We start from the raw sequence: 60,948 nt of genomic DNA, 5'->3' as shown, positions 1-60,948 counted from the left end.
GCACATTCAACTAAGTAAAGAGCAGTGTATTTTGGAATTTTTATTTTGGAATATTTTGAGCAGTGTATTTTGGAATCATTGGTGTATTGGTCCAAAAAAACTGTTGCATTAATTGCACATCTTTCATTTGATTAAATAACAACAACTGAAGACAACACAGGATTCATTATACCTTTAACACACCATTTCTTTATTTATTCCAACTATTTTTAATCCTAGATGAAAATTGCACTTGTTTAAAAATGTTTGGATTATCATTGCATGCAAACGAGCTTGACGCGATATTATAAATGTAATATTGAATGATTCTGTGATGTACCTTTAGCTGTTTTACAGATGAATGGGTATTTTCCATAGAAGTGTTCAGTTGTCCAGGCTGAATCAGTGATAGAAATTGCTGCGTGGACTTCCTGGCCTGGCTGAGTCTCTGGCCCAGTTGGTGTAATCCATCACTGTGTGGTCCAGCCAGACCCAGTTGCCTGGGTTTCAGGGGGTTTCATTCCGCTGATTGTTATCTTTGTAAGCATTATGTTAGCTTGTGTTCACACTTGCATGGTTTTACCGTTGTTGGTCTTTAGAAGGCCAATCCAGATAGACTCGAACAAATCTTTGACTCAACGCCTCTGGAAAAAAGTTGTCATTTAGGCCATTTCACTCAATATTAACAGTGATGCAGTAAGTGAACATTTCATCCTTGAAGTTTGTGTGACATTGACACTCATTTGGGGCGGAGAATTACATCAATATAAATGTAGTATTGATTGTCACAGCTGTGGGTATTAAGGGACAGTGCTTAACTTTAGTGGGTGTAATTACAGATTCAGCAAAACAGTTGAAGCAGTAAGGATAAAGTCCCCATACACTGCTGCCCAGGCGCCTGTCATGGCTGCCCACTGCTGACTAAGGTGATGGGTTGAATGCAGAGGAAACATTTCATTGTGTGACTGTGTTTCACAAATACAATTACTTCACTTTCACTTATTATCAGGACAGTTTATGTTTTGCAAGAAAAAATGTGTGAAACATCATGCAAGAGTAAGAAGTACTTCCTACCTCGCTTCTTACAGTGTATGGAGGCTTGAGGCCATTGGGCAGCTATTTGCAACAACAACAACAACATTTATTTCTTATATAGCCCAAAATCACATACAGTATGTCTCAATGGGCTTTGACAGGCCCTACAGTTGACACCCCCCAAACTTGACCCTTTTTCCACACAAGGAAAAACTCCACACAAAAAAAACCCTAGGAGAGAGAAATAAAAAGAAAGGAAGAAACCTTGGGAAGGAGTGATACAGAGAGGGACCCCCTTCCAGGGTAGAGTGAGCCTGCAAATGGTGTCAGTGCAGGGTTGGGGATGATACAGTTGTAGGGTTGGAGAAATCCAGGATGTAGTCAGTGTCATGGTCTAGATTACATGTCCATAATGTTCCATTTGAAGATCCCTATAGCTGTAGTTGTAATGGTGGTGGTGGCTGTGGTGACCCTCTGGTTTGTTTCATGGTATGTCCTTGTTAAGCAGTTGTCAGGAACCAGGATTTATTTGCTGGTCTCTTCACTGGGGTCTGCCAGTAGTCTGGGTGCTTGATTCCGTGTCTCGGAGAAAAACAAACAGAAGCAGCGGCAGACGGTTGCACTGTACGACCGATACTGAAATATGTGGTTATAGTGGTATATTGGTGCTACAGTGGCCCGGTACCCTAACTAGGACAGCCTAACTAGAGTGAATTTAACTTTGTCTGTGTCTAACTGGGGGACTCTGTGATAAACTGGACTTTATAATTGACACTGCGTCAAGATGAAGTGAAATGAGGGTCTAGGACTTTAGCAAAAAGCCAGAGAAAACAGATAGGTTTTGAGATTGGATTTAAACACTGAGACTGTGTCTGAATCCCGGACACTGAAAGGCAAGCTGTTCCACAACTGCGGAGCTCTATAGGAGAATGATCTGCTCCCAGCTGTGACCTTCTGCACCTTTGGTACCAGTAGTGACCCCGCACCCATTGATCGAAGGGGGCGTGGCGGTTCGTAAAGAACCAAAAATTCACTCAGGTACTGTGGGACGAGACCATTTAGAGCTTTATAGGTTAAAAGTAGGATTTTGTAGTCAATCCTAAATTTGATGGGTAACCAGTGCAGTTTGTAAGACTGGGGTGATGTGGTCAAATTTCCTGGTTCTGGTTAGAACTCTGGCTGCAGCATTCTGTACTAGCTGGAGTTTACTCATGCACCTACTAGAGCATCCAGATAATAATGCATTGCAGTAATCTAACTTTGATGTAATAAATGCATGGACCAACTTTTCTGCATCATGCATTGAAATGATATTTCTTATTTTTGCAATATTTCTAAGGTGAAAGAATGCTATCCTAGTGACATTATCTACGTGCGAAATGAATGAGAGACCTGCATCAATGATGACACCTAGATCCTTCACTTCAATACTCGGTGAGATAGAAAGGCTATCCAGGGTTATTGTGTAGTCAGCCAGTTAATGCCTGGCTGCTTGAGGCCCAAGTACAAGCGCTTCTGTCTTGTCAGGGTTTAACAGGAGAAAGTTGGTGAGCATCCACTGTCTAATGTCCTTCAGACAATTCTCTATATTGTTCAGCTGTTGCCTCTGATCTGGCAATGCTGACAGATACAGCTGTGTGTCGTCAGCGTAGCAATGAAAGCTAATACCATGTTTGCGGATGACGTCGCCTAAAGGTAACATGTATAGAGAAAAAAGTAATGGACCTAGGACAGAACCTTGTGGAACACCAAACTCTACTTTACTATGTGAAGACGAAACACCATTGATGTCCACAAACTGATATCGGTTGGTCAAATATGATCTGAACCATTCAAGGGCTGTTCCCTTAATCCCGATAACATTCTCTAACCTGGCAAGGAGAATAGCGTGATCAATAGTGTCAAACGCTGCACTCAGATCAAGCAGGACAAGCAGCGAGATGCATCCCTGACCAGAGGCCAACAGCAGGTCATTAACCACTTTAACCAGCGCTGTCTCAGAGCTATGATGGGGTCTAAATCCTGATTGATATACTTCATGGATATTGTTACAGTCTAGGTATGCGCTCAGCTGCTGGGCTACGACTTTTTCTAAGATTTTTGATATGAACGGAAGGTTGGATATCGGTCTATAATTTGAAAGCTGACTGCGATCAAGATCCGGCTTTTTAATCAGGGGTCTAATGACTGCTACCTTGAACGAACTTGGTACGTGGCCGGTGCTAAGCGACGAGTTAACAATTTTGAGGATAGAATTTATAATATTGGGTGCTATTTGCTTTAGGAACCTTGTTGGAATCGGATCCAAAGTACAAGTACATTGATTTGACGACGAGATTAATTTGATTAATTCATGCTCTTTAATAGGGTTGAAGCACAGCATAACAATGACCCCTAAAAGGCACCCACAACAGAGATATACTTGACTCAGGGCATGTTCCAGGGTACTGATCTGGTGACGCTGGTGGAATATCTGTGAAAAGTAGAAATGAGTAGGTCAGAGTGGTCATTAGTAAGGCAAATAAAATTTTCCAATTTGTATGTTGTCTTGTAGATTACCATCCCTTTCTGAACAAGGGCACACTTTCACAAGCAGCCTAAACATGTAACATGTCACCTAGTTCCATGTACTTTGTTAAGGACGACCCAATGGATAGAGTAGGCATGTTGAAATGAATCTCGTAATCGATGTGGACGATTCTGCATTGATGCAGTACAGAACATAAACAATTATATCATTATAAGTTTAGTCGCTTGGTGATTTTCTGATGGCCGTGTAAAAATTCTGCCGGATTTGAGCACAGCGCCACTCCTGGTAGGAGTTTGGCCTCGTCCACATGGACCTTCAAAAATAAACAGGGCGGTAAATAGGGTGCTAGTAGCCTAGTGGGTAACACACTCGCCTATGAACCAGAAGTCCCAGGTTCAAATCCCACTTACTACCACTGTGTCCCTGAGCAAGACACTTAACCCTGAGTTGCTCCAGGGTGGGGGGACTGTCCCTTTAACTACTGATTGTAAGTCGCTCTGGATAAGGGCATCTGGTAAATGCTGTAAATGTTTGTTGCTTGTTTCACTGGGATCTCTAACATTCTAACATACTTGAAATCATAATGTGAGTTGATGTAAAAAATTGATGGGATGCAACCATGAGAGTCACATGAAGAAACTGTGGCATGCCGTGCATCTTAAGCATTTTTTTTTTTACCTCTACCTCTCTCGTCCTTACCACTTGACTGCTTGCAAATACTGGGAAGGGCTTGATTGCAGTCTGCTGTTTGCCAGTTTCCTCCTCCATTGACGTAAACACAGGGAAGGTTGTTTTTTGGCTCCCATGACTCCCATTCATCCAGTGTCAGTGGCCAATTATCAATCCATCGAAAGGGGTTATGGGTCTATAAAAGCACGAACCATGAACATTTATTCACCTCCGAGTGGAATGCGCGGTGTTGCCAGTGGAGGCTAGTCACCTATGGAGCTTCTCACCTCGTTTTTGTTCAGGCCGATCCACATGGGCTGCTTTAATTTAAGGACTAGCAGCTCCACGTAGGCCTGTGTGACGGAGTCGCGGATGCTGACCAGGTGAGCATTGTCCTCCTCACATGTCTTCCTGGCCTCAGCCCACGTCAGGTTGTGGGTCACCACCCTGAGGGAGTCGTTTCCAAGCTGGACATAGGTTTGGGGCAGTGCCGTTGATCTGGGTGGGATTTGCGGGTCTGTTATAATGAATCATTTGAACCATAAGTGACTCACCGCAATCAGACAACTAGACTGTAACACGCTTATAAATTTGTGTAGATTGTTCTCGCTAACTTGCCTTACAAAGTCAAACTGCGTTCTTGCTATCATCAGCATTAAAGCCAGTGTAACTGAATTTTGATTTAAACTCGACCTTATTGTTTTTTTGTTTTTTTTTATAATGTGCATAGTTACTTTATTAGAGATTTATTAGCACAATATATTTTCACATATTAACAATGTCGATTTTTATCACAATTATTTTTCTTATACTGCCAGTTTGAGAGCATCTGGACTGAGACCTTACCATAATGACCACAATCAGACCATGACATGACAAGCAACAACTTCAATTGATAACTCCAACATCATTTTTGCTTCCTGTCATTTCCACCATGTGTGATCAAGTGATTGAGCTGAATTTCATTTCAATCACTTATCACAGTCATTTACTTTACTTTATTTTGCAGACGCTTTTATCCAAAACAACTTACATGAGGAAGACACCAGCAATTCTCATTCAATTTCTATAGATTTTGAGTTTACAAAACTAAGAGCCCTGATAAGGCCCAACTTGTCAGAAAGAGAACATGCTCGGGAATTGTTAAGTGCTAGACGAAGAAAACATTTTTTAAAATGTATTTTGTGCACTGTGTGTGCATGTCCATGTGTAAGTGTTAGATTTGTCTGAAATACTTTTTGAAAAGTGGGTTTTCAACTGCTTCTTAAAGGTGGTGGTGGTCTCGGCTAGTCGAATGGAGTAGGACAAGTTGTCCCACCAGTCAGGGACAACAAAGTAGAACAGAGTCAATTGGAATCGGAGACCCAGTGAAGAGGGAATTGATCCAGTCATTGATCATTGATCCAAAAGAGTAACCAGTACACCAGCTCTTCCAGTCAACGTCTACAGACTGGTCACTTTAAACAGACTAGGGCTATAATCAAGATAACTGATGGAAGGACTACACAGACTTCAGTCGTGTTATTGCCTTTATTTTTTTACTGCCTTCAAGTTTCGGGGAAAATTTATGGTTTAAGATGGATGTTCACAAAGTGCAGAGAAAATGAAGTTAGAATCATGTTAGCCAAGTTGGATTCTAAGGGGTCGGCGTAAACAGAGACTTCACAGGAGACAGTACTGCTCAAAAGGACCTAATTGTAGTTGCCACATTGACATTTACATTACATTTACAGCATTTATCAGACGCCCTTATCCAGAGCGACTTACAATCAGTAGTTACAGGGACAGTCTCCCTGGAGCAACTCAGGGTTAAGTGTCTTGCTCAGGGACACAATGGTAGTAAGTGGGATTCGAACCCAGGTCTTCTGGTTCATAGGCAAGTGTGTTACCCACTAGGCTACTACCACATTGATTCATATTACAAGTTGTCACGTCCCTGTCTAGGGGTCAGGAGACGCGACAACAAACGAGGGGAATGTGAAATACTGTGCTTTTATTTACAGTGAGTAGTGAACAACAAGCCAAACCAAAAGTGCTAAATACAATTCACAGGAGGACAACACACCATGAAAGGAGAGACAAAACAACTACACCACAAAGCCACAACTAACCACACTAAATCAGTAACACACAACATCTCTTATCCAACTCTAACACAATCCAAACTCCAACTCCAAAACTCTCCTCTTGCTTCCTCCTCCTCCGGCTCCACAACAATGAGCCCTGAATGGTGGCTGGAATGGTCCTTATGTAGTTCTCTGTCCTGTGCGTTGATTGGCTGCCAGTTGACAAGGGAATTGGTGGGTGGAGCTGTAAATCCAAATCTCCTCCCCCAGCAGCCAGCCTAAAAGAGAACACGCACAAAACAGAGCACCCCAAGGCATTCTACGGCCTAAAGGATGTAACACCCCCTCCCACCACAAAAAGAAAAAAAAATCCTATTTTTTTCTATCCTCAACCAATTTTAACCAGAATGAGCACGTGATAAGGCATCCGCCAAAATGTTGGCCAGTCCTTTCTTGTAGCGGATCTGCAAATACAAGGACCAGCGAAGAATTTTGTTCCTCATCCTGGAGAGAAACACCAGAGGGTTATGATCCGTGAACATGACAACTGGAACAGTAGTGAACCCAATGTAAACTTCAAAATATTGAAGAGCCAATAGTAGTGCCAGTGCCTCCTTTTCAATAGTGCTATAGTTTAATTGATGTTAATTGATGTTTCAGAAACTTTCGCGAGAAGTAGCAGACTGAGTGATCAATTACTTCTGCATCTTCCTGCAATAGTACTGCACCAGCTCCGGTGGCACTTGAATCTACTTCCAGCTTAAAAGGTTTTTGAAAATCTGGCGCCCTCAATACAGGCGCACTACTTAACAAAGCCTTTGAATGTTGGAAAGCTTGTTGACAGTCCGCAGACCATAGAAATTCACTGTCTTTCTTAACGGCAGCAGAACGGTCGTCGCCTCACATACAACCTCTGCTTGGTCAACTGAGATCGTTAACTTACAGTCAGTACCTTCTCTCTCGTCCCGCACAGACGGACCTTCAGTCGGGTTTGACAACACTGTTAGGGACAGAGCTTTCAGACCTGTGATCTGGAGATAAGAAAGATTCAGACAGATCCACAGTATCCTGAAATTTTCGTGACTGAGCTCTCGTAACCGCACAAGCAGGAAATGTACTAGTATTGAGAGGCTTAACCGAGTACTGAGTTAACGAGAGGATTTCTAATTCCCTCAGGAGAGGGAAAAATCTGTCCGCCAGCCAAATAATTTCCAAGAATAAAATGAATCCCATTCATTGGTAAATAAGGACGAGTAGCGACATTAGCCAAACCAGAAAAGAATTCGCTTTCAATATGGACGGCGTGCAAGGGAACAGTCATAACTGTCATATCAAGTCCCTGCACTAGCACATCATAACCACAATAAGTGTCTTCCGAAAATGGTAAGCAGGAATCCAAAATAAAAGATTGCGCGGCGCCTGTGTCACGCAATAATTTAATTGGCACTCGTTCTTTTCCAGATTCACCCAGAGAAACAAAAGCATCAAAAACGAAAGGACTAAACTCCTTATTTACTGAATCTTTCACCTGGGCTACACTAACATTATCTACCAAGCTAACCCCCTTCTTCACAGGGCTTTTCGAGGATTGCTCCTTCTGTTTTAAAACAGGGCAATCCGCAATAAGATGTTCGACCTTGTGGCAGTAATAACACTCACGAGACTCCATCTGCGGAGATGCTCGGTCCGACCTCTGATTTCTCCAGCCCCGCCGTGGGAATGTCGGTCCGAACGATCCTACAGACTGGGAAGACGACCCAAAAACATTCCGGCGTGTCAGGACGAACTCATCAGCGCTGCTGGCAGCCTTAGCTAATGTGGTCACTTTAGCTTCGCTCAGATAAGTGGCCACAGCAGTGGGAAAGCTATTTTTAAATTCTTCCAGCAGAATTAACTCACGTAGTTGTTCCTTGGTGGTAACCTGCTGTGAAGAGCACCAGCGAACAAACGCGTTCTCCTTCTCGCAAGCAAACTCAACAAACGTGACTCGGTCATCTTTTCGAAGACCCCGGAAACGCTGCCGATACGCTTACGGTACGAGTTCATAGGCATTCAAAATAGCAGTCTTCACTACTCCATAATCTAAACTCTGGTCTACAGTCAGCGCGGAATACACAACCTGTGCTTTCCCGATCAACACGCACTGTTGTAAGGTTCCCGGCAGGACCAGGCCTGTCCCAGCAGGGGACATCCTGACACCTCAGAAAAACCACGGGAACCAGGAAACGTAATCGATCACACAGACTATTCTTTACCAAATGGTCACAAGATCAAAGATTGACCCCCACGGACAATTATTACCAAATGGTCACGAGAACGGGTGGATGAGATCTCTCCCACAGATTCATCATCCTGAGGATGGCGGGAAAGCCCCTCTCACCTCTGGGGGAAGCAGAAAGGTTCCTTGAGTGTTTAATTTGAGTACAATATATATATGGAGGTATCATGACAATACATGCGTGTTTAGATTTATTCTCATTGGCTCAATGTCCCCTGTCACATAAATTAAACAGATATAAGATATAACAAATATGTTATTACTAAAACCAAATCATAAACAACATCAAAGATCTCCAACACTTGAGGGGGTCGTATAGTGACCCCCCCCAAAGTGACCCAGATCGAGGATACAAAAGGGAAGGTTACATGCCGTTCTAGGAGTTACTGCATTCAGGTTCTCCCACACATGCGATGGTTTTAAGAGCTCTGCTACCTGTTCTTTAATCCAGCGCTGTGTGTAACATCTGTTGGGTATGTTGGATTGATTTTCATTCTATCATTCTATTTTGTTTTGGACAATTAAGGAACTGCATTTACTATATCTGTAGAACTGTGAAGATTATGTATCATAATAAATGTAACTATTGATATCCTTAATCTCCAGTCTTGTTATAGAATATTCTGTCAACTAAAGTTGTTGGTTATAGGGGGAACTTTCTGATCGTATGGCAACACGCCAGATTTATGTATGTTTAATGAACTTCTTGATCCTATAGCACGTAAGTAGGTATTTTATGTGAACCGTAGAGAGTTCCTTTTCTTCCTACCCCTGGTGTGATCAGCCTGTCAGTCGGTGCAAATCCGCATGGTAGAAAGTTATTTTATTAATTATACTTGATCTATTAACTGGCCACTGTTTTGCTGATCAAGATTCGTTAAGTCAATGCAAATTTGCAGAGTCTTTAGTTCTCCCTGACTTTATAAATTATTCAGTCCCTATTGTCCTCTTCATTCCAACTACCCATCTAAAGTGAATAGTCTTGGTAGTTATATTGGAGTCAGATTATACAGATCTAAGACTATTTATCCGGTTGATAAATAAATTAGTTTTGTAGATTCGTTATTTTATTTTGCGTCAAAAAACGTCATACACGTTAAACCCTTCACCGTCGTATCAGGTTCCATTATTGGGCTGATAGGCGGGTTTTACAGTTGGTGATCCCGACGTGATCTTGCGGCCTCGCAAGAACGTGACATGTTTTTGACACATCCAACACCTGGAACTACGAAGCAGAGTGACCAGTTTCCGGACTGACTGTAAACATCGCGAGACATGAGGTTTGAAATCCTTCTCTGCCTACTGCAATTCTGGTGAGTACGTCGTTTTTATTTATCAGCGTTTAAGTGAAAGAAAAATACACCTCATATATACACATTTATAGAACGGGTCGACATACCCAGTGACAGACCAGAGACCGTAGAAATCTGGTAGTAATTAAACCTTTAGACACCAAAACATGACTAGCCAGACACAGCATTACACGGACCCAACTGCAGAGGTGATGAACGCGCTTGGCCAATATTTAAAGACCACCCTACTACTGCTTAACAAAAAGGGCCTAGATGTTAATGCCAGTAATGACCAGCTTCTAGACTGGTATGAAGCATGCGGACGTACATTATTATCAAAACGTAAATTCCGTAAAATCCCCGCCGCCCTTGTTTATTTAATTCATTTGAAGGACATAAGAACTCAGGCCGAATGCGATCAAACTGTTGCCCATTTTAGGGAAATAGGAGAAAGCCGCGACCAGGAGCTGACGAGCCTTAAAGCTCAGGTAGATGCGATCGCTTACGATAAACAAAGGTGGGCGCGGGACATGGAAGAAACACAGAGACACATAGCCGCGCTCCAGGTTAAACTGGAACGCGCTCAGGAATACTCGACCGCTCTAGAAGACTGTTGTAGTAACGTGGGAATCCCTATTGCTGCTATTCAACAGGCCAACTCCGATGCACCTGAGTCATATGACTCTAGTGAGGACGAAGAATGTTTCATGGCAAATAACGAGTCCGAGGAGTTATTGCCTTTAGAGGAGGCTCGCAGTCGACCTCCCACAGTAACACGTTCTTTAACAACACGTTGCACAAATGTGCATAAAACATCCAAAAATGAATCATACTGTCCAAACCGGCCGACCAAATCTAAACACAGCCCTGTAATAACCCGATCAAAGTCAAGTTCAGCACAACACAAACCAGCAAATGTTGCAGTATTAAAAACCATGAAGACCATGTGGTGTTGGAGAAGAGAATAGAGTGTGTAGAAAAAACTCTTTCTCCCTCCACACTGTATTCAACCACTCCAATTTGATGTTACCTGGCAGAAAGAGGCATGGCACAATAGAGGTTAAAAATGAACAGTTTCTAATTTATTAACACAGGTAAATAATTATTGTAGTTACATGTGAATATTGAATGTAAAAAGGTACCAAGGTTGCAGAGAAAATAAACATGAAAAATAAAGAGGGAGAAGAGAAAGAGAGGGGGAGAGAAAGTCTCAGAAGCCTTCCGGCTTCCGATGGAAAATCCTCTGAGCAAGATAGGTCAGAGGTCCCTTTTTCCACATGTGAGCAGACTTTTATACCCCTGGCCTACAGGAAGTTGTCACTGGCCTACAGGAAGTTGTCACTGGCCCACAGGAAGTTGTCACTGACCAATCAGAACCTGTTGTTTCTGATGTCACGCCCCCGGTGCCTCCCATTTGGGGAAGACAAAGAGGGTGGGCGGTCCTGACGGCTGATACTTCACACGTAACCGTCAGACAAAAGGCATGTAAAACAGAGGTGTCGAATCTTCACGAACAACCATCGACACAGGAATGTCACACTTCCCCCTGCAGACATCTGTTATGCAAGGCAAAAGCAGGCTCCCGTGATGTCCATTCTTACACTGAACAATCTGTTTTCAACATTTATAGATTTGTTGAACGTGTGATGAATGAAGGGACGTCTTCCCAAGTCTTGGCTAACGGTAGCGCTGTGGCTGTTATGCTCTTTCAGCATTGCGGTTAGCAGGGACCAGTTGACCAGTTGTCCTCCGACAGCAACTTCTCCCAACATTTAAGGCATTTGGCAGACGCCATCCAGGGCGACTTGCAACATGCTTCCATGTTACCGTCGATGAAGTGATCAGTTCTGGTTCACTAGGACCCCCAACTATGAATACAATCTTTTTATTCACTCTGTTGTAGATTCTGTACAAAAGTCAGACAATAAGGGCAAAGTGGTAACTAAGTGGCTCGGGGTCCATGGCCAGGAAACTCCCTGCACCTTAATCCAAACTCCAAGCCCCGATTATGAAGGAATGGGGCGCCATCAGTCAGGATTTGGCCCAGAGGTTGATTGAAAGCATGTCAGGACGAATTGCAGCGGTCTTGAAAAAAAGGTCCCACAGTGCAAACATTGACTCTTTGCATAAACTTGATGTAATAAAACTTGAGAATGAACCTGATTTTAAAACCAATGATGAGAACTGCGTTGTGATGGGCACATCAATGGGTAAATGACGCACTGTTTCTTCTAATTCTAGTTTCACAGAGAAAATCACACCCACCTATTGTTTCATGCAGGTTTGTGGAAGAAAAACATCTTTCATTTGCGAACGATGGCAATAAACTTGATGTCATTGTCAATAAAAGCTTTTGAAACGTATAAAATGCTTGTAATTATACTTCAATGCACCACAGAAACCACTGACAAAAACATTGAAGCAGCAAACTGAGAGAGAATATCATTTTGACAAACACACAAGTTTAAAAGTTTGCTGGACATGGGTCTGAGAACTGAGGCATGAGGCATGGGTGCCCAACATAGCAAAACTTTAATAAAGAGAACAGAAAATTCAACCTTCAGCACTGAACAGGATCAGACAAAAAACATAGAAGATGAGCGATAATGGAGGGAGGAAAGCAAAGATGTCATGATGCTGAACCCCCAGGGGCCATGAAAGAGCACAAATAAAACTCTCTCACATCTTGCTACTGCCATTTCCCGGGACCCCACTTTTTGGACGGGTCTCTGCTAGTGTATCACAAGGCAGCCCCCAGAACGCCGATTTGGTCAACCCTGCTGGTTTTGTGTGTACCCATGTGTGTGTCACGGAGCGAGCTGTGAAGGGCGAGACCACAGAGCATGCCGTGGCCTTTCTGCCGGCATGATCGTTACTGTTGGGGTGTCACGTGCAGGTGTGGTGGTCTCTGTTAAGAGACCGTCATAGGCCGGAGTTTTGGAGGGTCAGGTAGTCAGCCAGGGTGTCAAGAACATTTAGCTTGAAGAGTGCGGGGTCACTACTGGTACCCAAAGTACAGAAGGTCAAGCTGGGGGAAGATCCTTCTCTTATAGAGCTCCTCAGCTGTGGAACGGCTTGCTGGTCAGTGTTGGGGACTCTAAACTGACAACACATCTGTTTTCTATGGCCTCCTGTTAAAGTCCCAAACACAGTGCCAATTACCAAGTCCACTTTATTACAGTCACCTAGTCAAACACAGACAGTGTTCAGGTCACCTTTGTTAGGCTGTCCTAGTTAGGCCTAGTTAGGCCACTGTTGCACAAATAGCGCAGACCACCTCCAGAGTCCAGTAAAGAGACCACCAATGAGCTGCTGACAAGACGACTTGAAACAAACCAGAGGGTCACCACAGCCACCACCACCGTAACAGCTAAAGCTTCAGGGACCTTCAAATGGACCAGTAGCATCATAATGGACACATGATGTCCACCATGACGCTGGACTAAACAACTACGCTGCACTCTCCACTACCTACAAACATGGACGGATGCTCCATACTACACTTTGGACTTTTCCACCACTACCACTACCCTGGAAGGGGGTCCCTTTCTGTATCACTCCTTCCCAACATTTCTTCTTTTCTTTTTTCTCTCTCTTAGAGAAAAGTTTTTTTAGTGGAGTTTTTCCTTGAGTGCATTAAGTGTGGAGGGTGTCAACTGTAGAGCCAGTCAAAGCCCATTGAGACATACTGCACATGACTATGCAGTATATATATATATGTGTGTGTGTGTGTGTGTGTGTGTGTGTGTGTGTATGTATGGCTATGTATATATAGCCCATAATATCCCATAATATATAGCCAACAATGCCCGCACTACTATATAAATCCTAATCATTTGACATTTGCCTGTGAAATAACCATTAAAATCCTCCATAGTACAACCGAAATGAAAACAAACAAATCAAGGTCAGGGGTCAAGCAAACAAAATCACCAGAGAGAAACAACTTTTAAAACATAACAAAAAAATGTATTACATAGAACAGTATATACACAGACAGGTCAGTAAATATGCAGAAAACATATCGGTGTCATTTATGGACCAGTTAAACACAGATATTGGACAGTGGATCATGTGACTCGGGTCCTGTAATTCACCTATGTAGTTTAGCTAAACCAGCTAAATAAACCCCATTTTATATCATAGTTTTGACAATTCATGTAAAGAATTGTCAAAATTTTGAACTTGCAAAGTATCCTGCTTTCTTTACGCGCTCATTGCAGAAGCTTTTACATGATTCCAGGTTCAACCTCCATGTTTGCTACTAGATTCTTGACGTCGCTCACAGTGGGATTGGACGAGGTGAAGTACAGCGGATTCTCAAATTTGAACGGCAGCTGCGGCTTGAGATGGAAACCCTTCTGGTAGAAAAGGGCGGCGGCGACTCCCGCAACAGCGAGCAGCGTGATGAGGACGGCCATTACCATGCCAATGTAGAAACGGCCGCCCGACGCAACAAGCGGTTCTGGGGACAGGAGAGGCCACGTATGAAAAAAAGGCGCATGGTTTGGACATATGTTACAATAATGAAGCACTTACTTTCTGTGACTGGAAGAGGCAGAATGACTGCAAAAGAAAGAAAGACATAAAACGGAACATATTTTTATTATCTAAAAACAACAACATTCGATATTGTTTCTTGTTCTTCAGATCAAGTTTGCAGGACTGTCAGTGAAGTAAGTGAAGGTACCTTTTCGAGTTTTGCAGATGAATGGTTTCCGTGAGTATTCACGAGATGTGCCCCACATTCCATTAGAGGTGAAGATATGTCCATATGAGGAAAAAACTGGCTCACCAGGACCCCAGTTGGTGTAGTCCAACACGCTGCCGTCCAGCCAATTCCACTGCTCTGTTGGACCATACAATGCCATGTTAGTATTAAAAAATATTCTTGTTATTTTTTTTGTTTGTTTTCTGTGTCTTCTACGTACATTTTCATGCATTTGAAAATCCCAAATTCAATCAATCAGTTACAGAGACAGACCCCTGGAGACACCATGTGTATTGATCAGTGATACAATGGTAGTAAGTGTCAATATTGGGGCATCTGCACAATTTTGAAGGTGAAATGAAAATGTATTGAATGAAAAATACAATTGTAGATATGAAAGTGTACACACAGCAATCATCTGCAGCAAGGCCACTATAGAATATTAAATGTGACGGCTAAATGTAGGATTAGTATTTTAGTCTCATTGTGGCTGGGCAAATTGTCATTGTCACCGTTGATCATCTGCAAACGAAAATAAAAAAATCACTAAATTAAATTCATTCATCCCACAGATACGCCACTGGATTTTACCTCTGTGGTTTTTATAAAGAGAGATCCAGAAAGACGTCTCTGTGTCCTCGAACATCTGTATGGCCTCTTTTATAAAGTCAGATTCTTGTGTGTCTTGGATGCTGAGCAGCGATGCACCTGTGTTGTGTCAAAAATGAAAAAGTTAAAGGTGAAAATGTGCAGAAATAACAGCTTCGGTTCCTGCAGCTGTATGCATTTTTGGAGCATGCTCACACAATTCCCAGATGAATAGGGACTCTTAGTGAATCTCTTAGTGAATGTGTGAATGTCATGTGACCAGGGTAAAGTCGCTTTCTTACTCCTCGTGTTGCACTCCGTTGAGGCCATGGACCAACTCTTTCCGTTTTGCTCGAAAAGGTAACAATGATGCCGAAAGGGAACCCAGGTTTCATCAGGGCAGGTCCCAGGGTGCTGAGTCGGTGTGGGAGGAGGAACATCTGAGGGTAGGAATATGAAGAATTTTCAACTCTCAATTTTCGACTCCTCACTAATGTACGGTATATTTTCAAATGAATTTTTTCCCTGTTTATTACTGTACAGACATCAGCTTTGGCCTTAAAACGCATTACCGAGAACCTGTCAGAGAACCTGACTGGACCGCTTCCTTACCAGTTGACTGCTTGCACACGCTTGGGAATGCGTTATTGCAGGGCGTGGTGTGCCACAGACCACGCCCATCCATGTAAACGCAGGGATGGCTCTGCGCTGGTTCGCCTGGTGCCCACTGTACCAGTGACAGGGGCCATTTGTCGATCCATTTAAAGATGCCATTCGTCTGTCAAGGAAAACCGACAGGTTGCTGTGGAGCCGGAGCCCTGACTGCGGACGCATTCCGGTGGAGTCAAATCGGCCAATCAGGCGCATTTAAGCTAATTTCCTGGACTGACTATAAAGGGTTGTGAAAACGGGAATGTCCTTCGGGAATGGACGGAAATGTATTTATTTTATTTGTTTTTATTACAATTCCCTTGCCATTCTTTTTACATCTTTTTATTAAGTTTTTTTTTTTTTTTTTTTTTAAACCCAATTCATGCACGTTACCTGATTTCTGTTAAGGCCGATCCACACGGGCTGCGTGAGCTTATTGACTTGCAGCTCGATGTAGGCCTGCGTGATGGAGTCTCGGATGCTGGCCAGGTTAGCCCCGTCCGCCTCACAGTTCTTCCTGGCGTCTGCCCATGACAAGTTCCGGGTTTCCAGCTTGAGGGAGTCGTTTCCAAGCTTCACGTAGCTTTTAGGCAGTTCCGTTGATTTTGGAGTGATTTGGTGGTCTAGACAAGAGAAAGAAACACCCTCGTCTTTTTAACCTCATGAGTTCGTTTAGGCATGGGCTGTTCTAAATCCGCTCAATCTAGCTATTCCAACTGAAATGAGCTCACCGATGCCTCGCTTGCAGATGAATCCAAAAGCGTCACTACAGGGCCGGTACTCCCATTTTCCAGTGTTTCCTGTCCTCTTGTTTTTTTCGTTTTTCATTACAACGCAGTTTGCCTGTTTGTTACAGAATTAAACATTGTAGAATAGTCAGCGTACCTGTTTCAAGATAAAACTGTGATATTATGCTGGCTCAATGTCAAAGGAGTTACCTCGTCCCTGAATAAAAAATGATGATGGCGATCATCATAAAAAGCATGCCTCCATCCTCCGCTCCATCTATTCGCCCTTTTAAAGTTTGTGTAAGAAACGCCCTTCCCATCGGTCCAGTAGTACTCCCAACCTGAATCAGCAGAGGTCAGTCCTATCCACAGGTCTCCAGGGGCATCTTTTATCATTGTGGTCAGAAATGCTAAAAAGGAAAAAAGAAGGAATTGAAATATTATTTCAATATTTTCTTATTATAAGTTTTCTGTCTCAACATATTCATAGGTGCATACAGGGGGGAGGTAAACATCTACAGTTCCATTCACTTCCTTATGTGGTTATCTTAGATATAAACAAATTATTAAATAAAACAACTAATGATCATGCATGCAGTCAGTATAAAGAAAAATACATTCATAAATGATGAATATCAAGAAAAATCTCTTAATACTGGTTACTTATATTAATTGTATTAACAGTAACCAGCAAAAATAAAGACAATTAATTGCAAACCTTGTTCCTGACTGCTACGGATTGAAACCAAATTTCCCCCGTCGCTTTTACAGGAGGCTCGTGCCTCGGACCAGTCTTTCAGGCCAAAGCCAATCTTGTAGCACTAGAGCCGGTTCATTATTTCACCATTAAAATGCAATCGAGAAGTGAACATGTTGCTTTTTTGCACATTGCACATAATTTGAGAAATTCTTAAGAATATTGAAATTGATCATCTCTCTCACATATTGTCTGTATCTGGACCAGTCGGAAGCGCAGCCACCCACAGGAGCTATGGTGGGGGACACTGTAGCGTTTGCCGGAGGGGATTCATTTCGTTCGCAAATGAAAGATGTTTTTCGTCCACAAGCGCGTACCCGCCAGAAACCTGCATGAAACAATAGGTGGGTGTGATTTTCTTGGGTAGAAACTAGAATTAGTAGAAATTTCGCGTCATTTACCCATTGATGCGCCCATCACAACGCAGTTCTCGTTATTGGTTTTAAAATCAGGTTCATTTGCGTCCCAGCTTGGGAAGATCACTGGGGATCCATCCACCCATCTGGAGAATTTGATCAAGAACATGTTCACACATCAGACATATGTACTGAGCTACTGTATGTCATTAATGATCAGTGATGATTCTAGATTTGCTAGAAAACGAAAAAATGTATGTGCTAAAATTAGTTGACATTTACATGAACAGACACGTAAAATGCACACTTTTCTCTAGTATTTCTCCTCTTTATAATAATATATTTTATAGTAGTTTAGAATCAAGTAGTCCCACCTTTCTTACATTACACAGAATAAGCCTTTTCAACTAGTATATTTATTTATATTCATTTTTTCCCAAATGATTGGTATCTTAATGCATTAGGTCATGGCTCATGTTCTGACACATTCTGCTATTTAAAGAATGTGAAGCATGGTTATAAAAACATAATTTTTTTTAAATGTTTGCAATTTTAGCAGGCGACCTTTAGGTGCCCTGCTCCAACCCAGGCTTCTCAGTAAACTCCTCAGTTGCTAGGACATCTCTACACAGTCTTGCTTTTATCCCGCAACTGCCACATGAACAACCACATGTACTGTTATGCCCCTCTTGACTTTCATCCATCACAATTGTGCACTATCCATCACAATTGTGCACTATCCATCTGTATTCACACACATTCCTGCATTCCTCTGTACACAACTAGCAGCCATAGCTCCACAAGACGTCTTGTGCGTCATGATACAAACAGCAAATGGTAAAAAGAGTGCTGGGCCTGACTGTGAATTAGAAATGCCTGAAATGTCACTTGTCCACATGTCTTTAGAATTGTAGTGTTTAAGTTGCTGAGTTGCTGAACCTTTCAAGTGAAGTGATTGTGAAACACTGCAGCACAGCAGGCGGTGCACACAACAAAATGTGCCCTCTGCTTTTAACCATCACCCTTGGTGAGCAGTGGGCAGCCATGACAGGCGCCCGGGGAGCAGTGTGTGGGGACGGTGCTTTGCTCAGTGGCACCTTGGCGGGTCGGGATTCAAACCGGCAACCTTCTCATTACGGGTCCGCTTCCTTAACCGCTAGGCCACCACTACCCCTTAAAATCCTGAAAAGTAATTATACTGAAAGTGATTAATTGTTGCATGTGACACAGCACCCAGTGCACACAGTGTACTGTGTCCTCGGTATTAAACCCATCACCCTTAGTGATCTCTTGATCATGGGGACCTCAGTGGCACCATGCCGGTTCGGGATATGAACCGATTACAAGTCTGCTTCCTTACCCACTAGGCCACCACGGCCCCAACATTACTGCTCACGATGAGTTTGACTTACTGCTTGAATTCATCCAGATCAATCGTCATACCAATGAAATAATCATCATGGTGGTCTATTATCTGAAATGCAAAAATACATATACGAAAACTCATATAATTTCTGGGATTCAAGAATTTCTGCAGATGAATAATTCACGACAATGTCAGTGTAGACATTTTTACTGTGCTGTAATGAATAATTTACCCGTTGCCATAGAAACACTCTCTCTTTTTCACTGTTGATAATCACAAGGTTGGCATGTTTAGATCTGCAGTACTGTCGAGCGTCATCCATAGTTAATTCCATAAAATAACTGAAATAGTACTGATGGCCATGGAATTCAATCCACCCGTCACTTGTTTCATTATACGCTGTGTTAAGGAGAGAGGAAACAACATGAAAGATCCAGAAGAGCCAGCACATGAGAGCCAGTGAAGGGAAATTCGGATCTGGTGTAATTTGTCCAGTGGGTGTAAACTTACTGGGAAGGGTGGCATTAGATGGACTTGAAGGAGTTTTCCCTGTCGGATAAAGGAAAAATGAACACGCAATGTATCCATTGTCAGAATCATTTTTGCACTGGTGGCATTATTTGGATGGGAGGAGCCTAATGATTGACAGCTACTGTCTCACCTGTCAATATGTCACATGCGCAAACATTATGTCCTTTTACGGTTTATATTTATGAACAATCTGAGGATACCTTCAGTCTAACACTTGACCTAGTTGAAAACTTCGTAAAATCAGTCTTACCTTTATGTATTTGACATATAAAGTCTTTCTTGATTTCACAATGCAGATCATTCCACTTCCCATGTGAGTAATATGTTGAAATCAATTCCACACAGTTTTCCACGTTGTTTGCATTATTTGGTTCGCCATCATTCCAGTTTTCAAATGATGACTGTAAGCAACAAATAGCATTAAATTGATATATTTTTCCTGTTTTATTTCATGTATTATTTGTAAGGTGCCACCTCAGTCATTGTACCATCTATTTATATTTCACTTCTCTTCATTTCTGTCTCTTTGTGTATATCGTGTATGGAAGAAGCAGGCATCACTCACCGAGGAGCCGTCCGACCACACAAAGCCGATGTTCGGATCTTGGTTGCTTAAGCCAATCCATGCTGAGTCATACCTGGGAATCAAGGTTGTCATAAATGCACTTTGAAGGTTGAGCATGTGTTCGTTTTAATTGCACTGGGCACTGCAATGCATGCTTACATCGTCATTTCTGAGCTGGGAATGTCAGATTGGCTGTGAGTACTCAACAGATCCCCACCCAAAGCTCTGCAAAAGTCCAACGCTTCAAACCACGTCCGCTTTTCCTTTTTGTTCATTTCATAGTGCTTTGATGCAAAAAGACAAATGTGAAGCGAAAATGTTAGTTCAACTATTTTAGAATCCGGCTTCTTAAGAACAATGTTCACCAATTTGACAAACTTTGAAGCAGAAGGGCCGGTTGGGCATTTCGTGCCATCCATCAGCGCATCTATATGCCGGAGTGGTGGGCGGGGCTGGAGTGGTGACCACACCATCTGCTCTGTGCTTACAGATGTACTTCTCCTTATTGGAACAGCTGAGAACATCCCAGAGTCCAGCAAAGGCTCCCGTCGTCATGGCAACGCAACCCTGTTTCCTGCCTGAGAGTCTCACATTATATATATATGTATGTATGTATGTATGTATGTATGTTTGTTTCATTCACACCCACACACCTGGCATTCTGGCGTTCCAGTGTGTGTAGTCAACCCGTGTTGACTTGGTCCACACAAACAAATGATGCTCCTTCTGATTTGACAGACCAATCCAGAAATATTTCTCTGCTCTCATTCCAACTAAACTGACAAGGAAGGCATTTTCTAACCTGTGGGATTAGATAAAATAAGTGCATTTTTTAAATGAATTTAACATGCATCTGTAGTCAGAAAAAACTTCTTATTGTTGTTATTTAAGTCTGTTGTAAGGAAGCACCACTACAGGAACTGGAAATGAACACTTCAAATGAAAATTTCGGCTATGTGTCAATCATTTATGACAGATTAGGTAAAGTAATTTTCATAAACGTTATCTTACCTATGTGGAACATCGACCAGGTAGGAGCCACTTTGTTCACAAGTCGTTTTTGCTTCGTCGAACGTCTTCGCTTCTGAACCCACATAGTAACAGTTGTATCCGTATCTGATCCATCCCTGCGGTTGCAAATTGAAAAGACGGCGTGAGTGATGTGCTGACAGTCATTGTTCTGGCAAATGTAAGTAAAACTCACGGCTTTACACCCTTCACTTCTGACTTCTGGGCCAGTGTCAGGTTTGGAGCTCCCAGGCTTTTTGCAGATGAAGCCATATTTGTTTTCACATTCCTCATCCGCCCACTTCCCATCCTGACAGATGCAAAAAAAAAAAAAGAAAAATTAAGCAGATTTTCTGTCATAAGTGCCTTAATAAAATTATTACAACTCCAGTTTATTTCTGCACCGGTGAGGCTAATGATGTCACCCAAAAATACCCACCGTTCCTTTAATAAGAACACAGTCCTCCTGCTGAAAGTGCTTGTGACTCGGTTCCTCGGCGGCCCACGTCGTGTACGTCACACTGGAATGATCGATCCAGTCAAACAGCAGCTGCGTCTTTTTATCGTTCAAGCCAATCCAGAGTTCATCTGTCTGTGCTGAAGGTTACATGAAAAAAAATGTTCATCATGTTATAATATCATCAAAGCATTTTAATTATTTTCTCTCTATATAAATTCATTCAGAAATTCTGTTCTTACATTTACATTTACAGCATTTATCAGATCCAGAGTGACTTACAATCAGTAGTTACAGGGACAGTCCCCCCCTGGAGACACTCAGGGTTAAGTGTCTTGTTCAGGGACACAATGGTAGTAAGTGGGGTTTGTAGCTGGGTCTTCTGGTTCATAGGCGAGTGTGTTACCCACTTCTTAACATTTCTTCATATAAAAAAGTGGGCTTTTCATATATTCAATTAATTGAAATCATTATATGACCATTCACAATTGATTCATATTTGAAATAAAAATGCATTTATTTATTTGAATTTAAAGGTCCCATGACATGTTTTTTTTTTTTTTGCTTTGCTTTTATATCGGTCCCCTACTACTGCATCTGAAGTCTCTTTCCAAAATTCAGCCTAGGTGCAGAATTACAGCCACTTTGATCCACTTTCTCAGGACGCACCGTTACGGTGTTTGTAGCTTTAAGCGAAGTGAAGTAAAGTGATTGTCATTGTGAAACACTGCAGCACAGCACACGGTGACACAACGAAATGTGTCCTCTGCTTTTAAACATCACACAGTGGTCAGCCATGACAGGCGCCTGGAGAGCAGTGTGTGGGGACAGTGCTTTGCTCGGTGGCACCTCAGTCGGGATTCAACCTTCTGATTACGGGGCCGCTTCCTTAACCGCTAGGTCACCACTGTCCCAAACACTAATGTTAATGTCAAATGTTAAATGCTAATGAGGAGGAGAGCAACCTATAGAAGTTGAGGGGGCATTCACGGAAATCAACACCATTCACCAACCACAATGTTGGCACCGACAGGAAGTTGTGTCGCCATTTTTTCCGAAAATAAATAGATTTATTAATGTTATTATTTAGTATTAATGTTAAATCATCTGTAAAAGTGATATTTACTCATATTTTGAGTTTTGAGTGAAAAGTGCAAAGTACTTTTTTTAAAAACTCACCGTATCCCAGCTGTGTCAGGATGAAACTCTGCTCCTCTACGTTGTGAACGCTCGCCAGGTTCCCTCCAGCTTTAACGCACTCGGTCTGAGCCTCCTGCCAGGGGAACTTTGTGCGGTTGAGGACGTAACAATGCCCTAAGTACGGTATCCAAGGGGCGCTGCAAGAAATAGACTGAACTGTACAAACACACACATACATCAAACGTCTGTTGGTTGAAAAGCTGAAAACGTTTTGTGATTATCACGTGGACAATAACACATTGCTTACCTGGTTCAGCAGTAGCAGTTGGGACCGTACTGCCTTTCTGGCAAATGTACCCAAACTTCCGGCTGCACGCCACGTTTTTCCAGTTATAGTTTTCTTGACCGCTCATGGCCACACAGCTACTTCCGGTATTGAAGACTGGCTGCCCTGAAATCAGCAATTGCATAAAAAAAAAACCAAATTAATCAATACACTCACTATTGTACAAGTTTCATTTTATTTTGATGTAATGCAATAAACATTTATACTTTTTAAAAATAAATATCTTATAGAGCTGACAATCATCTAAAATTACACATGGTTACGAATAATCTGGTCAGTTTTTTATAATAAAACCGGACACAACAACACTAGTTATTAAAATAAAATGGAATTAAAACTTAATCCAAATTACTGTGGTCTTTTTACATTTTTACCTAATGACTGATTCAGACGATGTGTCCAAAAAGTGCTGAACTATGTGTAAATATTTTCATCTGGTCGCGTCTGAAAAACCAGCATATGTCGAGATGTGTCGAGAACATTCCAAACACACCGCAAGTAAACCAGAAGTGAGGAAAATGCATCTCCATTAATGGCATCTATCCATTTGATATTAGTCAGAGCAATTAAAGCATTAATTATGGCAGCCCCAATATTTTGTCATGCCAATCATACACACCTGAACCCCATTTTAGGTAACGAAACGGTGCCCCATTAACCCACTGCCATCCTCTCTCATCATTCAGGCGGTTGAGTCCAGTCCAAAGAGTCGTACTTGTTTGCTCCATGGTGCCTTTGCAAAGAAACATTTACACATTTACACATTGTACAGCAGAGTCATGTTTCAAAGCTCATGTCGCCAGGTGTATCTTGCCGTGAGTTCAACAACACCACAGTTCACAAGAACAAGTGTGCTGAAGAATTAGAGAGCCAGTAAGACAGATGGCCAGCAGGTGGCGATACCTGATATGAAGGTCTGCTCGTGAGGCTCGGTGATGCTCACAAGGTCTGCACCCTGCTGCTGGCAGCTTTTTCTAGCCTGGTGCCATTTGAGGGCAGAGTTGGCATTGACCTGGTAATAAATGCCGGTGACAGGGTTTTTTTTCCATCCGTCAGTGGCTAAAAACAATCAGAGAAACTTCAGAAGAATGCAGGTAAGAAAGATCTAATAGAAATATTGACTGTCCAACTGCAACCTACATGTTGTTGGGCACTTGCCCCACCTCCCTTGATACTCTACATCTGGTGAACACCACAGGCCCTTGTTTTGGTCATTCAGGCACTCCGCATACCATTTGCTGTTGAACTTGAACGGAAAATGACATGGACGTCCAAAGGCATTGCCCTCAATAGTGAACAAATCTGTAAAGAAAAAAATAAACATTTTACAGCGAATTTTGTTGAGCACAGGCACAGTCCATGCTTTTATGGAAACTGTTAATCACAGTGATGTCCATGAGAGTTTCTCACAGCACGACACTGGCAATTTGTGATGTTCATAATTCTAATATCATGCTGTAATGACAGACACTATGTAAATGATCTGTCAGATATTTCATAAATTTGTCTTCAGATTTTAGTCTATAAATATCCTGTTCAGCATCTCATCCATAGATATAAATACACACACACACACACACACACACACCCACACACACCAAAATAAAATTGTAGGCTGTCTCTAATGTCAAGGCATTGCTAATGCATATAAATAATATTCATACTTCGAGGAATAAATCAATTACAGAAAACTTGGAATGTTGACATTCCAACGATGTACAATATACAATACATCAACAGTTATTAAAGCCTCGACTGACTTCTATTCTCATAAAACACAGCATAGAAAACAGAGCGCATGAAAATGATCTGTGGCGTAGAGGGCGCCTGAATTGCGATCTTGCGTTGCATCCAGCAAAGTCGCACACTTGATCTTTGACCTCTGTGACAACTGTACGTCGTGCGGTGGGACCGTGAGGGTGTTAACCACACCTACTTCATGCCCTGAAATCAACCTAAAACCAGCTGGAATTTCGTCATGTGGTGGCAGGTCTTGGTTTTTGCTTGCTTCATCCCAACATTTTGATTCACGGTTGAAAACCGAATTTTTTTGGCTGAGAATTTTTCGGTGCGTCCCTAATATTGTTTGCATGTCAACTGAATGTATGCTAAAAACCCCCACGAGAAGGTTTCCACGATCCCTACCTTCGTATGGCCGTGAGCAAACGCCATCCTCGGTGCCATGGATGAGCCAGTGACTGGCAGCACTCTGGTCACTGGTCAGTTTCAATACCATGTCGTCCCCTTGGGACAGGAACAGGTTTTGGTCCTTGAGTCTTATCAGGGTGTCGTTCGCGCACTCCCACTTCTGGAGGGGCTTGGCGTCGTCGCAGAAGTAAAACTGCAGGCCGCTGCCGTCCGACATGCTGCCGGCGCCCAGGCATTTCTTATTGAGGGCGCTGAAGATGCGGCCGGCGGACGTCCAGCTGAACTGGTCCGCCGCAGAGGAGACGTCGCAGTGGAGCACTCTGATCGGCTGGGACGAGTAAATGCATCTGTTCTTTCCTTTATTGAAGATCAGAAAGTTCCTGTCTGCCGCGCAGATAAGCGAGAGAGAGAGAGAGAGAGAGCGGTGCAATATTACTGAGCCACACTGACCCCGGAGGGCCTGACGCGAGTGAGGGTGACAGCGCGGGGGTACACACCTGCCTGAGCAGAGCAGCGTAGGACGTGGACGAAGAGCAGGGCGGCGGCCCCGGTCACCCCCCGCATCTCGGCGACGGCGCGTGGAAGTGCTGCCGGTGCGCGGAGCTTAAGAAGGGTGCCGCTTCCCCGTGAGTCAGAGAGGGTCTTGCCCTTACAACATCCCTTCTGGGAAGGCGAGGAGGGGCTGCCGCTGCGGTCGCTGATGCCATCAACCGAGGCCCTGCTTTTAAACTGCGCCCGGCGGTGATAATCCACTTATTAATAAAAATCCATTTCTTCATGCGTTGCCCAGTTGCATCATGTTACATTGTTGGATTTCTTCAAAAAATAATTTGACATGTGAGCAATAAACCATGCAGATCACAAGAACACATTCATTGAACAAAACAGGAACTGAACTCAAACAAGCTGGAACAGGGGCGTGAATAGTCTGCTATTTTTATCATAAAAACGTCTGAAGAGATTTAGACATTTTTGTCACCTCTTCATGCAGTCCAAATGTCTGCGTCCATAATTACACTGCAAAAAAGCAACTTTGGTGCTACTATGGGGTACGACCACCAGCCTAGTTGGTGAGACACTCGCCTATGAACCAGAAGACCCAGGTTCAAATCCCACTTACTACCATTGTGTCCCTGAGCAAGACACTTAACCCTGAGTGTCTCCAGGGGGGGACTGTCCCTGTAACTACTGATTGTAAGTCGCTCTGGATAAGGGCGTCTGGTAAATGCTGTAAATGTAAACTGTTATGCCACGTGGGTGGAGAAGGGATGAGACGGACATGCTCGACATCTGAGGAGGAATGAAGGAAAAGAAAAGGCACGATGGCCAGAGCACAAAATACAAACTGAAATGAAAACAAACGGCATAACCGAGAGAACAAATTCACCTGCGCACTTCCACAATTCACGACCCTGTATGCGGCCCAGAGTCTCCGGTATAAAGGCATGTGATGGCTCACATCGAACGGGCAGCCGCTGTGGGTGATTTGAACCCATGCATGGCTGTGATTTGGTGCTGGGAGCACCGAGACATCACAGTAGCAGTACGTCTTATTTCTAGAAAATGTGTCTTGTTTTTTTAATCAAAATAGAAAAATCATCTTGTCAAGCATTTTTTACATAAGATGTAAAGTCCTATTTTAAAAAAATTATCTAGTTTTTAGTCATTTGGGTGAGAAATGTACTCCTAGAATTCTTCAGACTGGACAAAATAAGAAATGTAAGTTTTCTAAGTCCACTGGCAGATTTTTTTGCTCAATACGAGATAATTTGTTTTTAAAATAATACTTTACATCTTATTTTGATTAATAATAAGAGACATTTTCTAGAAACAAGACTTCCTTGGAAATCATTTTTGCCGTATATAGCTATAGGCCTCCAGGTATGCAATATCCACATAATCATCAGCAGGGTAGCTGGGTTCACTTGTACCTTCTATCACGTGTAAAAGCCGTAAAGATTTAATGAACCAGATCACAGCCAGTGTTTGGGTGGGGAGCACTTGAGTCTGCGGTTTGCGAACTGCCGCTTAGTTGGAAGTGAAATACTGCAGAGGAAGAACCCTTTCACTTCCATGTCTTTGGTCTACATGTGCCACTCACTCGCCGACTCACTTCCCACAACCACTTAGTCCTACTGAGGGTCGCGGCTGCTGGAGTTTATCCCAGGACTTCACCAAGTCACAGCGACATGGAGAGAGCGTGCATGCAAAGTGTATTCAATCACCCACAGTAAACCTCATATATACTCATGCAAAAGCAGCTAATAAAGCATCGGTGTAAAGGTGAATGTGTTGAATCGTCATATAATAAATAATAAACATTTTATTTCATAATCTCAGGGTGTTAATTCATTAATTTAGCACCGTCCAAAGCACTTTTAGATTTCCTTCAATTGGCTCAGCGGAGGGAAGTGCAGCCGTTTCACATTGCGACATGAGTAAATCCTGTGTGGACGTGTGGAGGAAATGCGCCTTTGTGTTCCATTCGAACAGCGTTATTAGGCCACGTGCTTGGGAGGATATTGGTGCTTCCTGCTGTAAATGCAGCCAGCGCAGGTACACCGTGAACTTTGAGCACAGATAAGTTGAGATAAAACGGGTTAAAAGTTCCGTTCGGCCTGTCAAGTGATTCTCAGCGAGGAATTGTGGACAGATTAAACGCTGTAGGCCTGCAGCACTTGTTCAGCCCCGTTCAGAATGCAAGTCCTTGTACTTTTCCTCCTGACAGGTAAGGGGGAAGCAAAGCGGTTTTATTTCTGCACATTGCATTTGTGTGAACTGTTTTAGTTGGTTACCTGTGCTGTGCTTGTGTGGTAACCAGGAATCATTCCACTGTTTATTATTTTATGCATATTAAATTGCACACAATTTGAATGAATATAATTCTTTTTGTCATTTAATGAAGTAGTTTTATTGCTTTATATGGAGTGTAAGATAACTGGAGTATATTTGGAGTGTAAGACAAATGTATACTGCACAATAAAGTTGTTGAAATGTACAGTGCTGATGAAGGTCACTGAAGCTGTGAAATTCTCCTTATAGTTGCTTATGCCAGCCCTCCATGGCCAGAAGGACATCACCAAGTTCTTAGCCTGGACTGCATCCACAAGCACAGTGCAATTCGAGAGAGTGATGAGGATTCCTTTGGTATACAGAATGCCATGGGTTTAAGGAATCAGCCCATATTCCTTCTTACAGAATTTTATATTTAAAAATATATACAATTCTGTAAGAAGGAATAGGGGCGGATTCCTTAAATATATATTTTTAAGGAATATATATAAAACTGATAAATACACAGAGCATAAATACACAGATCTGTGTATTTATCCTAAGCAGTTATTATATATAAATACACAGAGCAGCTGGGCTCCAGTCTCTGTGTTTCTGTCATTCTGACAATATTTTAATAATGGTTCCCTCTGAAAGGGTCGTGTGATTTTGAGCGTGATTCCTGTAGTTGGAACGACACCAGTGACAGTGACATCAGGTGGACCCGGGTCATGGCCAACGTGAGCACAGTTCCAGGTGTGGACCACACCACTGGATCTGCATTCGGTATGAGCTTTTTTTCCCCACTCACCGTCACCTCGTCATCCTCTGCAGTCGTCCTGCATTCATTCATCTGAGTTTATCTCCCAGGCCAGTTCATGTATGTAGAAGGCGAGAGACCGGGTTTCTTTTCAGAGGCACTTCTGGAGAGGACTCTTCTAAAAGCATCAGCTCTTGGATGCCAGATCTGGTACAAAATGGTTTTCCTTTAACATATTTTATAACAAGATTGTAAAATTGTAGATAGTTGATACATAAAGAACCTAAGTAGAATGCTTCAAACTGCATATGAAGAGTTCATTAAATGTAATCAAAACACAACTAGTTCCCTAAACTAGTAGCCAAAGGTATGATGTAGGTAAGGAGCTTTGCAAACTCTTCTTTGCCTCGTTTATCATTGTCTACCATTTAGTTTACATTATTTATACTTCACTTGTAGTTTCTGGTACCATCTCCATGGATCATCATCTGACTTTGCCCTGAGGGTTGTCACAAATTCATCAACTACTGACCTGTGGGACATAAGGACATCTCAGACGAAAGGCTGGGAGAACGCCACTGTAGACATTGGGAATCGTCCTGAAGGTACCAAGGTAGAATATTTTCTTCCTGCGTTGTTCTTTTATTAGGATTGATTGATGAATATTTTTGCCGACCATCCATCTTGTTCTCCCATCACCCAGCTGGTGTTCTCCATGAAACCCTCATTCCACGAGAAACAGGATGTTATGTTGGACGACATCACCTTCCCTTACTGCTCTGCCGGGGCCATCCCTCCGGGCTCCGATTGGCTGTCCTGTGACTTTGAGACAGGCGCCTGTGGCTGGTACCCAGACCACTCTGCCAGCATGACATGGAAGAGGGTAAAAGAGCCGTCCAACTTTAATCCTGGACCAGAGTTCGACCACACGACTGGAGAAGGTAGCTCATTCATCGGCTGCTGTCCTCTAAGCACCTTAAATCATTCAAGAATATAAATGTTGCATTTTTACTTCACGAGAAGGAGAAAAATGAAAATGTATATGTTTTTTTGTGATCCTTTTCGGTAAGCTTCTGTTATGATGTAAATATATCATGATGTACTTCACACTATTTAGTGTAGACTTTCTTACAGTCATGTGTTGGTGGCATTTCTTCATCAGATCTGTTCTTGACCAGGTTATTACATATTCATCGGAACAGACAGAACCACGGACCCCTCCATGACCGCTAGAATGATGAGCTACCCGCAGCAGGCCAAGTGCATCAGTTTTTGGTATCACATCTATGGCAGCAGCATAGGTAAACAAAACCTCTGACCCTCACCACTGGCTAAATTGAATCAGGGACTGTGCACGCATGCAAGAAGGACTTTTCTCTTGCCTTGCCTTTTTTTAAGTGGTTGTTTCTGTCATTGCGACACGCTGCCTCACAGCACACGGTGACGTGGTGAAATGTGTCCTCTGCATTTAACCCTGCATTTACATTTACATTTACGGCATTTATCAGACACCCTTATCCAGAGCGACTTACAATCAGTAGTTACAGGGACAGTCCCCCTGGAGCAACTTAGGGTTAAGTGTCTTGCTCAGGGACACAATGGTAGTAAGCGGGATTTGAACCTGAGTCTTCTGGTTCATAGGCGAGTGTGTTACCCACTAGGCCACCACCACCCCAAACCTGCTTCACCCTTAGTGAGCAACGGGCAGCCAGCAGTGTGTGGGGACGGTACCTCGATCAAGGGGACCTTCGGCAGTTAGAGTTCAGAATCCTAACCACTAGACCACCAGTCTGAACCCACAACCCTACCTGATTGACCACCACTGCCACAATAAAGAATCAAACCTGGGTCGTGGCAGTAAAGGAGCCGAAACATCTAGACCACCAGGGACCTTAATTTTTGCGATAAAGACTGAATAAGTGAACCAGTGCTTGTTTTTCACCATCTGAATAAACTGACAATGTTCTGGCATGTTCTAGGTACTCTGAAATTCAAGGCGAAGGAAGCTGAAGGAGACGAGACCGACATCTGGATGAGAACTGGGACTCATGGGAACAAGTGGCGCTTTGTAGACCTCACTTTGCCAGCAGGTGGCCCACCTGTGCAGGTATTGCGCCGCCACCATGCAGGCCGAGACTCTCGCGGGGGAAACGTTCATCACCTCTCTGCTCCTCCACGCACAGTTCATTTTCGAGGCGGTCCTGGGAGGCACCCACGGCAGCATCGCGATAGACGATGTGGTGGTATCGAGCGGCGTGGATGGAGCGTGCCCACCGGAGAGGGAATGCACCTTCCAGGCCTCGCTCTGCGGCCTGCAGCCGGACCCCACAGCAGACTTCTCATGGGTCAGAGCCAGAGGGGGCCACGCTTCCGGTGTTCCCGGCCCGGCAGCTGACCACACACTAGGCACAGCACAGGGTGAGAGGTGGCCTGCTTCACCCAGGGTCCTTCATATTTAAAGTGGCCCTCGAATTACAGACAAACGTACAAAAATTAATATTGCGTCACTTTCTTTCAGGATACTACCTGAGTGGCAATCTGTGGGAGCATCCCAAGGGCAGCCGTGGTCACATGGTGACCACCGTGAACGCACCGACCCCCCAGAGCGGGGAGTGCTGGATGTTCTGGTACCACATGGGTGGGCAGGGGGTCGGTGAACTCAGTGTGCGCCTACGCCCAGAGCAGCGTTCCACCTCCAGCTTTCCTCTGTGGACCATCAGTGGAGATCAGGGGGACCTGTGGAGACACGGGAGGGCCACCGTGCTCAGCCCAGATTCCCCGTATCAGGTACGCTGCAGAAGATCAGGCATTCTGTGGAGATTTGGTGTTGCAAGGGCGAGGGTGGGTCTGGTGGAGGGTGAAGGGCACGGGCAGGGACTGTAGATTAAGACTCATGGGGAACGGGACAAATACAAAGGTGTCAGGCTTAATCAAGGTCTGTGAGTGTGAGTCGATCTGGGCTTGTCAGAGGGCTGGGCAATAGAAGCATCGAGGGCAGAAGCAGGTTTTTTTGCAAGGTATCGAAGAGAAAATGAAACAATACTGAAATGAAACCTGTCCGCCTTATATTGACACTGTCTCTTTCCAATTCCGGGGGGTCTTCCTCTCCGTCGTCTTGGTTTCTCCTGGTGGCCTGCCAGTGACAGTATCCATTATAATTTATTCAAAATAAAAGGAAAAAATAAAATACTTCACTAAAAAGTCACGTTGGAGATCATCAGACAAATGCCACGAATGTAACTGTATATTCCATGTACATTTCAAAACTATGATAACGCTCATGGACGCACAAATAAGAAGATTTTTTTTTTCCTCATATTTTCATGAAATGGATTTAGGGCAAATAGTGCTCCATATCCATAAGTAAGATATTCATAAACAGTGGGCATTCGGCCTATACGATGCAGTATATACCTATCATGCTGCGTTGGAATACTTACGGTGTGTGTGTGTGCAAGTGTGCACATGCACATATCCTGTGTATATGGACGCTTGGCCTTATTTCTTCATTTTTATCTCCAAGAGTAAGTGGAGGATGATGTCAGATTTGATTTATGGCTATGAACCCATTGCACCTTTGAGGGAGACAGAGTTCAAATTCAGATTTTTGTGCAAAAGGGATATTCTACAATCTGTGAGCAAAAATGAATTTTTGTGCATGAAATGACTTTCTATTGTGGACATAAGGATTTATTCCTGTTTTCAAAATTTTCTCATATTTTTCAACAAAACTAATTCAGTTGTTCATACAATATAGATTCTGCCACCACAATGAAATGTGTCCTCTGCTTTTAACCGTCACCCTTGGTGAGAAGTGGGCAGCCATGACAGGCGCCCGGGGAGCAGTGTGTGGGGACGGTGCTTTGCTCAGAGTCAACCACAGCCCCGATGCATGTCTCGATTGCCCTCTGGTTTAGCCGAGTGAGCATGTTTCTGCTATGTTCTTTTACGAAACGTTTATCCAGAACCAGTTTCACAAGACTGCCTTGTGCAAACATCAGTACTACATCAACGTCACCAGTTACAATTGGAAAAGGCCATTTCTGTTACAACTGGTATGTGTATTCAGATAAACAGCGTTGAGGAATACATGATTCATAAAGCGCTCAATATTTGTTAAAGTATGTTCATACAATAAATGAAATGGTGACGCACAGCTGCTGACTTTGAGCAGACAAGTGGATAACACACCATGTGACCACAAAGTGCCAGGTTCAAACCCCACTTACAGTGTCTCCAGGGGGACTGTCCCTGTTGATAAATGCTGTAAATGTAATGTTAGTGGCTGTGCTGTGGACAGGTCGTGTTTGAAGCTGTGGTTGGTGACGGCCCAGGGAGAAACATTGCGATTGATGACCTCCTGATCCTCAATGGGCCATGTCCACCTGAGGGTGCGTGACCTTTTGAGTCTGAACAAGTCTTTACACATGGATTCCTTCTGCGTGACCCATGCATGTGACCCTCTGCTGTAGGATTCTGTGATTTTGAGATGGACATGTGTGATTGGCTGAACAGACCGTATGGTCCCACCGCTGTGGCCTGGGATTGGACCTCCGCGTCCGGCCAGGGAAAATTCGTCCCAGATGTAGACCACACCACCAACTCTGCACTCGGTGTGTCACTTTGACCTCAGGTTTTGCATACAGTTAAGATGCCATCAGTGCAACGTTCAGCCAACGTTTCCCATGAACCTGTGTCTGCAGGGCACTACATGGTCTTCGACGCATACAGCGGAGAACAGACTGCCCACTTCATCAGCGTGCACATGGCTCCCGTTTCCAAATGCTGCCTGGAGTTCTGGTATCACATGGAAATGTGGTTCGAAAATGGTGAGGAAACCTCTTTCAGCCAAGAACCCACACATCAGGGATGAAAGTAAAAGAGAATTCGTTTTCTAGATTTGGTCCAGCTCAGTGTATATATCAACGAGTCAGGCACCCTTGACCTTCTGTGGAGTCAGAATGGGAACCAAAAGGACGTATGGCACAAAATGATGCTGGACTACACATCCCAAAACAGACATCAGGTGACTTTTTTTGAGTGATTTTAACCCTTTTTTTTTTGCCGAATTTGCTTTAACATAGTTTGCCTTATAGATCATCTTCGAAGCCTCGTGTCCTCATAACGTGGATGGCGTTATTGCGTTGGATGACATCTTTGTCAGGAGAGATGTGGCCTGTTCTGATTTGCTCCCGACGACACCAGCCCCCACTACTCAGCCGACGTCGCCGCCGGTCTCAGCCATGTCCTGCAGTTTTGAAGACGGTGAGGAGCAGTGTTTTCCTGATAATTCTGTTAACATTTAATGCATCAATGAGCAATTAGCTAGCAGCTAACGGTTAATAAAAGCAGGTACTGAGGCTATGATATGAATGCAGACTGGGAATGAAATGAAATTAATTCCAGGGTTCTGTGACTGGGTTCAGGACTCCGGTTCTGCATGGAGTCGTCAGAATGGCATCCATGTAAAAGGACCATGGCTTGGTCCACTGTACGATCACACAGCAGAAAATAATCAAGGTGCCATGCACAATGACGATATTTTACATTTACAAATGCTGACTCCTGAAGGAAGACGCGCTAACAGCAACGTTCTTTCTTCGTCTTCTTGCAGGATTTTATTTATTGGTCAACAAGTCAGGAGAAGAGAAGGCCGAACCTGCTGTCATTTCTGTTGCCGTGGCTACACAGGCCGATGATATCTGTGTGGGCTTCTGGTACTACATGCTTGGGGCATCTGCGTCCAGCTTGGACGTCCTGGTGCAGAGCGTAGGTGTTTCTGCTCATTTCATGGCATTTCATGGTAGATGATTGTCTTTGGGGCAGCGGTGGCCTAGCGGGTAAGGAAGCGGGAAATCAGAAGGTTCGAATCCCTGTCAGCTAAGCACCGTCCCCACACACTGCTCACCGGGGCGCCCGTCATGGCTGCCCACTGCTCACCAGGGGGACGGGTTCCGGTGTGGCGGTATGTGACAATTAATCACTTTCACTTTCGAAATAAACAGTACTGGGCAAAAGCACCAGGTGTTATTTTAACAAAGCCCCACTGAAAATCGATCAGATATTTATTTACCTAAGGCGTATATTGCATGGAACAATGACATGATACGTGCCAAGAAGGAGACTCTGTCCCTCTGATCATCTCTGAGCAGATGATCTGCATCTGTAGATTTAGCTTGTACGAGATTGGCACCAGAAGTAAGAGAGTAATCCATGCTACTATGGGGTACGCTACATAGTTTATTAACGTAATTGAAAAATTCAAATTTGATTTGTCACATACACAGTCATACACGGAGCAGTAAAGTAAAAAGCTCGAAGATTTTGTGCAAAGTGATTTGTGCAAAGGGATTTGTGCAAAGAGTTCAGAGTGATTGAATGTGAAAGTGCTGGAGTTCTATGTACTGTTGTTTTTGAGTGGTTTAGCTCCCAGACTAACACATAAGCTGATAACAAGACCCCGCACTAACTCACTAAATCATCTGATCTATCCTGGTTTATATCGATCCCAGGTGTCCCGCGTCTTAATGCCTTTCCCAGTCCTCATTTCCTACTGAATAAGACACAGTGCTGCAGATATAAGTAAACTAGGATTACACACTCTGTTGTGCATCTTTCAGAAAAACTCCCAAGATGTTGTGTGGACGAGGGGAGGGAGCCAGGAGTCGGAATGGCTGAGCGCACAGGTCACCATCAGCACGGCTGACAAAGAACGAGTGAGAAAGGCTTGTGTTTGCCTCACACACACACACAAACGCAGAAAGATTTGCCGCTAGGCAGATGCTGAAGGTGGCACACGAGGTGGTAGCGACCTAGTCGGGGGTAGCGACCTAGTCGCCTCTGAAGCAGAAGATCACAAAGTCACAGGTTCAAATTGGGATGTGCGACACCAGATGATTTCCTTTTCGATCCAATTCAGTAAGTGAGATTCAGGTTGGTATTGGTGATGCTGATCCGATACTGATACCTCAGACAACACCTAAATGCGAGTGGAAAATCGGACTAAAAAGTGTGTGTCCTGTGGAGCCATGCTGGGTGGGGCATGATTGGTGACCCAACAGAGAGGGACCTTTTCTGTGACGTTACTGAGTCACGCTGAGGAGCAGTATTTCTACCGGCACATTTGCTTTCAGTTAGAATGTGTTAAAGGAACAGAAGAGCGAAAATTCAATTCTGATACCAACTTGGTATCGATAGTATTGATATTTAGGATCGATACGCACATCCCTAGTTCAAACCCCACTAACTAGCCATTGTGTCCCTGAGCAAGACACTTGACCCTGAGCGTCTCCAGGGGGGGGACTGTCCCTGTAACTACTGATTGTAAGTCGCTCTGGATAAGGGCGTCTGATAAAAAGTCACTAACACATAAAAAAATCTACAGGCAACAACCCCAAAAAAATACACAGGCATGACACAATATACAGAACAAAAATACACTACAGAATGAACAGGACGTGCTCCGCAGGTGCTGTTCTCGGGAGGCCGTAATGGCACAGGAAGTGGATTTATTGCCATTGATGACATCGCCATCAGGGAAGGGCCTTGTGTGGATTTCGGTACGAGCGCACACTTTCCTGTTCCGATGATCCTTTAGAGAGCTGTGGAACCAGCTTCATGAGCAATAAATATATATTCGTACGGAAAGTCCTCTAGATTTATTCTTGTTCTAATCTGCCACAGATCCTTGTGGCTTTGAGAGTACATCCCTATGTGGATTTGAGCAGGACGTGACAGATGATGGGGACTGGACTCATCTAAGTGGGCATGAGTGGCCGGACCACACCTACGGAACCCGTCTGGGTGAGTAAAACAGTGTGTGTTTGTCTTTGTGCAAAGCATGTTGTAGGAAGTGTTGCTTTTGCAATTTCCTGCGCTGAAGCGGTGGACACAGCGTTTTTGTTCTGCCGAAAGGTCACTCCATGGCTGCACTTGCGACAGATCTTCAGTGGTCAGGGTCCATTCAGCTGCTCACGCCAGAGATGGACTCAACGGTGGCATTGTGTATAAGCTTCTGGTGAGAAATCATGCACAACCAAAACCATTCAGTCTTTCAAACAGCTCAAGTGGTGAAAACTCCTCAAAGTTCCAAAGATGCTTCGCTTGGCCCAGTCTCCCATTGCTTGTGTTTTTATCATGTATATTTACTGCATTAATAAGTATTTTACATTGTACTTCTTGAGTATATTTGTATGTCCATTCATGTCTTATGTTTGAACAGCACTTTATGGGGGAGTGGAAATGCTGTTAAAGAGCTTTAGAAATAAAGCCGACTTGACTTGACTTGACTGGAGATACTGATAGGGACGTAACACTGCTCCACAAATCAGCTAAAATATATGTAAATGTATGAGGAGTAAAACTGGTCAAGGTTAAAATTTATTGCAATGCAATCGTTTGTACAATCTACCTTCAACTACCTAGTGTGTGGTAAAAAGTGACAAAGTGCGAGAAAACCCATAATGTACAATGCATTAACAAGGACCTTGTGGGAAGCAGGACTGGCCCTATATCAAGTATTTTACTCATGTATGTACTTGAAGAGCTTTTATTTTATTTTGTTAGCTAATTAACTTTTACTAACAAATTTAGTAAATTTCTTTGGTTTCTTTGTGTCTTCTTCATCATGTTTTTTTGTGCAGGCACAAGCTGTCCATTGGCGCGAAAGACTCCCTGTCTGTGCACATCCTGAGGGAGGGTGAGCTGGGTCCGGTTCTCTGGATCCTGACTGGGGCGTCCCCCTCAGATTGGGAGGTGTCGGAGGTGACCGTTTCCTCTCCGTCGAAATTTCGGGTGAGACCCCTGGCTTGGTCCGCATCCATTGTGTGTTCAGCTGAGACTTCAGGCAGTGGTGGCCTAGCGGGTAAGGAAATGGACCCGGAGTCAGAAGGTTGCTGGTTCGAATCCTGAACCGCAAAGGTGCTACTGAGCAAGGTATCGTCCCCACACTTTCGTGGCTGCCCCCTGCTCAGTAAGGGTGATGGTTAAATGCAGTGGACATGTTTCTTTGCGTCACCGTGTGCTGTTCTTGCTGTGCTTGCTGGCTGAGGGCCCAAAGATCCCAGCTTTTTCCTGTACATGCGTAAATGTGACACCATGATTGTTTTTTTACCACCATTATGTATCATGATGGAACAACATTTCTTTTAAAAAAATAAGCTACTCAACCTATCAAAGGGCTCTGTTTGGTGGTAGTAGCCTAGTGGGTGACACACTCGCCTATGAACCAGAAGACCCAGGTTCAAATCCCACCTACTACCATCGTGTCCCTGAGCAAGACCCTTAACCCTGAGTGTCTCCAGGGGGGGACTGTCCCTGTAACTACTGATTGTAAGGCACTCTTGTTAAGGGCGTCTGATAAATGCTGTAAATGTCTGTTGAATGCTGTAAATGTTTTTGTTGTCCACATCCAGGTGGCTTTCAAAGCAACTCTAAACCAAGCTCCTGACTCGCACGTTCTCCTGGATGATGTAGCAGTGACGGATGGAGCTTGCACACCTACAGGAAGCTGTGACTTTGAGTCTGGACAGTGCACCTGGAATAGTGCTGGTAGGGCAACTGCGAAGACACACGAGTGGATCCAAGCAGATGGACACTTTCAGGGTCCTGAGACTGACCACACTACTCAGACATCAGATGGTGAGCTTAGGGTCTTTTATATCAGTTGCCTCTTGACTAAACTTAGCAGGCTGCAGAACCGTATGTTGTGACCTGTTTTCGTCAGGGAGATTCTTACTGAGCAGAACTCAGAACCCCAACAGCAAGGCTGTGCTCGTGTCAGAGAGGTTCCAGCAGATCTCTCAGCTCTGCTTCAGCTTCTGGATTTACATAAATGACAGGTGGGCACAGATTTGGGACGTTTGCATTGCTTGTGTGCAGCGAGATTATCTCAGGCCTCTCAACATTTGTGTGCAGTGACTCGGGGACCTTTCGAGTGTTTACCCGTTCTGCGACGGATTCACAGGATCTGCTGCTAGAAACCCGATTCACTGAGAAGAAGTGGATCCGGTTCTCGAATACACTGTCTGTGGCAGAACACATTCAGGTAGGCGTACCTTGAGCCCTTGGTTCACAAACTATGGTACATGTACCTTCTGGTAGTATTGGCAGGAGAAGTTTTTAATAGTCTCTTTTTTTTAAATGTCCTCACTTGCTGTGTGTTTGACTTTTTGCGTGGAGGACAGTCAATAATGCAACTGATTCTTAAAGTCTTTTATAATTGCAGTCCTTGGGGTTTGAGAACCTCTGGCTTGAGCCACTGTGCCCAGTCGGTAGAGTCAGTTTTGTCTTGTCAATGTTTGAGGAGTTGTGTGCTCTCAGATTTTTTTAGAGGCTGAGTCTGAAAGCAGTGGGTTCATTGCCATAGACGACATATTAATAACACCCAACATTTGTCAAGGTAAGATATATACTTTTTGTCTTTTTTTTTTTTGCTTTTTGGTGTGACTAAAATGTAGTTATTCATTATATTAATAAAAAGTTAATTGAAAATGTGTTATTCACATTTTTGGAGGTTAGGCATGCATCAGTTTTAACACATTAGACTTCACAACTTGAAGGAGGCTATTTCAATTTTATATTGCCACATACTGATCATATTTATCGGTATAAATTGTAGACAATTTAAAAATTATTTCAACCACAACTTGTTGAAGCATCAAACATTTGTTTGTGTCTAAGCTCCAATTTTTTGTTCTAATATTTAACAATATAGAGCTAAAAATATTTGTACATTTTTTTTAAACATAAGTTTCATATTTTTATGATATAAGTTTCAAATTATAACATAAAAAAATGTCATGTGAAAATATAAAGCTCTTAATAATAAACCTCTTATGTTGTAACATGATACTGATTCATAGCATGGCAGGAAATGAAGTAGATTATGAATCTCAAATCTGCATATTGTAACATAGTAGGCTGCTCATCTTTGGGTTGTCTTGTTTGTAAAGACCTTGGAATCGGTCAAAGTAGTCAAAGTCAAGTCAAAGTCAAAGTCAGCTTTATTGTCAATTCTGCCACATGTACAGGACATGCAGAGAATTGAAATTACGTTACTCTCAGACCCATACAAGTGACATTAAATACAAAACAGTAACATTGAATACAAAGGTATAAATACAATTTAAAAAAAACCCAATATACAATTTTAAAAACACCATATACTAATAAGGGCACATGGTGGAGAGTGCAAAACCATGTAGTGCAACAGAGGTAAGTTTAAAGTGACAAGTGAGGTAGTTGGCAGACCAAAGCTGCACAGAGTGACTGGTGCATGGTCAGCCGGATGGGTCATGACTTAAATTGTCCTCAGCCCTCCTCACTTTGTGCTGCTGCAGACCATGTAAATGTCAGCGCACTCACAGCATGCCAGTTTGAGGATGGCACCTGCGGCTGGCGCGATGTGAGCGTGGGCCAGTTCTCGTGGCGCCGAGACCGCAATGGCACCGATTCTGCGAACACTGGTCCTTCTGTAGACCACACGACTGGCACAGAGCTCGGTAACGCACACACAATTATCAGCTAACCCTCGTGAAATACACATCTCACCAACTGCTGGGTTGATTTGGCTCTCAGGATGGTATATGGCTGTGGAAGCAGACCATGGAGAACACAACAGCTACGCCGCCCTGCAGAGCCCTGCGTTTGATCAGGCCAGCGTTGATTGTGGGTTCGAGTTCTACTACCACATGTTTGGAGAGGGTAAGACTGTGGACACAGCACCCCAGAGCACCACGCAGCACCTTCAGTTCTGGACGTGAATGAGTTTCTTCTCTCAGGAATCGGGGGTCTGACAGTGCTGCTTCAGGAGGGCTCTAGGCTGACCCCACTCTTAAGTATTTCTGGTGACCACGGAGACGAGTGGCGCCGAGCAGAGTTGGGGATGGGCCACACGCATCAGGTGTTCAGCCTGGTGTTGGAGGCCACCAGGACCTTCAGTGAGCTTGGGGACATTGCAGTTGATGACGTCTCCTTCTTCAACTGCACACTTCCAGGTACAAAACCAAATCCAAATTAAAATGAAATGATACAATGATTAAAATAATATATTAAAAACTACTTGAGGTTTTAATGTGAACATGTCAGCAGGGCTATATATATATATATATACTATGTGATCTTCCAGAGACCCTTGACCCATGCCCAACAGGCTTCTTCTCGTGCTCCAATCATGTGTGTGTGGAGGCAGGCAGAGTGTGTGACTTCAGCAATGACTGTGGGGACATGAGTGATGAGACTCGCTGTGGTGAGATGTAGACCAAAAACGAAGCATTTGTACTATTAATAACAACACAATACAATCCATGACACTGACAATAACTTCGGCTATTAACGCGTACTGCAACAAAAGTCCCTCATACATCCATTTTAACGCAGATGCTGCTTGTGTAGTGTATGCAGTATTGCGTACTATTTGCATTTGTAAAGAATTAAAAAAACTTTTTGCCACCTGTGCAAGTTTATACTCATTATACGCATGAAATGATTCACTCTATTCAATTACTTAAGCCCTCTTCAAAATATATGAGTCAATGGTTTAAAATATAAAACTTTTGAGAAGTGCAGAAGTTCAGCCTTCCACATACCAAGGTTCAAGTCCAGAGGGAGAAACTTGATTAAATATACTGTATGTAATGGGAGCATATAAGCGTGCTTTGCGGTTGTTGGTTTGAGTATTGGATGTCAGCTAGAGGGAAGTCAGGGCGGTTTCCCAACTGGTGTTGTCTGAACACAGTATGCTGACACAGCAGGTAGTAAAGTTATGAAAATATGAAAAGAAATTCGGATGTACACACCCACTGTCCAGCTAGAGGATTTTTGACTGGGTTCTCCATGTACCCAGAATCCCTTGGGTACTTGGATCGCTGCAGTTTCGAACGGGGCCTGTGTTGGTGGGAAAGTGGACATTCTGATGCCCAGGGGCCCAGATGGACTCGGCAGAAAGGACAGACCACCTTGCCTAATCTCGGCCCTCCTAGGGACCACACCCGCAACTCAGCGGCAGGTAGGCTTAACGCTGCCACCCCCCAGTAGGGAGAACTTCCAGCATGTTGCCATGTTCTAACCGCCTACCGACCTGCTGCAGGTTACTTTCTCATGCCTGGACAACCCCTCACTCCAGGAGAGTGGACAGAAATCCTCTCCAGAACTCTCCTGCCAAGTTCCGGCTGCACCGTGAGTCTCTAAACCAGCACTTTGACCAGTGTTGGACGTCAGGACAACCCATAAACCCATACATGCTTATCTCAGCCAAGCAGAAACATGCCTGCTAACAGCTGAACTCCAGGTTTTGGGTGTTTCTTGAATGCATCAACGGAATGAAAGTGGTGAATGGAATGAAAGTGGTCCCTCCATCACATGTGATGCCTTCTGAAAAGCCCTGCCATTCCATCCATGTGCTGATCAGTGGAGTAACAAATGTTAAAGCATTATTTGTTAGTCAGCGTTCAAATTAAGTAAAATCGGGTGTGGATTTAGTCCTGCTTTTCAACTTGTTCTTGCATTTTCTACCTGTTGCAGTTCTTAATACAATAAAGACTGAAGAAACTGGAGCTTTTGTTCTTTAGGTGCGGTTCTACCACTACTCACACAATGGTGGCTCAGAGGTCAGGCTGTCGGTGAAGCTGAGGACCGAACGCAGTGGCAGCAGTGACTACCAGCTCTGGAGTGGGAGTCACCTGCCGGTGTTTCGGTGGCAGAGGGCGGAGATCACCTTCTCCACTGCAGTTGTGAGCAAGGTCAGGGAAAGGCAGTTCATTTGCATTTTCCAGAGTTGCATGGACAGTCCTCCTGGAGTCTTGCTCAGGGATATAATGGTAGTGAGTGGGGTTTGAAACTGTGGTTCATCGGCAGGTCTCTAACCTGCTAGGCTACTACCAATGGAAGCGAGCAACAGTCCACATTAGTTAGCACAGTACTGGCCTAGCGGTTAAAGAAGTGGCCCCGTAATCAGAAGGTTGCCGGTTCGAATCCCGAGGTGCCACTGAGCAAAGCACCTTCCCCACACACTGCTCTCTGTCATGGCTGCCGACTGCTCTCTAAGGGAGATGGGTTAAATGCAGAGGACACATTTCACTGTGTGCACCATGTGCTGTGCTGCTGTGTATCACTTCACTTTAACTAAAACAACTCGCAAGAGATAATATTTTGCCTGTATGAATGAAAGAATGGGTGCATAACAGCAACAAAGTTCAATAAAGGTTTTTAATAATTTGTAATACAAATGGGTGTTTAAGTCAATAAGAAGCTAAAAAGTTTTTTTCTGGTGCTTCTCCGTGGTGCATTGTTCATGAACAAGGACTAATTAACAGGCCAGTGTCAGAGGACCTGAGTGACCTAGAGAACGTGACTGATTTTTTCGCATGTGTTGTTTTCCTGCAGATAGTCTTTCGCTACACAGAGGCTGAAGAGGGCGCCGAAGGGCACTCGGCCCTGGATGACGTTTCATTTTCCACGCAGTGCCATCATGACCCTGAAAACAGCCAGCTGCCACTCATGCCCACCACGCCACCATCAACCGGTGCCACACCCACATTCACCCCTACATCCCAACCCTGCACGGTGAGATTTCATGCAGTAGAGCATCATTCCTTCTTTGTCGCTTGAAGTTGGTTCACTGTGCTCCGATTTGGCCTTTAGGGGGGCGAATTTTTCTGCTGGCGATCTGATGGTGTAGAATGTGTCCCCGTCACCGCCCAGTGTGATTATCGAGTTGACTGCCCTCTAGGTGAAGACGAGGAGACCTGTGGTAGGATGCTGACCATGCAATAGGATGCTGACTCATCTAATTGGTTTACAGTCTGTAAATTGTGTTTCATGTGTACACTGCTCGCTGCGTGGTTTTTACAGATCCCTCTTGTCTTTAGGTCCGTGCTCGTTTGAACTGGGACAATGTCAGTGGAGTGACATCAGCATTGGGGCTCCAAAGTGGCAACGGCAAAAATCGAATGACCAAACAGACCCCCCTCAGGATCACACAACTGGCACTGGTAAGATGAAACCAATATTCTAAATAGCTGTAGAATAAATTGACTTAGGACATTTTAGAGCCTGATAGTCATTACTTGAAGCTTTTAGAACCTTCTAAACATTATTATATAAATTGCAGCACATTTGTGCTGCAACAAACTAGGCTGTAAAGAAAGGTGTTTATCGGGGCCAACACTCATCTTACCATGAACCATGATCATCGAACTACCATCAGTAGTACATGAATACAAGGTGCATTTATTTTCCACGTCCATTGAGCTAAACTAACTAGGGATGTAACGTTGCACTCAGTGGGGCAGTGGTGGCCTAGAGATTAAGGAAGCGGCCCTGTAATCAGAAGGTTGCTGGTTCGACTCCCGATTCGCCAAGGTGCCACTGAGCAAAGCACCGTCTCCACACACTGCTCCCCGGGCGCCTGTCATGGCTGCCCCACTGCTCACTCAGGGTGATGGGTTAAATGCAGAGGACACATTTCACACGTATCACATGTGACAATCACTTCACTTTACGAGCTTGTGATTTGATACCCCTCAAATTCATGGTGTGGTTTCTACACCTTTTTTTTTTACTCAAAATGACAGATTATGAAAACTGCAAATAAAATTGCATTCCAGACTAAATTAAATCTCTTGAAGTAAATGCACTCAATGTGTTGCATTCTGTGCACCAGCATGCTTCCTTGTGTCACGACTTGTGGTTGAAGGGAGAATGAGGCGCAGACACAGGGCATCATGGTGACAGGAAATAATTTTTAATTAACACAAAACAAAGAGGCACAAGGGCCAGAAAACAGGGATAAACACAAAGAAACTCAAAACCAACCCTAAAGCGTATCTCCAAAAATGACAGGAACCACAGAAATGTTCATTTTAATGTTGCAGCGCCCAGTAGGTGCTGTCAAACTGCTTTTAAGGAGTCATGCATAACTGGCTTCAGTTAAGATTGCTCAGGACTGCTTAATCAGGTGCATATGCACCAGCTCCGTGCACCCAGGGGCTTTGTAGTGTAAAAAAATTACTTTTATTCACTTTTACTTCAATTCACAATTCTCTTTTACCTCTACCGTTTTTAATCTGTTAGTCGATTCATGGTTACATCCCTGAAAAAGCTCTTTTTTCATGCCTCTCCAGGTTACTACATGTGGGTGAATGCCAGTGGGGACCAGCAGGAGCATCCTGCTCTTCTCCAAAGCCCAACGCTTCCTCCCACATCCCCCTACTGCCAGCTGTTGTGGGTGTCATCATTTTCGTGCACTTTTCAACAATCATTTTAACACTCACTACATCAAAACCACATCAACAGCAGCAATACAGAGTAAATGGATCTGGTAACAGTAAACAATGTTTTATATATGTGTGTGTAGATCACACCATGCCAGATATGAATTAATTTAATTTTACACAGAATTCCAAAGGTGACCTTTTTTTTTTTTTATTGAGTAACAGACAGTTGTCTGTTGTGACACTTGTCCCTCCCTGTTGTCCGGTGAGTCAGGTTTCACTTCCACATGGCCAGGGTGGGTCCTGGTTCTGTCTCAGTGTCACTGCAGAGCGCCGGGGGCCAGAGAGATCAGCTGTGGTCACGGACAAGAGACAGCGCCCCCATGTGGAGCCAAGAGCATCTGCCACTGGGAGAACAGCCTCAGAGCTACACGGTGTGTTTCTGTCTGTTAGAGAGAGAGAGAAAGTATGTGTGTGGGAGTGAGATGCACATATTTGAGTCACTGTGGGATGTGATGTGAAAGCATCTTATACCAAGTGTATGCGTGTGTGAGGGGTTTTAAAATGGAGAAATCCTGACTCTCAGATATACATTTACATTTATGGCATTTATCAGACGCCCTTATCCAGAGCGACTTACAATCAGTATTTACAGGGACAGTCCCCCTGGAGCAACTTAGGGTTAAGTGTCTTGCTCAGGGACACAATGGTAGTAAGTGGGATTTGAACCCGGGTCTGCTGGTTCATAGGCGAGTGTGTTACCCACTAGGCTACTACCACCCTTTGATATAGTTCACTTTAGTATTTTAGTTTCAGTTTAGTTTTTGCATCAAACGGTCATTTCAGTTTTCCTTAGTCTTAGACACGCCACTTTCAGTTGACTAAACGTCTGACCATTTTAGTCATAGTTTAGTCAGAATTATCCACGACTAGTTTTAGTCAATGAAAATTGTATTTTAGTCTTTTTTTAATAATGCAATTCTATTTAACCCAATCCATATAGTAGTACCTAGTAGAATAGAAAAAAAAACAATTTTCTTATAGTAAAGCCCATTTCATCATTAAAACAAGGTTAACGGGTACATTATTACCTTATAGAGTCAGGAATACTCTGCATACAGTACATTCTAGTGGCCGCATTTCAGAATGTGTGTTTCCTAACAATAAACCTTAGATCACCAAAGAACTCAAGGGTATCTTAAACAAAAAGAAAATGATTATCTTTACTTGCTTGGAATCTGCAAAGAAGGAAATCCACAGAGAAGTCAAGCTTGCAATTAAAACAGCAAAACCAAAATACAAATAGAAAAAACTGGAGAAGATTTTTTTTGAGGCAGGGACTGAAAACCTTGGCCTCTGCAAACACAGTAGCCTCCAGCCCCAGAAACATCCATGTGGAGGGCAGCAGCAACTCGGGCAACTCTTCAATCGCACTAGAGAAGCTCACCTGGCCCAGACCACATCTGCGGACGAGTTCTGTGGCACTGTGCTCAGCAAATAGGTGGCATATTTCAGACCTTGTTCCAGAGCTCCTTGGGAAGCAGTCCACAGTCATCCCCACTCCCAAAAAAAGCTAAATCAAAGCCCTGAATGACCTTTGGCCCGTGGCTCTTACCTCTCTTGTGATGAAAGCCATGGAGAGGGTCGTAAAAAACACATAATCAGAACCACCAACTCACAGATGGTCCCACTTTAATTTGCATATCACTCAGACAGAGGTGTAGATGATGCAAAATCTTTCATCACAGACACCACACACAAGCATCTGGAGCAGCCCAACTCCTGTTTGCTGACGTCTCCTCAGCTTTCAACACCCTGCAACCCCACATCCTGGCTAACAAGCTTTCCTCCAACTTCCATCTGGACAACCAGACAATCCTGTGGATATTGGACTTTCTGACCAACAGACCACAGAGAGTTCTGGTTAACAGCACTATCTCAGACCTCAGTTACACCTCGATCGGATCACCCCAAGGCAGCGTGCTGTCTCCGCTGCTCTTCATCTTACGCACAGACGACTGCAGGGCCAGACAGCCCAACTGTCACCTGGTAAAGTACGCTGGTGACACGGTTCTCCTGTCCCTGCCGTCAGGCCCCTCTCTCAACCATGGTCCTGTTCTGAGTTTGTGGACTGGTGCGACACTTCACGTCTGGAACTGAATGTCAGCAAAACCAAAGAGATGGTGGCACTCTTCACCAACAAAAAGAGGGACCTGGCTGCAGCAGTTGCCACCTAATAGAGCTAGTCGAGGAGTATAAATACCTCTGGAGCCAGAGTGTCATAACATTCTCCATCATCTGCTGGTTCCATTCCACCAGTACGCAGAACAGAAATCATTGTCCCCCTCAGGGACAATGAGCACTCAAGTTCTTTTCAAGTTCTTGAAATTGAAATTCTGTTTATTTTTCCACTTCGTTGTAAAGAAAGAGAGACATCTGATAACCCACCACCATATATCTATTACCCTCCACAATCATTCTGAAATATAAATAATGCGCAAACAGCGACTGAGGAAGTGATGTAATCTGCAATGACCAAATTGGACACGCAGGAAACAGAAACATTGCATAATATTAATAGCGCAAATGAACGAAAGGAAATAATGTTTTGACTTGTTTTTATCAACAACTCGAAAAATTTTGTAAAGTTTTTATCACGTTTAGTCTCGTTTTTATTTGTCAACAATATTGAATTTTATTTTCATATAGCGATTATCACATGATCAGCAATTAAGTTGTGTCTTGTGTCAATCATGTCAAAAATAACACTATCAACAGAAAAACATTTTGTTTTTGCAACCCAAAACAACATTTGTTTGCTTTAATTGATAGGATATGTCAACTGTACTTCACATTCTTCATCCTTATTACTATAGATCATCTTCAGCAGTGACCTCATGGAGAGCCAGGCCACGCCCACTGTTGCGTTGGATGACGTCACCTTTGTGAACTGCGAGACTTCATACCAGCCACCAGGTGGGAGCATTTTATATTTATATTTATGGCATTTATCAGACGCCCTTACAATCAGTAGTTACAGGGACAGCCCCCCCTGGAGACACTCAGGGTTAAGTGTCTTGCTGTGTGAATTAGCGACTCGGAATCATCTGTAGGTGTGTGAGTGTGTGAGTGTATGGTGAGTGTGTGTATCTCTTCTCGATTTGGAACATACTATCTCTAACAGCAATATTTGCACTATTACACAAGCATTTTCACAATTTTTTACTTGCCACCTTCAGTATTCCTTTCACCGGTTTAGCGATGTCTCTTTTATTTGTCGTCTATATATTTAGTTTGCTTGCATTGCACTTTATGTCGCCCGGTTTGTCAAATTTTATGTCAGTATGTAACTTTGTTTGAATGTTACACGTAGCACCAGGTTTTGGGGAAAAGTCGTTTCTTTTCGCTGTGTGCTGTTGGACATGTATGTAGCTGAAATGACAATAAAGCTCGACTTGAAGAGAGGATCTGTCTGCCGACGTCCTCGTCTTTCCTCCAGATCTGCCGCTCCTCGGATGCTCCTTTGAAGAGGACCTGTGCGGCTGGACCCTGGACGCTTCGGGGGATTTAGATTGGCAGAGAGAGTCCGGCCCAACCGGCTCTGCCAACACTGGGCCGACAGGGGACCACACGAGCGGTAGAGGTCAGCCGTGGACTTTCAGGTGCTGGTATGGTGTCATTGTTTCAGAGAACAGAAAAGTTTAAAGTACTTTTTCACTGAAAGGGCACTACGTCTACCTGGAGAGCTCTCCTCCGAGCAAAGTCGGAGAAGTGGCTCAGCTGAGTTCTCCTCTACTGCCCCCCGCGCCTCAGCAGGGGTACTGCATCACGCTCTGGTACCACATGTTCGGCGCCACCGTGGGCTCACTCAGGCTTCTCATGAAGAGCATCCAATCAAGGAGCACAACACTTGTGAGATGATGCTTATTAACTCTAGATCTTTCCATGATTGCTGGTGCTCCAGTCTGACTCTGAACCCGTCCAAATGCAGATATGGCAAAGGGCGGGGTCTCAAGAGAGCCAATGGGAGCGGTTGCAGCACCACGTGACGGTGAAGGACGTTCACCAGTTTCTTCTTGAGGCCTCTGTGGGTGGAGAGGCAGGGGACGTCGCAGTCGATGACATCTCATTTGCACAAGGAGCATGTCCTCCTACAGGCAATGTTCACGCCTACACCGGCAATGTTTTAGGAATGCCCTAATAATCAGAGTTCCAAACTAAGTGATTTTAATGTACATGTATTTGAAGTTCTAACTGAGATCTGGACTTTATTCTGAGGAATGTAAGTGGCCGCATGACGGTGTGGCTTTATTAAATCCTCGTTTTACTTTATTTGCGTCACTGTAGATGTGTGTGACTTTGAGGAGGGAGACTGTGACTGGCAACAGAAAACCGATGATGACTTTGACTGGGCCCGAGGATCAGGGGAGACCCCTACAACCGGCACCGGTCCCAGTATGGACCACACCACCCATACTGCCACAGGACACTATTACTACCTGAAATCCCATGGCCACGCCCCTGGACATGGTGCCAGGATGGCCTCGCCGCTGTTTCCTGCAGGTTATGATGCCGATTGTGATGCAGAAAGTGACAACTTTACAGCAGGGGCCAAAAAAAATTATAATATCATAATGATAGTTTAGTTAGATCTATATGAACGCCCTCTGAGCACCTCTGAACATGGTTGACGTTCAGTCCGGTGGATGCCAGTGTGCATGGTGAACAATATTTTTCAACTTTTTTAAATGTTTGCACCAACTGCTTCAGTGTGTTCAGTGTTCAGTCATTTGTATTTTGTTTAATGTTATATTATTTATTCTGTATTATATATTTTGTTCATGTTATAAAGAACTTCGGAGCAGCCAGTCATTGTTGCGACATTTTATGTGGACCCTGCAACTTAGGTGTTTAGTTGTTTTAAGTTCTGGCAATCGACACACGGCTGCGGGTCTGTTTATGTTCTCCCCTTTGTTTCCCCTGTTTTTGCCCCTTGTGCCATTTTGATTTAACACATTTTTTGTGTTAATAAATCATTGTTTTCAGTATGTCCCACCTCTGTACTTCATTCCCCCATCAGCTTGCGGATGTGACACCTTGATATACAATATATTAGTCAATCTCAAAGAATGAAAGATATTAGCATGTTTTAGAAATAGAATGTGTTTTCATTAATATTAAAATATATAATGTGTTTTCATTAATATTACAATATATTAATGATGTATACTTGATATATATGATATGATATAATCAATTAATATATTAATATTAATGAAAGCACATTCTACTTCTAAAACATGCTAATATATTTTATTATTTGAAATTGACTAATATATTGTATATCATGAAGTACAGTATATGTATATGAATGTGCAGAGGCGGGACATTCTGGAAACAATGATTTATTAACAACACAAATCACTATTAAAATATTAATGTCAACAGTGGTATCAATTTCCCATTTAAACATTTACCATTTTGACTTTTAGTATGGGCTGGAAAATCCTAATGTTTTTTCTCTTTGTTCCAATTCCATGTTGCCGGGTTACAGAGAAAGGCATGTGTTTGCAGTTTTGGTATCACATGTTTGGACACGGCATTGGCACCCTAAACATATACCAGCAGCCCAGCACACAGCGTGACCTGTCCCTAGTCTTCACACAAACAGGGGACCAGGGCGACCTGTGGAGGTTTGGCCAGGTTCCGTTACAGAACACACCGGACTCGTCCTACAGAGTGAGTCAAAGCTGGACAATATCAACTCTGGAATCAGATCAGATCTATATTGGTCAAGTGTAGAAATGCAGGTTAATTCCATTTACAGCTGAAACGGCCAGCTAAATCAGGAACAAGAGCAAACACTAATACCTGCTTCTGTAAAGGTATTGCGCAGATGATGAAGAGCCTTACTGTGTTTGGTTTAAAGGATTCATCTGTGATTGGTCAATGCATTTGTAAAACTAAGCACACTGCCAAAAATCGAACAAGCAAATCCAGCGATGTATACAGATTAAACAATAAAATGTTCACAAAAGTATTCCGTTCTATATTTGTGGTCATTACTGTGTATTTGTAACCACAATATACATTTGTGGATTTTGGTTTGTGCACAATTGGTTAATAACATTGATCTGATTCCATAATCAACATGCACATTTACTAGCAAGATGTATATTATCCAGTCTGGACTGGATTTATTTTGGATTCAATGGAAAATCACGTTTGATCAGTTTGATCTTTAATTATCTATCTAAATAAAATAAAATCAAGCTGAATTCATTAAATATGTGTGGTTTTAAATGAATTAGGGCAGCCTAAATCTAATGAATCATGTGGACCTGAATATTTTTTCAGTGATATTAAGTTGATCAAACGTGATTTGGCATTGAATCCAAATTAAACACTTTTTACTTACATGATGAAATCCTTTTCTTTCAATTATGATGCGTTTGATTGGGAATGTTAAAATATTAAGTCTAATTCATGTGATTCTGATGTGATTCTGACCCTCGTCACTGAGTATTTTTAAGTACTTCTCAATAACAACGTTGTCGTTTTGCAGATTATCGTGGAAGGCGTTACGGGTCCGAGTGACCAGGGAGACATGGCGATTGATGACGTGCTGGTGATAGACACACCCTGCCCTGCTCCTGGGTTTTGTGACTTTGAGCTCAGTGCTTGTGGCTGGACCAACGCGTTGGGCGTGGATGATGCCGACTGGCTCCGGGGCCGCGCAGAGACGGCGAAGTCCAGCTCAGGGCCGAATGTGGACCACACCACCGGCTCACCTGCTGGTCAGACAGTGGCCCGATTCTATCGGCAGTAATGGGAATACTTTCACCTCCTGACAGGTCCTGCTCTCCCCAATCTGTGCACCCAGGACATTATCTGTACGCAGACACCGCAGTGGGGCAGGGTGGGGATGCGGCCATGCTGTTCGGTGAGATCCACCGCCCAGTCAGGGGAGGTCGCTGTCTGTCTTTCTGGTACCACATGCGTGGGCAGGACACCGGGACTCTTAAGCTGTTCCTGAATAACAGGTAATGAGAAGAAAAGGTTGTTAAACATGGATGGATGTAAATGGTGGAAAGTCACCCTTTGTGCCTTTTGTCGGGGACAGTGAACACGTGCTGTGGACGAAATCCAGCAGCGGTTGCGATGACTGGGACGAGGGGCGTGTCCATGTTGATGTCGGTGTGCCATACTGGGTAATAAATGAACTTTGGTATTTACTTCCCCACATCAACAGTGCTCTGTGATGAACTGTGCATACTCCACACTTCATGATAAGTTATTTTACTTTCTGAAGATATTTAAGTTGTCCTGTTTGTTCCCACAGTTTGTGTTCGAGTATAAGAAGGGCCACGGCCACGGCTCCAGTGGCAGCGTGGCCCTTGATGACATTCATCTCACTCAAGGCTCTTGTTCTCCCCATAATGGTTTGCCACATGTTCAATATTAAATTGTGTACTAATGATAAATGGACAGATGGAGCCAAAGACATATATGTCTTTGTCTTTGTGTGTGTTTAGATTCATTGTCCATAGGAATCGGAGTGGGAATCACTTTACTGGTTATTGTGGTGGCTTGTGCTGCTTTGGTCTTTTGGAGAAAACTGAAAAGTTCAGATGAGTAAGTTCTCAATGACCACAAATAGGTTTAATAAAAGGAAACTGCATGAAAAACATTTTGTATTCATCTTGTTTGCAGGGAGCCTTTTATGGATTGTGATGAACTCAACCAAGTCTCAAACCTGCATGACTGTGATGTACATGTAAGTACAGTAGAGTGAAGAGTAGAGCTTTTAGGCCTTAATGATTTCTGAAATGACCGCTCTGTTCAATTTTCTTTCTTCAGGTTACACACATAAGCTTCTCCAGACAACAGCCTGATCCTTCAGAGCCACCAGATTTGTCCTCTGATGTATAAGTACAGGACACTGAAGATTATTTATTTTGCCGACATCATTTTCATGGTTCAGGAGAAACTTGTGCTGGCCCCAAAAAATGTTTTTTGAGCTATTAATCACATGGGGCATGTCTGCCAATGTCACATGAATTTACAGAAATTTACAGAAATAAACAGATAGAAATAAAAAGTGTCTTGCTGACTACCTATGTGTTGGAGAGGAGGAACCATCTAGCCACCCAGCAAGCGATTTTTGTCAATGTGTAATTATTTCTGCCACCCAGACCATTAATGATGTTTTTATAGACAAAGTTTAAAAAGGGGTGGAGCCTGTAGGCATGACTGACAGCTCTCACACACCTGCCGTCATTTGGGACGATTTAAACCCCCTCCTGTCAATACAGTACAATACAGTAAGATAGTCACAGATGTGAAAATAGTCTTTTAATAAATAGTGAAATAGAGGAAACTGTATTTTTGGCACATCTTGGTTAGAACCCAGACAGAGCATGACAGGGCATTCAGAAATTCTTCATTATAAAAAGGATCCTAATCACCCTGCTTTTAAACCTGAGGCAACACTGGGTGGTTAGGACATTCTTGGTGCCAGTTTTTATTTTTTGTCCTTCATCAATATTAGATGATGCATTTTGTTATAGTCATCATCAAAAAAACAGCATTTACTTTGGGACTTGTCTCGATTTCGCCACATCGTAAAGGTTCGTTGACGAAGATATTTTGTCAAAAATTTGGTTGATGAAAAGAACACTACTCCAAACACACATTACGTCTTATACAGTGCAAGTTTTCTTCAGCTGTCATAAACCCACTGGACTTCTTGCTCGTCTGATCACTTCACTGGCCTTGTTCAGAATGACTGATCCTGCAGACCTTCCACACAATTTCTCAGCAAACCTAAAATCCAACTGGTGACGCCTAAATGGTCCATATTTGGTTAAAATCATGAATGGACACATAAAGAAGTGCCTCTAGTAAGAACTTTCCTAGAAGTAAATGAAACCCAGTCAAAGGGTCTAGTACAACCCATAAATAATTTCATAAAAGCGCTGCAGTTTTCTATAAAGCATTTGTGCATCCGCTGTTTCGGAAACATCCCTCGTCTTTTGTGTCTTCGTCCAAAACGTACAATGTCTGTCTTCAAAGACGCCACCACTGCCCAGCCAGCTCAGCAAATGTGCCTGTATTTCCCACATCTTCCTGTGGTTTCGTTTGGTTTCCATCAGTTACGGGGGAAAAAAAGAGCGATGTTTTTACCATTCACGGAGCTTCGTGTAGACTGATGCCGCTTCCTTTAATGGAATACAGATGACCGGTTTCAGCGCAGTGAAGCACCGCCTGCCGAGGAGCAGATCGGATCCCACAATCTGGAGGACATATGAACAAAATAATAATGTGCAATTACACATCAACCCCAATAAAACATTTAATGTACATGACCAATAAGAAACCTGTTTTTCTGATGGAACCTTCCCTGGCTTAAAACCGGATACACATGTTGTGCAGTTCATCGAAATATAGCATTTAAACGTTTCTCTTTTGCACACATCATGAATGTAGCTTCTGTGTTTAGGTATTGTGGAACTGGGAGAGATTAAACGTGTGATCACAATATATTTGCATGAATTATGTTGCAAATAAAACCAACTCCTGGTAATAAACTTTTTAAATTTTTATTTGATCACATTCGGTCTTGTTGGAAAGTAGTCGAGCGGCATTGCACATCTTTACACAGGGGTGGTAGTAGCCTAGATGGTAAGACACTCGCCTATGAACCAGAAGACCCAGGTTCAAATCCACCATTGTGTCTCTGATCAGGACACTGAACCCTGAGTGTCTCCAGGGGGGGACGGTCCCTGTAACTACTGATTGTAAGTCGCTCTGGATAAGAGCGTCTGATAAATGCTGTAAATGTAAATGTACACAGACTTGCCTGGGCCATTCCAGAATTTTCCCTTTCTTCTAGTGAAGCAATTATTTCTTTCTTTAACGGATGGGGGCATCTTCATCTGTCTTCTGGTTAATAGGTGAGTGTCTACCCTACTTGGTTGCAGTGGTTTGACTGTACAGGTCTTGGGGCTGCCTGTGTTGTAGCTGATCATATCAGTGTAGCTGCTGTCCCATCAGGCACGTGAGAAATATCACACCCTCCTAATCCAGCTACAGCAAGTACAGCCAACACATATGTACATACAGACCACACATCCGGCTGCTTAACTGGCATATATTTGCTTTTTAAATTTTATTTTTTTTACACCATTGCCAGTGTTAAAATATTAGTTTACTGGGTATTTTATAATCTAATGTTCATACAGATTATTCCAAGTGCATTTCATCTCATGGCCAGGGAGCTAAGATTTGTTTTCATGTGTGGTTAGTTCACGATACCTTATACTGAGGGGAACTTTTTTATTCTGAAGGAAACCTGAGGGTGGAAAACTCAACAGTTCTCCTTCAATGCATTTGTGGCTAGACGCTCAGACACGGCCAGACACCGGGGCTTGGCAAAGAATACTTCGCATTTTTGACATGAATTTCCCTGCCAGTGAAATAAATTTTGTGTGCAGGCGTGGAGCAGCTATTCCCCTGAGGGAATAAACTGTTCACATTGTCCTCGCATGCAGGATAAAGTGGATAACATGCAACCAGGAGATGGTTTGGAGATGTCATCTCTGTAAACAGGAGTGGGCTGCAGCTGGAGAAGCGGCATCTAGGGCATTCTGCCACCAACGAGAGACCATGAAGCATGAAGACGGTCCCGTGCACTCTACCCGGTCTTCCTAAGGAGATTTCTTCCAAGCCGGATTCGCTTCGGATGGCCATTTTTGGGAAGTGACTGTTCTTCTTTTTATTCGAGAGATCCATGAGAGCGGAACAGAGAGTTCCCACACGAGACGCTTCAGCACGCCGGGTGTGTGGAAGAGGAGGATGCTCCGTACGCACGTGGTTAGAATGGCACCGTTAAACGTGATTGTCGGAATACTCATGGTTCCCCTGTTTAGAATGACCACAGAGCATCTGACATCACCACCTGGTGAGTTAACACACTGTCAATGGACATGGGTTAAAATATATATATTTTAAAGCATTTATTATTTCATTTATGTTTAAAAATGGAAACATTTTGAGGAATATATACACAATATATTTTCATCAAGATATTTTTTTTCCTGCTTGTACTATTTATTACAGAAAGGTCACTAAAGATACATCATAATGGTTTACGTATTGTTTTTTTGTTTTTTTTTTTGTGATGAACTACGGAACAGTGAGAGATTTTTGGCCCTTTCTGTCACATGAAATGCACTTTTACATGTTTGTGCTAAATCTCTGACGGAGCGAGAGCGTGGAGGTGGAGGAAAAACATCGCAGGTAATTGACAGCTGTTCTGTCTGGAGGAACGGCCCTCCTCTCCCGAGGACCGGAAATTCCTTCCACACTTCTTCAGTGAATGGGTCCTTTTTATTCTTTTTAGTATTTACGTATGTGAAATAATCATCAGCCCACAGTCACGTGGACTTGTTCTGACCTCACAGACAAAACAGCAGCACTGAGCCTCACTCTCCTGCGTAATGGCCAGTGTGTGGAATGCCAGGCATGTTTTCACATTCCCTCAAAAAAAAAACTCCGCAGGCGTGTGTTTGGATTCCGAGATTATTTGAGTTCTTGAAACTATTTGTGCCTTCGCAGAACATGGGCTTCAGACGTTTTAAGATACATGTTTTTTCTTGTTGCACTTAAAACATTTATATTTACATTTACATTTATGGCATTTGGAAGACGCCCTCATCCAGAGCGACTTACAACGTGCTATCAAGTTATCATCGATGAAGAGATCAATTCCGGTTCACTAGGACCCCAACTATGAATACAATCTTTGTATTCACTCTGTTGTCGATTCTGTAATGGAACACATGGGATAATGTTTTAAAATGTATGATTTCGGCAGCTTCATCTGAAGTACAAACCGGATTCCAGAAAATTTGGGACACTAAACAAATTGTGAATAAAAGCTGAATGCAATGATGTGGAGATGGCAAATGTCAATATTTTATTTGTAATAGAACGTAGATGACAGATCAAACGTTTAATCCAAGTAAATGTATCATTTTAAAGGAAAAATATGTTGATTCAAAATTTCATGGTGTCAACAAATCCCCAAAAAGTTGGGACAAGTAGCAATAAGAGTACATTTGTGTACAAAAGTACATTTGAGCATAATGAAGAACTGGAAGACCAATTCACACTAATTAGGTCAATTGGCAAAATGATTGGGTATAAAAAGAGCTTCTCCAAGATCACCAATTCCCACAATGTAGAAAGATAGTGGAGCAATATCAAGAAGGTGTTACCCATTGAAAAACTGCAAAGACTTTGCATCTATTATCATCAAGTGTGCATAACATAATCCGAAGATTCAGAGAATCTGGAACAATCTCTGTGCGTAAGGGTCAAGGCCGTAAAACCACACTGGATGCCCGTGATCTCCGGGCCCTTAAACGACACTGCACCACAAACCAGGAATGATACTGTAAAGGAAATCACAGAATGGGCTCAGCAATACTTCCAGAAACCATTGTCAGTGAACACAATCCACCATGCCATCTGCCGTTGCCAGCTGAAACTGTACAGTGCAAAGAAGCTCTTCTAAGCTCAGGCGTTTTCACTGGGCCAGGGATCATTTAAAATGGAGTGTGGCAAAATGGAAGACTGTTCTGTGGTCAGACGAGTCACGACTCGAAGTTATTTTTGGAAATCTGGGACGCCATGTCATCCGGACCAAAGAGGACAAGGACAACCCAAGTTGTTATCAATGCTAAATTCAAAAGCCTGCATCTCTGATGGTATGGGGTTGCACGAGTGCGGGTGGCATGGGCAGCTTGCATGTCTGGAAAGGCCCCATCAATGCAGAAATATATATTCAGGTTCTAGAACAACATATGCTCCCATCCAGACGTCATCTCTTTCAGGGAAGACCCTGCACTTTTCAACAAGATAATGCCAGACCACATTCTGCATCAATCACAACATCATGGACTGTGTAGGAGAAGGATCCGGGTACTGAAATGACCAGTCTGCAGTCCAGATCTTTCACCTACAGAGAACATTTGGCGCATCATAAAGAGGAAGGTGAGACAAAGTAGGCCCAAGACGACTGAACAGTTAGAGGCCTGTATTAGACAAGAATGGGAGAGCATTCCTATTTCTAAACTTGAGAAACTGGTCTCCTCGGTCCCCAGACGATGTTGAGTGTTGTAAGAAGAAGGGGAGATGCCACACAGTGGTGAAAATGGCCTTGTCCTAACTTTTTTGGGATTTGTTGACACCATGAAATTCTGAATCAGCATATTTTTGCCTTAAAATTTCACATTTTCTCAGTTTAAACTTTTGTTCCGTGAATTATTAATGCAGGATTTTTGACATTTATTGGTCCAGGTCAATTTAACAAATTACACATTGTTTTTAAATCTGAAATCAATTTTTAGGGGTCGTGCCTGAGCCCTCTGCCAGCTGGAGTGAGCAGGATCAGTACCAGGAACCAAAGAGGGTCAGACTGGAGCATTTCTCTGATGTAGTGACTGATGGAAACCATGACAAAATCTCTCAGATTGAGGTAAACAGAGGGAAAATATACAAATTATGGCTCTTGTGGCTTTTTAACAGTGAAACAGTACATATGGCACCCCTATTACTGACATAATGTAACATAAAATGCTTAAAAAGCATCATGTTCTTTTTACAGAGAGATATGGATCACAGCTATTATATCTCCAAAGTACATGGACCCTTAGATGCTGCTAGCAAAGTCTTGTGGGTGAACATTGAGCAGATGTCCAAAGGCAAGATCAATGGGGTGCTCTCCAACACCCACAGACAGACTACAGTAAGGGCCTGATAAAGTCCACTGCTCCTCATCGAACCTTTAAAAAAAAATGGTGAAACACGTTCATGAAATCGCTGCTTTTTCTCCGGCAGAGTGTGCATTTGTCCTTCGAGTTTCCTTTCTACGGTCATGTGGTACGAGAGATCACTGTAACAACAGGAGGTAGAGTTGCACTCCTCACTTTTTCTTTGGAACTGAGAGGTGTCTGGAGAACACTGATCAGTGTTTTGGATTTTCCTGCGCAGGTTTCATCTACATGGGAGATATCGTCCACAGGATGCTGACAGCAACACAGTATATAGCTCCTCTCATGGCAAACTTCAACCCCAGCGTCTCAATGAACTCCACAGTTGTGTACTCTGACAATGGTGAGAACTGAGTATCTTCTAGTACAAACCAGGAGTCCCATGGCTCGACTCATTTCAGAGATTCATACCCTTCCCACAAAAAATGCACTCTCAGTAGATGTTTTCATGGTAGTAGAGATACTGTCAGTGCGGTAGGTCAAAACTATACTGTAGATGTTTGATTGGATTGCAGTCTGATGACCATTTCTCAACGGACAAGTAGAAAAGAGTTTCACATTTATTCACTAATTTCTTCAGGTTTGTTCCTTGATCTGAACCTTTCAAATCTGAACCTTTCTTGTCAGGAACTGCTCTGGTGGTGCAGTGGGACCACATTCATCTCCAAGATGAATTCGATCTCGGCAGCTTCACCTTCCAGGCCGCCCTGCACAGTGATGGAAGGATAATATTTGCCTACAAGCAGGTGACACTCCTCTCTCTGTTGAACCTTCTCTAGGGAAATAAGATGAGTACATCCTGAAATACATGGGTTGTGTCCAAATTTTCAGATCCCGGTTGACATCAGTGAAATCAGCACTCTCAATCATCCTGTGAAAGTCGGCTTGTCGGATGCCTTTGTTGTGCTCCACAAGATTCAGCAGATACCAAGTGAGAGTCCAACATCTATCCGATATCCTGTCTTTTTGCAGTATTTTGTTTGTTTTAAATGCCTAAATTTGTCTCTTGTGCAATAGATGTCCGCAGAAGAACCATCTATGAATATCACAGGGTTGATCTGCCGAAGTCCAAAATCTCCAGTTCCACTGCTGTTGAGATGTTGCCTCTTCCTAGTAGGTCACAGTCTGTGAAGATGAACCAGTGCATTTAAAGATGACTTACTGTAAAAATGAAGGGCCTGGTATCTTGAGCTTTCGTTTCTGCAGAGTAGAAAGTCTTGAAGAGAAGAGAAGAGAAGAAGCTGAGCTTCAGATTCATATACAACATTTGAAAACAAGAACTTTGCTAGTTTAGGCTGTGTTGCCTGTTTCATGGAAAGGGCTAAGAATTATTGTACCAGGGTTTCTACTTTTATGTAGCTGTTAAGATGACTCTGTTTTAGATTTTTTATTGATTGTTGCAGATTGTGTAGATGCCCAGCGTAAAAAATAATACCCAATCTGTACTTTCTACCTCTGTAGCCTGTCACCAGTTCTCCAGCTGTGAGACGTGCCTCCACTCTCAGATTGGCTTCAACTGTGTCTGGTGCCACCGTCTGCAAAGGTACTGAAAGTAGGGGTGGGCGATATATCGAATATACTCGATGTGGTGCGATTTCTTCCACGTCACTATATCATGAACATCACGTGTAAATCCTAGCAGCATTGATATTTCACTCCTTTTACTTTGCTTCGCCCAACCACAAAAACTCTCCTGCTGCATGCGTGTCTGGTACAGGAAGATACGTGAATCCGCCACGTGATTTTTGGACGAAGTTAGGGTGACCAGACGTCCTTTTTTCCCTAAAAATTGAGTATAGACGGGTTTTTAGAATTTTCCCGATGTTGGCGCACTAGCCGGAGCCTTTTTTCAGATTTTTTTTTGTGCACAAAATTGAGAATCTGACGTGTTCATACTGCTGTCAAGTCCATCAGAGTATTAGACTGTACACTATGTGCACATAAACATTGTTGTTTTTTTCTTTTTCTTCGCATTTTCTTCACATTTTCTTTACCACATGACAGGAAACAACTGGAAAAATTGCGGTTCCATTCTGGTACCACACTGGTTCTGTTATTTGTCAGTGGCTTGGATATCGCTAAAATATTCCAATTAGTATAGTGGGTTCAAAAATCTCATAAGAACTTAAAGAATCAACTGCCTGCTCCCTGTGAAAGTAGAACCAG

At 43.3% G+C, this 60,948-nt stretch overlaps 5 protein-coding genes and 1 long non-coding RNA gene across 6 annotated transcripts in view; 4 read left to right on the top strand and 2 right to left on the bottom strand.

Moving 5' to 3' along the window:
• Positions 1 to 381: 381 nt before the first annotated feature.
• Positions 382 to 7,977, bottom strand: LOC114787748 (C-type mannose receptor 2-like). The gene is made up of 4 exons (XM_028975593.1): positions 7,939 to 7,977; positions 4,501 to 4,730; positions 4,229 to 4,409; positions 382 to 479 (listed from the first exon to the last, which is right to left on the bottom strand). Exons 1-4 carry the CDS (start codon positions 7,946 to 7,948, stop codon positions 382 to 384), a joined length of 519 nt encoding a protein of 172 aa, XP_028831426.1. The 5' UTR covers positions 7,949 to 7,977.
• Positions 7,978 to 13,796: 5,819 nt separating this feature from the next.
• On the bottom strand, positions 13,797 to 25,854 carry mrc1b (mannose receptor, C type 1b). The gene is made up of 30 exons (XM_028977493.1): positions 25,699 to 25,854; positions 25,199 to 25,585; positions 24,194 to 24,355; positions 23,957 to 24,112; positions 23,673 to 23,786; positions 23,015 to 23,158; positions 22,747 to 22,923; positions 21,550 to 21,707; positions 21,307 to 21,420; positions 21,114 to 21,229; positions 20,756 to 20,904; positions 20,481 to 20,680; positions 20,262 to 20,386; positions 20,103 to 20,175; positions 19,788 to 19,938; positions 19,517 to 19,555; positions 19,239 to 19,405; positions 19,053 to 19,114; positions 17,686 to 17,786; positions 17,470 to 17,612; positions 17,246 to 17,348; positions 16,738 to 16,937; positions 16,531 to 16,642; positions 16,193 to 16,422; positions 15,761 to 15,926; positions 15,451 to 15,588; positions 15,152 to 15,268; positions 14,540 to 14,698; positions 14,389 to 14,415; positions 13,797 to 14,314 (listed from the first exon to the last, which is right to left on the bottom strand). Exons 1-30 carry the CDS (start codon positions 25,763 to 25,765, stop codon positions 14,079 to 14,081), a joined length of 4,293 nt encoding a protein of 1,430 aa, XP_028833326.1. The 5' UTR covers positions 25,766 to 25,854; the 3' UTR covers positions 13,797 to 14,078.
• Positions 25,855 to 28,236: 2,382 nt separating this feature from the next.
• Positions 28,237 to 28,870, top strand: LOC114789329 (uncharacterized). Its single transcript, XR_003749648.1, has 3 exons — positions 28,237 to 28,348; positions 28,631 to 28,759; positions 28,844 to 28,870. It is a non-coding gene; the product is annotated as an uncharacterized LOC114789329 (long non-coding RNA).
• An 8-nt stretch (positions 28,871 to 28,878) lies between these two features.
• On the top strand, positions 28,879 to 35,594 carry LOC114787747 (MAM and LDL-receptor class A domain-containing protein 1-like). Its single transcript, XM_028975592.1, has 15 exons — positions 28,879 to 28,943; positions 29,193 to 29,346; positions 29,437 to 29,674; positions 29,912 to 30,034; positions 30,713 to 30,840; positions 30,917 to 31,151; positions 31,252 to 31,520; positions 33,034 to 33,124; positions 33,206 to 33,346; positions 33,437 to 33,562; positions 33,632 to 33,759; positions 33,830 to 33,998; positions 34,140 to 34,253; positions 34,348 to 34,502; positions 35,354 to 35,594. Exons 3-15 carry the CDS (start codon positions 29,449 to 29,451, stop codon positions 35,507 to 35,509), a joined length of 2,061 nt encoding a protein of 686 aa, XP_028831425.1. The 5' UTR covers positions 28,879 to 28,943; positions 29,193 to 29,346; positions 29,437 to 29,448; the 3' UTR covers positions 35,510 to 35,594.
• A 598-nt stretch (positions 35,595 to 36,192) lies between these two features.
• On the top strand, positions 36,193 to 53,045 carry LOC114787746 (MAM and LDL-receptor class A domain-containing protein 1). The gene is made up of 33 exons (XM_028975590.1): positions 36,193 to 36,292; positions 36,417 to 36,536; positions 36,648 to 36,750; positions 37,376 to 37,526; positions 38,147 to 38,372; positions 38,458 to 38,572; positions 38,649 to 38,778; positions 39,054 to 39,132; positions 40,073 to 40,234; positions 40,311 to 40,436; positions 40,514 to 40,729; positions 40,861 to 40,980; positions 41,578 to 41,739; positions 41,821 to 41,909; positions 42,302 to 42,472; positions 43,116 to 43,295; positions 43,374 to 43,482; positions 43,601 to 43,723; positions 44,855 to 44,954; positions 45,219 to 45,378; positions 47,821 to 47,920; positions 48,444 to 48,587; positions 48,669 to 48,856; positions 48,936 to 49,127; positions 49,246 to 49,507; positions 50,499 to 50,683; positions 51,510 to 51,741; positions 51,828 to 51,987; positions 52,068 to 52,155; positions 52,287 to 52,386; positions 52,480 to 52,579; positions 52,658 to 52,721; positions 52,805 to 53,045. The coding sequence occupies exons 3-33, from the start codon at positions 36,656 to 36,658 to the stop codon at positions 52,874 to 52,876; spliced, it is 4,401 nt and encodes a 1,466-aa protein (XP_028831423.1). The 5' UTR covers positions 36,193 to 36,292; positions 36,417 to 36,536; positions 36,648 to 36,655; the 3' UTR covers positions 52,877 to 53,045.
• Positions 53,046 to 55,502: 2,457 nt separating this feature from the next.
• plxdc2a (plexin domain containing 2a) overlaps positions 55,503 to 60,948 on the top strand; it is a 7,374-nt gene continuing 1,928 nt past the window's right edge. The window contains exons 1-9 of the mRNA XM_028977579.1: positions 55,503 to 55,907; positions 58,360 to 58,487; positions 58,617 to 58,757; positions 58,850 to 58,919; positions 59,003 to 59,125; positions 59,410 to 59,528; positions 59,614 to 59,713; positions 59,800 to 59,895; positions 60,244 to 60,325. Coding sequence (XP_028833412.1) covers positions 55,802 to 55,907; positions 58,360 to 58,487; positions 58,617 to 58,757; positions 58,850 to 58,919; positions 59,003 to 59,125; positions 59,410 to 59,528; positions 59,614 to 59,713; positions 59,800 to 59,895; positions 60,244 to 60,325 — 965 coding nt within the window. The 5' untranslated portion in view covers positions 55,503 to 55,801. The remainder of the gene's footprint in view (positions 55,908 to 58,359; positions 58,488 to 58,616; positions 58,758 to 58,849; positions 58,920 to 59,002; positions 59,126 to 59,409; positions 59,529 to 59,613; positions 59,714 to 59,799; positions 59,896 to 60,243; positions 60,326 to 60,948) is intronic.

Source organism: Denticeps clupeoides, chromosome 4 (genome assembly GCF_900700375.1).
Source record: "Denticeps clupeoides chromosome 4, fDenClu1.1, whole genome shotgun sequence".
Taxonomy (NCBI): domain Eukaryota; kingdom Metazoa; phylum Chordata; class Actinopteri; order Clupeiformes; family Denticipitidae; genus Denticeps; species Denticeps clupeoides.
The sequence above is the reverse complement of the archived record's forward strand: the minus strand, read 5'-3'. Positions and strand labels throughout refer to the sequence as shown.

Excerpts from the sequence above, each read along its gene's own strand:
- LOC114787747 (XM_028975592.1), top strand. The coding sequence starts at position 29,449 with ATGAAACCCTCATTCCACGAGAAACAGGATGTTATGTTGGACGACATC. Across the intron at positions 31,521-33,033 it reads GCCCAGATTCCCCGTATCAG|GTCGTGTTTGAAGCTGTGGT; the intron begins GTACGCTGCAGA and ends TGCTGTGGACAG. Across the intron at positions 33,347-33,436 it reads CACCACCAACTCTGCACTCG|GGCACTACATGGTCTTCGAC; the intron begins GTGTGTCACTTT and ends CTGTGTCTGCAG.
- mrc1b (XM_028977493.1), bottom strand. The coding sequence starts at position 25,765 with ATGCGGGGGGTGACCGGGGCCGCCGCCCTGCTCTTCGTCCACGTCCTA. Across the intron at positions 19,556-19,787 it reads TATATGTCAAATACATAAAG|GGAAAACTCCTTCAAGTCCA; the intron begins GTAAGACTGATT and ends TTTATCCGACAG. Across the intron at positions 15,589-15,760 it reads CGTGTGCAAGCAGTCAACTG|ATGTTCCTCCTCCCACACCG; the intron begins GTAAGGAAGCGG and ends TCCTACCCTCAG.
- LOC114787748 (XM_028975593.1), bottom strand. Across the intron at positions 4,410-4,500 it reads TCGGCCTGAACAAAAACGAG|ACCCATAACCCCTTTCGATG; the intron begins GTGAGAAGCTCC and ends GTGCTTTTATAG. Across the intron at positions 480-4,228 it reads AAGTGGTAAGGACGAGAGAG|GCAACTGGGTCTGGCTGGAC; the intron begins GTAGAGGTAAAA and ends CCTGAAACCCAG.
- LOC114787746 (XM_028975590.1), top strand. The coding sequence starts at position 36,656 with ATGGCTGCACTTGCGACAGATCTTCAGTGGTCAGGGTCCATTCAGCTG. Across the intron at positions 48,857-48,935 it reads AATCAAGGAGCACAACACTT|ATATGGCAAAGGGCGGGGTC; the intron begins GTGAGATGATGC and ends GTCCAAATGCAG. Across the intron at positions 51,742-51,827 it reads CACCACCGGCTCACCTGCTG|GACATTATCTGTACGCAGAC; the intron begins GTCAGACAGTGG and ends CTGTGCACCCAG.